Source organism: Aegilops tauschii, chromosome 5, assembly GCF_002575655.3.
Source record: "Aegilops tauschii subsp. strangulata cultivar AL8/78 chromosome 5, Aet v6.0, whole genome shotgun sequence".
NCBI lineage: Eukaryota > Viridiplantae > Streptophyta > Magnoliopsida > Poales > Poaceae > Aegilops > Aegilops tauschii.
Genome location: NC_053039.3, coordinates 9,580,421 through 9,652,509, shown reverse-complemented (window position 1 = coordinate 9,652,509; position 72,089 = coordinate 9,580,421). Strand labels below are relative to the sequence as shown.

Here is a 72,089-nt window from a genome sequence, read left to right as displayed (position 1 = left end):
TGCTGAACGATGACTGAAGATGGATGACCCAAGCGTTGGTGCCACTTTCTGAAGATGGTTTGGTGACACTCCAAGCTTGCTTATTTGACCGTGACGAAGATGATGATGATGTGATTGGATAGAGACCTCCCTCGCATCTCCCTCTAAGGATGACTCTCCTCGTTGCCAAGTCCTTAATCACAAAAGAATAAGGATATAATATGATGAGAACATTATTGTCAAGTGTAAAGCGATGAACGGAGACACGATTTTTTGATGCATGAGGGATATGTAAGACGTTGTTTAGATGAAATTTTTTCTCAGGGGTTTTAACAATTGACTTACCAATGTGAGTAATATCCATACCAACTCTACTTGCCGTGTGCACTTGGTCACCTCCATGATATTTCTCCCGCATCGTCAACTTGTCAAGTTCTCCCGCATACCAGTTAGTGTCGATGCCATACGAGTTGGTGACAAGGTTGGCCTTTTTATTTTCTTGATATCTTCCTCGTACTGATGCCAGCAGTCCCTGGCGCCTCCGGCATTGTACTTGTAACAGATCTGGCACTCGGGGTAATCACCCTCATGCTGTTGCTGGTGCCGCTGCGGTGGTGGCTGATGTTGGCGCTGCTGATAGCCGCTGTTCCCACCGGTGCGAATAGGAGAAGGAGGAGCACGGTCGGAGTGACCACGCCTCTTCGCCCACGGCCTCCTCTACCCCCAGACTAGCCGCGCCCCTGTACATGGCGTTGGCTGACGAACGAAAACCTGCTGGTCCGTCGCCTAGCATCTCCATCCTCTGATCAAAGGCGGAAATCTGCGAGAAAAGATCATCAACAGTAATGGAGTTCTTGATGGCGCCAACTGCTGCAACGATGGGATCGTAATCCCGATCGAGTCCGGCGAGAATGTAGTCCACCATCTCTCCATCTGCCACCGGACGACCCGCTTCTACAATTTGGTCTCCGAGGCTCTTCATCCTGGCGATGAAGGCATTGCTGGACATGTTGCCCTTCTTGGTGTTGGAGATGGAAATCCTCAGGTTTGTTATTCGCGATTGCGACTGCGCAGCAAATAACATGGTAAGGGCGGTCCATAGATCAAGGGTATTATCCTTACAGTTGACTTGCACGAGGATCTCTGGGGTGAGCGAGTTCAGCAGATAGCTTAGGACCTGCTGATCCTTGGCGATCCATGGACCATACAGTGGATTCGGCTCTATGGCCGTGGTCTTGTCCAGTTTGGCGATCTACACTGTTTTCGGCGGCGCGGCATCACTGCCGTCGAGAAGACCGGTCACCTGCGCGCCTCGCAGTGCCGACAAAACTTGCGCCTTCCATAGGAGGTAATTCCCCCTCGCGAGCTTCTCTGTTGGTGGAGCGCCGAGGTTGAGGCTGACGGTGCTGGAGCTCATGGTTATGGCGATGGAAGGGTGCTAGGGTTTTGGTTTTGTGTTTGCTAGATGATAGGGAAGAGGCTAGCTTTGTATACCATGTAAGATTTGTGGTATAAGCATTCCTACTCTCCTTTGAGAGAGCCGCGTGCGTTTATTTATTGAGGGCAAAACAGGCCTTGCTGTGGCGTACAAGGGATACGAGAGAATCCCGTTCTGGTTCGGTTCAAGAGATAGAGATAGCTACGAGAGGGAGAGATAGAGGTAGTTTAAGATTACATGTGAAAAGAACTCAAACTCTAACAGTATGTAGAGCGGACCGGATAGACCCCAGATACATCAGCAGGCCACCTAAATTGGTCTGGTAATCGCACATCCCATTCCACCCGCGACAAGGCAAGTCTAAGGTGCATTAGCTGCATCAGCGCCATGAAAGGGGTGGGGGCACTGATGTCACGTTCCCATCTGTTGTCCGCCAGCGCCTGCTCAACTGTGCGACTGTTAGAATAAATCCGAGGCATACCGTTGATCATCCGAGGACCAAGCAATCACACGAGCACGACACCGATATTTGTTAACGAGGTTCAATGATATGGCTACATCTCCGGGGCCTGACTACGGGTGCTCCTCCATGTGACACCGTCACAATGCCGCACACTGGCCACCCGGGCGCTGGCACATGCTGCCGCTCTGTTGGGGACCGTAGTAATTTCAAAACAATTCCTACGCACACGCAAGATCATGGCGAAGCATAGCAATGAGAGGGGAGAGTGTTGTCCATGTACCCTCATAGACCGAAAGCAGAAGCGTTATGAAAACACGGTTGATGTAGTCGTACGTCTTCACGATCGACCGATCCTAGTACCGAACGTACGGCACCTCCGCAATCTGCACACGTTCAGCTCGGGGACGTCCCACGAACTCACAATCCAGTAGAGCTTCGAGGGAGAGCTTCGTTAGCACGACGGCGTGATGACGGTGATAATGAAGCTACTGGCGCAGGGCTTTGCCTAAGCACTATGACGATATGACCGAGGTGGATTATGGTGGAGTTGGGCACTGCACACGGCTAAGAGATCAATGATCAACTTGTGTCTATGGGGTGCCCCCTGGCCACGTATATAACGGATGGAGGGAGGAGGAGGCCGGCCCTCATAGGGCGCGCCCAAAGTGTGGAGTCCTACTAGGACTCCCTAGTCCTAGTAGGATTCCACCTCCCACATGGAATAGGAAAAAGGGAAGGAAGAAGGAGAAGAAAGAAGGGGATGGCCCCATTCCCTAGTACAATTCGGACCAGTCCATGGGGAAGGGGCGCGGCCACCCTTGAGGCCTTTCTCCCCTTTCCCGTATGGCCCATTAAGGCCCAATACGAATTCCCGTTACTCTCCGGTACCCCGAAAAATACCGGAATCACTTGGAACCTTTCCGATGTCCGAATATAGCCTTCCAATATATTGATCTTTACGCCTCGACCATTTCGAGACTCCTCGTCATGTCCCCGATCTCATCCGGGACTCCGAACAAACTTCGGTCATCAAATCACGTAACTCATAATACAAATCGTCACAGAACGTTAAGCGTGCGGACCCTACAGGTTCGAGAACTATGTAGACATGACCGAGACTCATCTCCGGTCAATAACCAATAGCGGAACCTGGATGCTCATATTGGTTCCTACATATTCTATGAAGATCTTTGTCGGTCAAACCGCACAACAACATACGTTGTTCCCTTTGTCATCGGTATGTTACTTGCCCGAGATTCGATCGTCGGTATCTCAATACCTAGTTCAATCTCGTTACTGGCAAGTCTCTTTACTCGTTCCGTAATGCATCATCCCGCAACTAACTCATTAGTCACATTGCTTGCAAGGCTTATAGTGATGTGCATTATTGAGAGGGCCCAGAGATACCTCTCCGATACACGGAGTGACAAATCCTAATCTCGATCTATGCCAACTCAACAAACACCATCGGAGACACCTGTAGAGCATCTTTATAATCACCCAGTTACGTTGTGACGTTTGATAGCACACAAAGTGTTCCTCCGATATTCGGGAGTTGCATAATCTTATAGTCATAGGAACATGTATAAGTCATGAAGAAAGCAATAGCAACATACTAAACGATCAAGTGCTAAGCTAACGGAATGGGTAAAGTCAATCACATCATTCTCTAATGATGTGATCCCGTTAATCAAATGACAATTCATGTCTATGGCTAGGAAACTTAACCATCTTTGATTCAACGAGCTAGTCAAGTAGAGGCATACTAGTGACACTCTATTTGTCTATGTATTCACACATGTACTAAGTTTCCGGTTAATACAATTCTGGCATGAATAATAAACATTTATCATGAAATAAGTAAATAAATAATAACTTTATTATTGCCTCTAGGGCATATTTCCTTCAGTCTCGCACTTGCACTAGAGTCAATAATCTAGTTCACATCGCCATGTGATTTAACACTAATAGTTCATATCACCATGTGATTAACACCCATAGTTCACATCGCCAAGTGACAAACACTCAAAGGATCTTAGTTCACATCGCCAGGTTATTAACACCCAAAGAGTACTAAGGTGTGATCATGTTTTGCTTGTGAGAGAAGTTTAGTCAACGGGTCTGCCATATTCAGATCCGTGTGTATTTTGCAAATTTCTATGTCAACAATGCTCTGCACGGAGCTACTCTAGCTAATTTCTCCCACTTTCAATATGTATCCAGATTGAGACTTAGAGTCATCTGGATCAGTGTCAAAACTTGCATCGACGTAACCCTTTACAACGAACCTTTTGTCACCTCCATAATCGAGAAACATGTCCTTATTCCACTAAGGATAATTTTGACCGCTGTCTAGTGATCTACTCCTAGATCACTATTGTACTCCCTTACCAAACTCAGTGTAGGGTATACAATAGATCTGGTACACAGCATGGCATACTTTATAGAACCTATGGCTGAGGCATAGGGAATGACTTTCATTCTCTTTCTATCTTCTGCCGTGGTCGGGCTTTGAGTCGTACTCAATTTCACACCTTGCAATACATGCAAGAACTCCTTCTTTGACTGTTCCATTTTGAACTACTTCAAAAATTTCTCAAGGTATGTACTCATTGAAAAAACTTATTAAGCGTCTCGATCTATCTCTATAAATCTTGATGCTCAATATGTAAGCAGCTTCATCGAGGTCTTTGTTTGAAAAACTTCTTTCAAACACTCCTTTATGCTTTCCAAAAAATTCTACATCATTTCCGATCAACAATATGTCACTCACATATACTTATCAGAAAGGCTGTAGTGCTCCCATTCACTTTCTTGTAAATACAGGCTTCACTGTAAGTCTGTATAAAACTATATGCTTTGATCAACTCATCAAGGCGTATATTCCAACTCCGAGATTCTTGCACCAGTCCATCGATGGATCGCTGGAGTTTGCACATTTTGTTTGCACCTTTAGGATTGACAAAACCTTCTTGTTGTATCATATACAACTCTTTTTTTAAGAAATCCATTAAGGAATGCAGTTTTGACATCCATTTGCTAGATTTCATAAAATGTGGCAATTGCTAACATGATTCGGACAGACTTAAGCATCGCTACGAGTGAGAAAATCTCATCGTGGTCAACACCTTGAACTTGTCGAAAACCTTTTTGTGACAATTCGAGCTTTGTAGATAGTAACACTACTATCAGCGTCCGTCTTCCTCTTGAAGATCCATTTATTCTTAATGGCTTGCCGATCATCGGGCAAGTCAACCAAAGTCCATACTTTGTTCTCATACATGGATCCCATCTCGGATTTCACGGCCTCAAGCCATTTCGCGGAATCTGGGCTCATCATCGCTTCCTCATAGTTCGTAGGTTCGTCATGGTCAAGTAACATGACATCCAAAACAGGATTACCGTACCACTCTGGTGCGGATCTTACTCTGGCTGACCTACGAGGTTCGGTAGTAACTTGATCTGAAGTTACATGATCATCATCATTAGCTTCCTCACTAATTGGTGTAGGAGTCACAGGAACAGATTTCTGTGATGAACTACTTTCCAATAAGGGAGCAGGTACATTTACCTCATCAAGTTCTACTTTCCTCCCACTCACTTCTTTCGAGAGAAACTCCTTCTCTAGAAAGGATCCATTCTTAGCAATGAATATCTTGCCTTCGGATCTGTGATAGAAGGTGTACCCAACAGTTTCCTTTGGGTATCCTATGAAGACGCATTTCTCTGATTTGGGTTCGAGCTTATCAGGTTGAAATTTTTTCACATAAGCATCGCAACCCCAAATTTTAAGAAAAGACAACTTAGGTTTCTTGCCAAACCATAGTTCATACGGTGTCATCTCAACGGATTTAGATGGTGCCCTATTTAACGTGAATGTAGTTGTCTCTAATGCATAATGATACGTCTCCAACGTATCTATAATTTTTGATTATTCCATGCTATTATATTATCCTTCTAGGATGTTTTATGTGCATTTATATGCTTTTTTATATGATTTCTGGGACTAACCTATTAACCTAGAGCCCAGTGCCAGTTTCTGTTTTTTCCTTGTTTTTGAGTTCTGCAGAAAAGGAAAACCAAACGGAGTCCAATTGACCTAAATTTGACGGAGATTATTTTTGGACCAGAAGAAGCCCACGGAGCATCGGAGATGGACCAGAGGAGTCCCGAGGCACCCACGAGGGTGGGGGGCGTGCCCTACCCCCTGGGCGCGCCCCCTACCTCGTGGTTGCCTCGGACACCCCCCTGACTTGTTCCCGACGCCAAAACCTCTTATATACGGAAACCCCCAGATCATAACCTAGATCGGGAGTTCCGCCGCCGCAAGCCTCTGTAGCCACCAAAAACCAATCTAGACCTGTTCTGGCACCCTGCCGGAGGGGGGATCCCTCTCCGGTGGCCATCTTCATCATCCCGACGCTCTCCATGACGAGGAGGGAGTAGTTCACCCTCGGGGTTGAGGGTATGTACCAGTAGCTATGAGTTTGATCTCTCTCTCTCTCGTGTTCTTGAAGTGGCACGATCTTGATGTATCACGAGCTTTGCTATTATAGTTGGATCTTATGATGTTTCTCCCCCTCTACTCTCTTGTAATGGATTGAGTTTTCCCTTTGAAGTGATCTTATCGGATTGAGTCTTTAAGGATTTGAGAACACTTTATGTATGTCTTGCATGTGCTTATCTGTGGTGACAATGGGATATTCACGTGATCCACTTGATGTATGTTTTGGTGATCAACTTGCGAGTTCCGTAACATTGTGAACTTATGCATAGGGGTTGGCACACGTTTTCGTCTTGACTCTCCGGTAGAAACTTTGGGGCACTCTTTGAAGTTCTTTGTGTTGGTTGAATAGATGAATCTGAGATGGTGTGATGCATATCATATAATCATACCCACGGATACTTGAGGTGACATTGGAGTATCTAGGTGACATTAGGGTTTTAGTTGATTTGTATCTTAAGGTGTTATTCTAGTACGAACTCTATGATAGATCAAACGGAAAGAATAGCTTTGGGTTATTTTACTACGGACTCTTGAATAGATCGATCAGAAAGGATAACTTTGAGGTGCTTTCGTACCCTACAATAATCTCTTTGTTTTTCTCCGCTATTAGTGACTTTGGAGTGACGCTTTGTTGCATGTTGAGGGATAGTTATATGATCCAATTATGTTATTATTGTTGAGAGAACTTGCACTAGTGAAAGTATGAACCCTAGGCCTTGTTTCCTAGCATTGCAATATCGTTTGTGCTCACTTTTATCATTAGTTACCTTGCTGTTTTTATATTTTCAGATTACAAAAACCTATATCTACCATCCATCTTGCACTTGTATCACCATCTCTTCGCCGAACTAGTGCACCTATACAATTTACCATTGTATTGGGTGTGTTCGGGACACAAGAGACTCTTTGTTATTTGGTTGCAGGGTTGTTGAAAAGAGACCATCTTCAACCCACGCCTCCCACGGATTGATAAACCTTAGGTCACCCACTTGAGGGAAATTTGCTATTGTCCTACAAACCTCTGCACTTGGAAGCCCAATAACGTCTACAAGAAGAAGGTTGCGTAGTAGACATCACATAACCCCAAAAATGATAGTTGTAAATCGGTAAGAGACATCATAGATTGCACTATATCCAATAAAGTACGGTTATGACGTTCGGACACACCATTACGCTGTGGTGTTCCGGGTGGCATGAGTTTGTGAAACTATTCCACATTGTTTTAATTGAAGGCCAAACTCGTAACTCAAATATTCGTCTCCGCGATCAAATCGCAGAAAGCTTTATTTTCTTGTTATGATGATTCTCCACTTCACTCTGAAATTCTTTGAACTTTTCAAATGTTTCAGACTTGTGTTTTATCAAGTAGATATACCCATACCTGCTCAAATCATCTGTGTAGGTTAGAAAATAACGATACCCGCCGCGAGCCTCAACACTTATCGGACCGCATACATCAGTATGTATTATTTCCAACAATTCAGTTGCTCGCTCCATTGTTCCAGAGAATGGAGTCTTAGTCATCTTGCCCATGAGGCATGGTTCGCAAGCATCAAATGATTCATAATCAAGTGATTCCAAAAGCCCATCAGCATGGAGTTTCTTCATGCGCTTTACACCAATATGACCTAAACGGCAGTGCCACAAATAAGTTGCACTATCATTATTAACTTTGTATCTTTTAGCTTCAATATCATGAATATGTGTATCACCACGATCGAGATCCAACAAACTATTTTCATTGGGTGTATGAACATCGAAGGTTTTATTCATGTAAACAGAACAACAATTATTCTTTGACTTTAAATGAATAACCGTATTGCAATAAACATGATCAAATCATATTTATGCTCAACACAAACACCAAATAACATTTATTTAGGTTCAACACTAATCCCGAAAGTATAGGGATGGAACCACTTCCAACACACATCATCACTTCACCCTTAATTAGTCTCTGTTCATTCTGCAATTCCCGTTTCGAGTTACTAATCTTAGCAACTGAACTAGTATCAAATACCGAGGGGTTGCTATAAACACTAGTAAAGTACACATCAATATCATGTATATCAAATATACCTTTGTTCACTTTGCCATCCTTCTTATCCGCCAAGTACTTGGGGCAGTTCTGCTTCCAGTGACCAGTCCCTTTGTAGTAGAAGCACTTAGTCTCAGGTTTATGTCTAGACTTGGGCTTCTTCTCTTGAGCAGCAACTTGCTTGCCGTTCTTCTTGAAGTTCCCCTTCTTCCCCTTGCCCTTTTCTTGAAACTACTGGTCTTGTCAACCATCAACACTTGATGCTTTTCTTGATTTCTACCTTCGTCGATTTCAGCATCATGAAGAGCTTGGGAATCGTTTCTATTATCCCTTGCATATTATAGTTCATCAGGAAGTTCTAGTAACTTGGTGATAGTGACTAGAGAACTCTGTCAATCACTATCTTATCTGGAAGATTAACTCCCACTTGATTCAAGTGATTGTAGTACTCAGACATTCCGAGCACATGCTCACTAGCTGAGCTATTCTCCTCCATCTTGTAGGCGAAGTACTTGTCAAAGGTCTCATACCTTTCGAGATGGGCATGAGTCTGAAATACTAATTTCAACTCTTGGAACATCTAATATGCTCCGTGGCGTTCAAAACGTCTTTGAAGCCCCGATTCTAAGCCGTAAAGCATGGTGCACTAAACTATCAAGTAGTCATCATATCGAGCTTGCCAAATGATACGTCTCCAACGTATATATAATTTATGAAGTATTCAAGCTATTATATTATCCATTTTGGATGTTTAATGGGATTTACTATGCACTTTTATATTATTTTTGGGACTAACCTATTAACCCAGAGCCCAGTGCCAGTTCCTGTTTTTCCCTTGTTTAAGTGTTTCGAAGAAAAGGAATATCAAACGGAGTCCAAACGGAATGAAACCTCCGGGAGAAGTTATTTTTGGAAAGAAAGCAATCCAGGAGACTTGGAGTGCACATCAGGGGATCAACGAGGAAGGCACGAGGCAGGGGGGCGCGCCCTCCACCCTCGTGTGCCCCTCGTGGCTCCCCTGGCGTATTTCTTCCTCCTATATATACCAATATACCCTAAAACCATCGCGGAACAGAATAGATCGGGAGTTCCGCCGCCGCAAGCCTCTGTAGCCACCAAAAACCAATCGGGACCCTGTTCCGGCACCCTGCCGGAGGGGGGATCCCTCACCGGTGGCCATCTTCATCATCCCGGCGCTCTCCATGACGAGGAGGGAGTAGTTCACCCTCGGGGCTGAGGGTATGTACCAGTAGCTATGTGTTTGATATCTCTCTCTCTCGTGTTCTTGAGGTGGTACGATCTTGATGTATCGCGAGCTTTGCTATTATAGTTGGATCTTATGATGTTTGTCCCCCTCTACTCTCTTGTAATGGATTGATTTTTCCCTTTGAGGTTATCTTATCGGATTGAGTCTTTAATGATTTGAGAACACTTGATGTATGTCTTGGGTGGGATAACCATGGTGACAATGGGTTATTCTATTGATTCACTAGATGTATGTTTTGGTGATCAACTTGCGGGTTCCGCCCATGAACCTATGCATAGGGGTTGGCACACGTTTTCGTCTTGACTCTCCGGTAGAAACTTTGGGGCACTCTTTGAGGTTCTATGTGTTGGTTGAATAGATGAATCTGAGATTGTGTGATGCATATCGTATAATCATACCCATGGATACTTGAGGTGACATTGGAGTATCTAGGTGACATTAGGGTTTTGGTTGACGTGTGTCTTAAGGTGTTATTTTACTACGAACTCTAGGGCTGTTTGTGACACTTATAGGAATAGCCCAATGGATTGATCGGAAAGAATAACTTTGAGGTGGTTTCGTACCCTACAATAATCTCTTCGTTTGTTCTCTGCTATTAGTGACTTTGGAGTGGCTCTTTGTTTCATGTTGAGGGATAGTTATATGATCCAATTATGTTATTATTGTTGAGAGAACTTGCACTGGTGAAAGTATGAATCCTAGGCCTTGTTTCCTAGCATTGCAATACCGTTTACGCTCACTCTTATCATTAGTTACCTTGCTGTTTTTATATTTTGAGATTACAAAAACCTATATCTACCATCCATATTGCACTTGTATCACCATCTCTTCGCCGAACTAGTGCACCTATACAATTTACCATTGTATTGGGTGTGTTGGGGACACAAGAGACTCTTTGTTATTTGGTTGCATGGTTGCTTGAGAGAGACCATCTTCATCCTACACCTCCCACGGATTGATAAACCTTAGGTCATCCACTTGAGGGAAATTTGCTACTGTCCTACAAACCTCTGCACTTGGAGGCCCAACAACGTCTACAAGGAGAAGGTTGCGTAGTAGACATCACCAAACGTTCATAACGTCTGTATCTGCTCTTACAATTGGTCTGTCACCTAGCGGTGCATCAAGGACATAATTCTTCTGTGCAACAATGAGGATAATCCTCAGATCACGGATCCAATCCGCATCATTGCTACTAACATCTTTCAACTTAGTTTTCTCTAGGAACATATCAAAAATAAAACAGGGGAGCTAAACGCGAGCTATTGATCTACAACATAGATATGCAAATACTATCAGGACTAAGTTCATGATAAATTAAAGTTCAATTAATCATATTACTTAAGAAATATCACTTAGATAGACATCCCTCTAGTCATCTAAATGATCACGTGATCCAAATCAACTAAACCATGTCCGATCATCACGTGAGATGGAGTATTTTTCAATGGTGAACATCACTATGTTGATCATATCTACTATATGATTCACGCTCGACCTTTCGGTCTCCAGTGTTCCGAGGCCATATCTGCATGTGCTAGAATCTTCAAGTTTAACCCGGGTATTCTGCGTGTGCAAAACTGGCTTTAACCCGTTGTATGTGAACATAGAGCTTATCACACCCGATCATCACGTGGTGTCTCAGCACGAAGAACTGTCGCAACGATGCATACTCAGGGAGAACACTTATACCTTGAAATTTTAGTAAGGGATCATCTCATAATGCTACCATCGTACTAAGCAAAATAAGATGCATAAAGGATAAACATCACATGCAATCAATATAAGTGATATGATATGGCCATCATCATCTTGTGCCTTTGATCTCCATCTCCAAAGCACCGTCATGATCACCATCGTCACCGGCTTGACACCTTGATCTCCATCGAAGCATCGTTGTCGTCTCGCCAACTATTGCTTCTACGACTATCGCTACCTCTTAGTGATAAAGTAAAACAATTACATGGCGATTGTATTTCATACAATAAAGCGACAACCATATGGCTCCTGCCAGTTGCTGATAACTCTGTTCCAAAACATGATCATCTCATACAATAAAATTTAGCATCATGTCTTGACCATATCACATCACAACATGCCCTGCAAAAACAAGTTAGACGTCCTCTACTTTGTTGTTGCAAGTTTTACGTGGCTGCTACAGGCTGAGCAAGAACCGTTCTTACCTACGCATCAAAACCACAACGATTTTTCGTCAAGTATGTGTTGTTTAGCCTTCAACAAGGACCAGGCGTAGCCACACTTGATTCAACTAAAGTTGGAGGAACTGACACCCGCCAGCCACATGTGTGCGAAGCATGTCGGTAGAACCAGTCTCGCGTAAGCGTACGCGCAATGTCGGTCCGGGCCGCTTCATCCAACAATACCGCCGAATCAAAGTATGACATGCTGGTGAGCAGTATGACTATTATCGCCCACAACTCACTTGTGTTCTACTCGTGCCTATAACATCTACGCATAAACCTGGCTCGGATGCCACTGTTGGGGAACGTAGTAATTTCAAAAAAATCTACACACACGCAAGATCATGGTGATGCATAGAGGGGAGAGTGTTGTCCACGTACCCTCATAGACCAAAAGCGGAAGCGTTATGACAACGCGGTTGATGTAGTCGTACGTCTTCACAATCGACCGATCCTAGTACCGAACGTACGACACCTCCGCGATCTGCACACGTTCAACTCAGTGACGTCCCACGAACTCACGATCCAGTAGAGCTTCGAGGGAGAGCTTCATCAACACGACGGCGTGATGATGGTGATAATGAAGCTACCGGCGCAGGGCTTTGCCTAAGCACTACGACGATATGACCGAGGTGGATTATGGTGGAGGGGGGCACCGCACACGGCTAAGAGATCAATGATCAACTTGTGTCTATGGGGTGCCCCCTGGCCACGTATATAAAGGATGGAGGGAGGAGGAGACTGGCCCTCATAGGGCACGCCCAAAGTGTGGAGTCCTACTAGGACTCCTTAGTCCTAGTAGGATTCCACCTCCCACATGGAATAGGAAAAAGGGAAGGGAGAAGGAGCAGGAAAGAAGGGGGCGGCCCCCTTCCCTAGTCCAATTCGGACCAGTCCATGGGGAAGGGGCACGGCCACCCTTGAGGCCTTTCTCTCCTTTCCCGTATGGCCCATTAAGGCCCAATACGAATTCCCGTAACTCTCCGGTACTCCAAAAAATATCCAAATCACTAGGAACCTTTCCGATGTCCGAATATAGCCTTCCAATATATCGATCTTTACATTTCAACCATTTCGAGACTCCTCGGCATGTCCCCGATCTCATTCGGGACTCCGAACAAACTTCAGTCATCAAATCACATAACTCATAATACAAATCGTCACAGAACGTTAAGCGTGCGGACCCTACGTGTTCGAGAACTATGTAGACATGACCGAGACTCATCTCCGGTCAATAACCAATAGCGGAACCTGGATGCTCATATTGGTTCCTACATATTCTACGAAGATCTTTATCGGTCAAACCACATAACAACATATTTTGTTCCCTTTGTCATCGGTATGTTACTTGCCCGAGATTCGATCGTCGGTATCTCAATACCTAGTTCAATCTCGTTACCGGCAAGTCTCTTTACTCGTTCTGTAATGCATCATCCTGCAACTAACTCATTAGTCACATTGCTTGCAAGGCTTATAGTGATGTGCATTACCGAGAGGGCCCAGAGATACCTCTCCGATACACAGAGTGACAAATCCTAATCTCGATCTATGCCAACTCAACAAACACCATCGGAGACCTGTAGAGCATCTTTATAATCACCCAGTTATGTTGTGATGTTTGATAGCACACAAAGTATTCCTCCGGTATTCGGGAGTTGCATAATCTCATAGTCATAGGAACATGTATAAGTCATGAAGAAAGCAATAGCAACATACTAAACGATCAAGTGCTAAGCTAACGGAATGGGTCAAGTCAATCACATCATTCTCTAATGATGTGATCCCGTTAATCAAATGGCAACTCATGTCTATGGCTAGGAAACTTAACCATCTTTGATTCAACGAGCTAGTCAAGTAGAGGCATACTAGTGACACTCTGTTTGTCTATGTATTCACACATGTACTAAGTTTCCGGTTAATACAATTCTAGCATGAATAATAAACATTTATCATGAAATAAGGAAATAAATAATAACTTTATTATTGCCTCTAGGGCATATTTCCTTCACGCTCCCCCTTGCGCGCCTGTGCTATTATGTTGGCATAGGTTACATCGTGTGTCTACCCTCGCTATATTTGAGAGGCCTAAGATATAAGTGTCCTACTTGGACACGACTCCATATCGTATCTAAACACAATACTACTCAGAGTCCAACTGTAACCTAACTTGTACACAATATTCGACACAACTCCAACAGCGACTATTGATTATGCGGGTGTTTACCAGAGCAAGGATAGCTGGTGATATATCCCCCACAGCCGATCCATTGATCCACCGGTCCTTCCAGAAACGGACTTTGCTGCCGATGCCCACCATGATCGCCACCAGACTGTTGAAGACTGCCCTTGCCTTGTTGTCAACTAAGAACGGAATTCCTTGCCATGGTCGATCCAGGTCTGTACGTCTCATCCATTCCCACCACACTCTGAGCGCCAAAGCTTGTAACCTAAGATTTTTGATACCCAAACCTCCATAGCAATTGGGACGGTAGATTGTGTTCCACGCCACTAGGCACTGTCCTCCGTTCGCCTTCTCCTTCCCACCCTGATACGTCTCCAACGTATCTATAATTTTTGATTGTTCCATGCTAATATATATTCTGTTTTGGATGTTTAATGGGCTTTATTCTACACTTATATATTAATTTTGGGACTAACCTATTAACCGGAGGCCCAGCCCAAATTGCTGTTTTTTTGCCTATTTCAGTGTTTCGAAGGAAAAGGATATCAAACGGAGTCCAAACATAATGAAACCTTCGAGAACGTGATTTTCGGAACAAACGTGATCCAGAGGACTTGGAGTGGATGTCAAGAAAAGAACGAGGAGGCCACGAGGCAGGGAGACGCGCCTGCCCCCTGGGTGCGCCCCCACCCTCGTGGGCCCCTGTAGCTCTCCTGACCGACCTCTTTCGCCTATATATACTCATATACCCTGGAAACATCAGAGACGGAGCCAAAAACTATAAATTGTCTAGGTCTTCCTATTTTGGTCGATTTTTCTGAGTTCCAGGAGTTTGCGTTAGGTACAGATTACTACAGACTGTTCTGTTTTTGACAGATACTGTTTTTTGTGTGTTGTTTGCTTATTTTGATGAATCTATGGCTAGTAAAAGAGTTTATAAACCATAGAGAAGTTGGAATACAGTAGGTTTAACACCAATATAAATAAAGAATGAGTTCATTACAGTACCTTGAAGTGGTGTTTTGTTTTCTTCCGCTAACGGAGCTCATGAGATTTTCTATTGAGTTTTGTGTTGTGAAGTTTTCAAGTTTTGGGTACAGATTTGATGGATTATGGAACAAGGATTGGCAAGAGCCTAATATTGGGGATGCCCAAGGCACCCCAAGGTAAAAATCAAGGACAACCAAAAGCCTAAGCTTGGGGATACCCCGGAAGGCATCCCCTCTTTCGTCTTCGTCTATCGGTAACTTTACTTGGGGCTATATTTTTATTCACCACATGATATGTGTTTTTCATGGAGCATCTTGTATGATTTGAGTCTTTTCTTTTTAGTTTACACAATCATCCTTTCTGTACACACCTTTTGAGAGAAACACACATGATTCGGAATTTGTTAGAATACTCTATGTGCTTCACTTATATCTTTTGAGCTATATAGTTTTTGCTCTAGTGCTTCACTTATATCTTTTTGAGCACGGTGGTGGTTCTATTTTATAGAAATTATTGATCTCTCATGCTTCACTTATATTATTTTGAGAGTCCTACAAAACAGCATGGTAATTTTCTTAAATTGTGAAATTAGTCCTAATATGATAGACATCCAATATTAGTAAAAACTTTCTTATAAGTGCGTTGAATACTAAGAAAAGTTTGATGCTTGATAATTGTTTTGAGATATGAAGATGGTGATATTAGAGTCATGCTAGTTGAGTGGTTATGAATTTGAGAAATACTTGTGTTAAAGTTTGCGATTCCCGTAGCATGCACGTATGGTGAACCGTTATGTGATGAAGTCGGAGCATGATTTATTTATTGATTGTCTTCCTTATGAGTGGCGGTCGGGGACGAGCGATGGTCTTTTCCTACCAATCTATCCCCCTGGAGCATGCGCGTAATACTTTGCTTTGATAACTTGTAGATTTTTGCAACAAGTATATGAGTTCTTTATGACTAATGTTGAGTCCATGGATTATACGCACTCTCATCCTTCCACCATTGCTAGCCCCTCTAATACCGCGCACTTATCGCCGGTATCATACACCCACCATATACCTTCCTCAAAACAGCCACCATACCTACCTATCATGGCATTTCCATAGCCATTCCGAGATATATTTCCATGCAACTTACCACCGTTCCGTTTATTATGACACGCTCCATCATTGTCATATTGCTTGACATCGTATTTGTGGCAAAGCCACCGTTCATTATATTTATACATGTCATTCTTGATTCATTGCATATCCCGGTACACCGCCGGAGGCATTCACATAGAGTCATATTTTGTTCTAAGTATCGAGTTGTAATTCTTGAGTTGTAAGTAAATAAAAGTGTGATGATCATCATTATTAGAGCATTGCCCCATGTGAGGAAAGGATGATGGAGACTATGATTCCCCCATAAGTCGGGATGAGACTCCGGACTAAATTTAAAAAAGGAGGCCATAAAAAAAAGAGAAGGCCCAACAAAAAAATGAGAGAAAAAGAAAGAAGGGACAATGTTACTATCCTTTTACCACACTTGTGCTTTAAAGTAGCACCATGATCTTCATGATAGAGAGTCTCCTACGTTATCACTTTCATATACTACTGGGAATTTTTCATTATATAACTTGGATTGCATATTCCAATGACGGGCTTCCTCAAATTGCCCTAGGTCTTCGTGAGCAAGCGAGTTGGATGCACACCCACTTAGTTTCATTTGTTGAGCTTTCATACACTTATAGCTCTAGTGCATCCGTTGCATGGCAATCCATACTCACTCACATTGATATCTATTAATGGGCATCTCCATAGCCCGTTGATACACCTAGTTGATATGAGACTATCTTCTCCTTTTTGTCTTCTCCACAACCACCATTCTATTCCACCTATAGTGCTATATCCATGGCTCACGCTCATGTATTGCGCGAAGATTGAAAAAGTTTGAGAACACCAAAAGTATGAAACAATTGTTTGGCTTGTCATCGGGGTTGTGCATGATTTAAATATTTTGTGTGGTGAAGATAGAGCATAGCTAGACTATATGATTTTGTAGGGATAACTTTCTTTGGCCATGTTATTTTGAGAAGACATGATTGCTTTGTTAGTATGCTTGAAGTATTATTATTTTTATGTCAATATTAAACTTTTATCTTGAATCTTTCGGATCTGAATATTCATGCCACAAATAAGAAAACTACATTGAAAATTATGCCAAGTAGCTTTCCACATCAAAAATTCTGTTTTTATCATTTACCTACTCGAGGACGAGCAGGAATTAAGCTTGGGGATGCTTGATACGTCTCCAACGTATCTATAATTTTTTATTGTTCCATGCTAATATATATTCTGTTTTGGATGTTTAATGGGCTTTATTATAGACTTTTATATTATTTTTCGGACTAACCTATTAACCGGAGGCCTAGCCCAAATTGTTGTTCTCTTGCCTATTTCAGTGTTTCGAAGGAAAAGGATATCAAACGGAGTCCTAACGGAATGAAACCTTCGGGAACGTGATTTTCGGAACAAACATGATCCAGCGGACTTGGAGTGGACGTCAATAAACGAACGAGGAGGCCACGAGGCAGGGAGGCGCGCCTGCCCCCCTGGGCGCGCCCCCACCCTCGTGGGCCCCTCATAGCTCTCCTGACCGACCTCTTTCGCCTATATTTACTCATATACCCTGGAAACATCAGAGACGGAGCCAAAACCCTATTTCTACCGCCGCAACCTTCTGTACCCGTGAGATCCCATCTTGGGGCCTTTTCCGGCGCTCCGCCGGATGGGGCATTGATCACGGAGGGCTTCTACATCAACACCATAGCCTCTCCGATGATGTGTGAGTAGTTTACCTCAGACCTTCGGGTCCATAGTTATTAGCTAGATGGCTTCTCTCTCTTTGGATCTCAATACAAAGTTCTCCTCGATTCTCTTGGAGATCTATTTGATGTAATCTTCTTATGCAGTGTGTTTGTCGAGATCCGATGAATTGTGGGTTTATATCAAGATTATCTATGAACAATATTCGATTCTCCTCTGAATTGTTTTATGTATGATTGGTTATCTTTGCAAGTCTCTTTGAATTATCAGTTTGGTTTGGCCTACTAGATTGATCTTTCTTGCAATGGGAGAAGTGCTTAGCTTTGGGTTCAATCTTGCGGTGCTCGATCCCAGTGACAGTAGGGGAAACGACACGTATTGTATTATTGCCATCGGGGATAAAAAGATGGGGTTTATATCATATTGCATGAGTTTATCCCTCTACATCATGTCATCTTGCTTAAAGCGTTACTCCGTTCTTATGAACTTAATACTCTAGATGCATGCTGGATAGCGGTCGATGTGTGGAGTAATAGTAGTAGATGCAGGCAGGAGTCGGTCTACTTGTCACGGACGTGATGCCTATATACATGATCATACCTAGATATTCTCATAACTATGCTCAATTCTATCAATTGCTCGACAGTAATTCGTTTACCCACCGTAATACTTATGCTATCTTGAGAGAAGCCACTAGTGAAACCTATGGCCCCCGGGTCTATTTTCCATCATATTAATCTTCTGTTATTTCTATTACCGTTTACCTTGCAATCTTTACTTTTACTCTTTATCATAAAAATACCAAAAATATTATCTTATCATCTCTATCAGATCTCACTCTCGTAAGTGACCATGAAGGGATTGACAACCCCTTTATCGCGTTGGTTGCGAGGTTCTTATTTGTTTGTGTAGGTGCGTGGGACTTGAGCGTGGTCTCCTACTGGATTGATACCTTGGTTCTCAAACTGAGGGAAATACTTACGCTACTTTACTGCATCACCCTTTTCTCTTCAAGGGAAAACCAACACAGTGCTCAAGAGGTAGCACACCCCAGAAGAACGATCACATCCAACCATTGATCTCCTCAAACACCCAAGCCGGCGCATCAAGAATCATAAGCTGATGTATGGGTCTGGCAGAGACCACAGATTTGATGAGCACAAGCCGTCCGGGCCTATGGATGAGGCATTTCTGCCAAGCCAGGATGAACTTTTTCACTTGGTCAAAAAGGGGCTGCCACTCGGTTTTAGTCAACTGATTGATAGATAGAGGAATGCCCAAGTATTTGCACGAGAATTTGAACGAGAACAACCGGTAAAAGCGGCTCACACCGCCTTGTTAGGCCCCACAACACAGAGAGAACACTCGCACCTTCACCCGACGACGACCGAACCTACACATCGCACATGGACCAAACAACCCACACCCAAGGGGATGGCAGCGGGCATCAGACAAGCCGACCCCCGAAGCATGGCCACCCCATGCACCAGTTAGGAGGTTGTTGGAAAGGCTGGCTTTCGGTTTGTTCAGGTTCGAGTCCTATTACGCGGTTCATCTAGTAGCTCATGCAACGATATTGGACCATGCACTCTTGTAGCCCGTGCAGTCGAGACAGTAGCAAGAAAAGGCAAGTAGCAATGGGAGTGCTAGTGTGGCATGCCTTATCACACCGGCTGGGTAAGAACGAAGAGAACATGATTCCAAGCCGCCATCAGGCGGATAGGCGGGAAGGAAGCAACCCCACATCGACAAACTATATGAAGGCCATGAAAAAAAGTTCAGAACCAAGGAGAGATGGTTGGAGAAAGCCACTTGAGGGTTTTGTGAAGTTAAATGTAGATGCAACTTTCAGCGCACATTCTCTCCAGGGTGCTGTAGGTGCTGTTCTACGTGACCATAAGGGTGGCTTCATCGCGGCGTCAAATGAAAAGCTGGAGCATGTTGCGGATGCAGGGACGGCGGAAGCGTATGCACTACATCATGGGCTGCTATTGGCGCAACAGCTGGGTATAAGCAAGCTGGTGGTCGAGTCGGACTGCCTGGAGGTGATCAATACTATGAAGAATGGAGGCTTTACGGCTTCAGGCGCATCAGCGATCTATTTGGATTGTTTGGTCCTTATTATAGGCTATACTTCGGTTTCTTTTGTTCACTGCCCCAGAGAGGCAAACTCTGTTCCTCAGGAATTAGCTAGGCTAGCGAGGTCGGCCCCTTCTGAAAGAAATATGCCCTAGAGGCAATAATAAAGTTATTATTTTATTTCCTTATATCATGATAAATGTTTCTTATTCATGCTAGAATTGTATGAACCGGAAACTTGATACATGTGAGAATCCATAGACAAAACAAAGTGTCCCTAGTATGCCTCTACTAGACTAGCTCGTTAATCAAAGATGGTTAAGTTTCCTAACCATAGACATGTGTTGTCATTTGATGAACGGGGTCACATCATTAGGAGAATGATGTGATGGACAAGACCCATCTGTTAGCTTAGCATAAATGATCGTTTAGTTTTATTACTATTGCTTTCTTCATGACTTATACATATTCCTCTGACTATCAGATTATGCACCTCCCGAATACCGAAGGAACACCTTGTGTGCTATCAAACGTCACAACGTAACTGTGTGATTATAAAGATGCTCTATAGGTGTCTCCGAAGGTGTTTGTTGGGTTGGCATAGATCAAGATTAGGATTTGTCACTCCTGTATCGGAAAGGTATCTTTGGGCCCTCTCGGTAATGCACATCACTATAAGCCTTGCAAGCAATATGACTAATGAGTAAGTTACGGGATGATGCATTACGAAACAAGTAAAGAGACTTGCCGGTAACGAGATTGGACTAGGTATGAGGATACCAACGATCGAATCTCGGGCAAGAAACATACCGATGACAAAGGGAACAACGTATGTTGTTATGCGGTTTGACCGATAAAGATCTTCGTAGAATATGTAGCAGCCAATATGAGCATCCAGGTTCTGCTATTGGTTATTGACCAGAGATGTGTCTCGGTCATGTCTCCATAGTTCTCGAACCCGTAGGGTCCGCACGCTTAACGTTCGATGACGATTTGTATTATGAGTTATGTGATTTGATGACCGAAGTTTGTTCGGAGTCCTAGATGAGATCACGGACATGACGAGGTGTCTCGAAATGGTCGAGAGATAAAGATTCATATATTGGAAGGCTATATTCGGACATCGGAAAGGTTTCGAGTGATTCGGGTATTTTTCGGTGTACCGGGAGTTACGGGAATTCACCGGGAGAAGTAATGGGCCTTATTGGGCTTTAGTGGAGAGAGGGGAGAAGGGCCAAGAGGTGGCGCGCGCCTCCCGCCTGCCCAAACCGAATTGAACAAGGGGTGGGGGCGTGGCGCCCCTTCCGTCTCCCTCTCCCTCTCTTTCCTTCTCTCCTACTCCGAATAGGAAAGGGAATCCTACTAGGACTTGGGAGTCCTAGTAGGACTTCCTATGCTTGGCGCGCCGCCTCCTCCCTCCCTGCTTTATATACGGTGGAGGGGAGCACGCCAAAGGGACTCAAGATTTGTCTTAGCCGTGTGCGGTGCCCCCCTCCACAGTTACACACCTCGGTCATATCGTCGTAGTGCTTAGGCGAAGCCCTGCGCCGGTAACTTCATCATCACTGTCACCACGCCGTCGTGCTGACGGAACTCTCCCTCGGCCTCAACTGGATCAAGAGCTCGAGGGACGTCACCGAGCTGAACGTGTGCTGAACGCGGAGGTGCCGTACGTTCGGTACTTGGATCGGTTGGATCCTGAAGACGTTTGACTACATCAACCGCGTTACTAAACGCTTCCGCTTTCGCTCTACGAGGGTACGTGGACACACTCTCTCCGCTTGTTGCTATGCTTCTCCTAGATTGATCTTGCGTGATAGTTGGATTTTTTTTTGAAATACTACGTTCCCCAACAGTGGTATCCGAGCCAGATCTATGCGTAGATGTTATATATATGCACGAGTAGAACACAAAGAGTTGTGGACAATAATAGTCATACTGCTTACCAGCATGTCATACTTTTATTCGGCGGTATTGTTGGATGAAGCAGCCCAGACCGATATTACATGACCGCGTTCATGAGACTGGTTCTACCGCCGTGCTTTGCACACAGGTGGCTAGTGGGTGTCTATTTCTCCAACTTTAGTTGAATCGAGTTTGGCTACGCCCGGTCCTTGTTGAAGGTTAAAACATCACACTTGACGAAAAATCATTGTGGTTTTGCTGCGTAGGTAAGAACGGTTCTTGCTAGAAGCCCGTAGCAGCCACGTAAAACTTGCAACAACAAAGTAGAGGACGTCTAACTTGTTTTTGCAGGGCTTGCTGTGATGTGATATGGTCAAGATGAAGGGGAAAGCGACAGAAAACAAAAATTTTCCGACCTACGCACCAGCCCAGGACCACTATGGAGACTGCATACATGGTTTGATCTTTTTCGTTACCGACTCGTAGCGCAGCGGGAAGTAGAGTCGATGACGATCGGCGGTGCAGATCCCCGCAGCTAGGATTTACAACCTCCCAACCGCGAGGATGTATACCCTCATCTGCTCCTCAGACAGCCCTCCGGGAGGCGGTCGAACAGCCCCCCGGACGGTGTCGCGGACAGCCCTTCGGGAGGACCTTCGAAACTCGAACGGTCACTCGGACAGCCCTTCGGGAGGACCTTCGAAACTCGGACGGTCACACGGACAGCCCTTCGGGAGGCACTCACGAACTAAGACCGAAACTACGATCTCTCTACAGAGTTGCACACATACGGTGTCATCTATCCGGCAGGGCTTCGCCGTCCAGAACTAGTTCCTGCCGGAACCCAGACAGCCTTACGGCTCTACGAAACTCTTTTCGTGGGAGGGAGAGAAGAAGCCAGATAATGCATGGCATGTGTATGAGAGCAAGGGATGAGTGTGGAGGGCTGCCCCTCCACCTCTATTTATAGGAAATCCCAAGGGGGTAGGGTAGTTTCACAAAAAACCCAAAATGCACATGAATGAAGTCCTTCCACAAGGACCTAGGAGTGAAACCAAGGAACAAGAGGGTCCCCAAGGGGGGATACCCCATGTGGCCGGCCACACCCCCATGAGGGGCCCAAAAAATGGCTCCTATCCATCCATGTCATCCCCAAGATCTTTTGGTGCAAAGCCCCAAAAGGTGGCTTTCCATAAAGTAACCATAAAGCTGATTTTCACTATTCACGACGACATTTTTCAGCGTCTGATCGAACTGAAAATATTTATGTGGGCTAAGAACATTTCCAGTACCCACTAACATGATTTTCAACGCGTTCCGAAACAATTCCGGTTTTAGTGATTTTCATCTGCGAAACGCATCTGAAGTGGCTCCGGCAGCTCCGGAACATTTCCGGTTTTTATCTCAGAAAATTCCAAAAAGCTTCCAGAATGATTCTGGCATCCTCCAAGAATTATCAGGCATGTGCCGAAACCAATTTGACTTAATGGTGTATCCCGAAACAACTTTTCGGTATCATCGAAACTTATCCGATGACCTCTCTCTGCGGTACGATTCCGCTGTCCGAAACTTTTTCGGTGATTTTCTCTCAGACTCCCTGTCTAGTATTCAGAAGATAGATGACCCTTAAGCGTGTGACCCTATAGGTTCGGTGAAGTATAGACATGACCCGGAACCCCTTCCGATCAATGATCAACATCGGAGCCGTGGACACCCATATTGACCCCTATACCCACACGAATAAATATTCGAGTGAACCTCCAGTTGCCGTGTGCTATTCCTGTTGCTTCGCGATATGATACAAATACCCGAGGTGAGACATGTTGGCATTCCCGTGGATCAACAACTTGTCCACTATGCTAGTTACCTCGTTACCGGTATTGTTCTCTTTTCTCGTTATCGTGTTCCGGCATCCCCGTGATCAAATCACAAAGTGTCTGGCCAGACGATGATGGATACTGTAACACCGAGAGGGCCCAGAGATATCTCTCCATCGTCGGAGGAGCAAATCCCAATCTTGAGCTATCAAGTTACTTGACACACTTTTCCATGAACCCGTAAGCCGCCGTAATAGCCACCCATTTACGGATGACGTTTAACAAACCCCAAAGTTCATGAAGCAAGCATGAAGAAACTCGATACTCTCATGGTCTAAGGAATCATGCAAACGTTAACCATCTCTGTGTTATGTACCAATAAACTTGTGACGAATGAATCTCATAGCATAACATCAATCCGGGTCGATTCAACACAAATGTTCTCTTAACATTGTGCCCTCAAAGTTGCTGGCATAGACATGCCCATGACCAGGAAAACAGAATCATCATGCAACACTTGAGCTAGTCTTAGAGGCCAGACTAGGAATACTTCTTACCGTTTATTATTCCACACGTGCATTTGAGTCTTCCTCCGAGCCTCGTGGATATTGTAGACTCGAGAATCATTGCAGTTATAGCATGGAACATAAACATAATTATGAACTCGGAGATAAATAATATCATTTATTTTTGCCTCTAGGGCATATCTCCTACACAAGACGTGATGATATATAAATTGTTGTATGAGATGATCATGTTTTGTAACAGTTATCGGCAACTAGCAGGAGCCATATGGTTGTCGCTTTATTGTATGAAATGCAATCGCCATGTAATTGCTTTACTTTATCACTAAGCGGTAGCGATAGTCATAGAAGCAATAGTTGGTGAGACGACAACGATGCTTCGATGGAGATCAAGGTGTCAAGCCGGTGACGATGATCATGACGGTGCTTTGGAGATGGAGATCAAAGGCACAAGATGATGATGGCCATATCATATCACTTATTTGATTGCATGTGATGTTTATTTTTTTATGCATCTTATTTTGCTTAGTACGATGGTAGCATATTATAAGATGATCTCTCACTAAATTTCAAGGTACAAGTGTTCTCCCTGAGTATGCGCTGTTGCTATAGTTCGTCGTGCCGAGACACCACGTGATGATCGGGTGTGATAAGCTCTAAGTTCACATACAACGGGTGCAAGCCAGTTTTGCACACGCAGAATACTCGGGTTAAACTTGACAAGCCTAGCATATGCAGATATGGCCTCGGAACACTGAGACCGAAAGGTCGAACGTGAATCATATAGTAGATATAATCAACATAGTGATGTTCACCATTGAAAACTACTCCATCTCACGTGATGATCAGACATGGTTTAGTTGATATGAATCACGTGATCATTTGGATGACTAGAGGGATGTCTATCTAAGTTGGAGTTCTTAAGTAATATGATTAATTGAACTTTAATTTATCATGAACTTAGTCTTGATAGTTTTTGCATATCTATGTTGTAGATCAATAGCTCGCGTATAGCTCCCCTGTTTTATTCCTGATATGTTCCTAGAGAAAACGAAGTTGAAAGATGATAGTAGCAATGATGCGGACTGGGTCCGTGATCTGAGGATTTTCCTCATTGCTGCACAGAAGAATTATGTCCTTAATGCACCGCTAGGTGACGGACCTATTGCAGGAGCAGATGTAGACGTTATAAACGTTTGACAAAGCTCGGTATGATGACTACTTGATAGTTTAGTGCACCATGCTTTACGGCTTAGAACCGGGACTTCAAAAACGTTTTGAACGCCACGGAGCATATGAGATGTTCCAAGAGCTGAAATTGGTATTTCAGACTCATGCCCGAGTCGAGAGGTATGAGACCTCTGACAAGTACTTTGCCTACAAGAAGGAGGAGAATAACTCAACCAGTGAGCATCTGCTCAGAATGTCTGAGTACTACAATCGCTTGTCAAGTGGGAGTTAATCTTCCAGATAAGATAGTGATTGACAAAGTTCTCTAGTCACTGTCACCAAGTTACTGGAACTTCCTGATGAACTATAATATGCAAGGGATGACGAAAGTGATTCCCAAGCTCTTCGCGATGCTGAAATCGGCGAAGGTAGAAATCAAGAAAGAGCATCAAGTGTTGATGGTTAAACAAAACCACTAGTTTCAAGAAAAGGGCAAAGGAAAAGAAGGGAAACTTCAAGAAGAACGGCAAGCAAGTTGCTGCTCAAGTGAAGAAGCCCAAGTCTGGACCTAAGCCTGAGACTGAGTGCTTCTACTGCAAAGGGATTGGTCACTGGAAGCACCCCAAGTATTTGGCGGATAAGAAGGATGGCAAAGTGAACAAAGGTATATGTGATATTCATGTAATTGATGTGTACTTTACTAGTGTTTATAGCAACCCCTCGATATTTGATACTAGTTCAGTTGCTAAGAGTAGTAACTCGAAACGGGAGTTGCAAAATAAACAGAGACTAGTTGAGGGCGAGGTGATGATGTGAGTTGGAAGTGATTCCAAGGTTGATAAGTCACCATCGCACACTCCCTTTACCTTCGGGATTAATGTTGAACCTAAAATAAATGTTATTTGGTGTTTGCATTGAGGATGAATATGATTGGATCATGTTTATTGCAATACAATTATTCATTTAAGTAAAAGAATATTTTTGTTCTATTTACATGAATAAAACCTTCTATGGTCATACACTCAATAGAAATGGTTTATTGAATCTCGATCGTAGTGATACACATATTGAAGCCAAAAGATGCAAAGTTAATAATGATAGTGCAACTTATATGTGCCACTGTCGGTTAGGTCATATTGGTGTAAAGCGCATGAAGAAACTCCATGCTGATGGACTTTTGGAATCACTTGATTATGAATCACCTGATACTTGCGAACCATGCCTTATGTGCAAGATGACTAAAACTCCGTTCTCCGGAACAATGGAGCGAGCAACTGACTTATTGGAAATAATACATACTGATGTATGAGGTCCGATGAGTGTTAGGGCTCGCGGTGGGTATCGTTATTTTCTAACCTTCACAGATGATTTGAGAAGATATGGGTATATCTACGTAATGAAACATAAGTCTGAAACATTTGAAAAAGTTCAAAGAATTTCAGAGTGAAGTGCAAAATCATCGTAACAAGAAAATAAAATTTCTACGATCTGATCGTGGAGATGAATATTTGAGTTATGAGTTTGGTCTTCATTTGAAACAATGTGGAATAGTTTCACAACTCACGCCACCTGGAACACCACAGCGTAATGGTGTGTCCGAACGTCGTAACCGTACTTTATTGGATATGTTACGATCTATGATGTCTCTTACCGATTTACCATTATCGTTTGGGGTTATGCATTAGAGACAACGGCATTCACATTAAATAGGGCATCATCTAAATCCGTTAAGATGACACCATATGAATTGTGGTTTAGCAAGAAACCTAAGCTGTCGTTTCTTAAAGTTTGGGGCTGCGATGCTTATGTGAAAAAGCTTCAACCTGATAAGCTCGAACCCAAATCGGAGAAATGCATCTTCATAGGATACCCAAAGGAAACTGCTGGGTACACCTTCTATCACAGATCCGAAGACAATATATTCGTTGCTAAGAATGGATCCTTTCTAGAGAAGGAGTTTCTCTCAAAATAAGTGAGTGGGGGGAATGTAAAACTTGATGAGGTAATTGTACCTTCTCCAAAATTGGAAAGTAGTTCATCACTGAAATCAGTTCCAGTGATACCTACACCAATTAGTGAGGAAGTTAATGATGATGATCATGGAACTTTAGATCAAGTTACTACTGAACCTCGTAGGTCAAACAGAATATGTTCCGCACCAGAGTGGTATGGTAATCCTATTCTGGGAATCATGTTACTAGACCATGACGAACCTACGAACTATGAGGAAGCGATGATGAGCCCAGATTCCGCCAAATGGTTTGAGGCCATGAAATCTGAGATGGGATCCATGTATGAGAACAAAGTATGGACTTTGATTGACTTGCCCGATGATCGGTGAGCCATTGAGAATAAATTGATCTTCAAGAGGAAGATGAACGCTGATAGTAGTGTTACTATCTACAAAGCTCGAATTATCGCAAAAGGTTTTCAACAAATTCAAGGTGTTGATTACGATGAGATTTTCTCACTCGTATCGATGCTTAGAGTCTGTCCGAATCATGTTAGCCATTGCCGCATTTTATGAAATTTGGCAAATGGATGTCAAAACTGCATTCCTTAATGGATATCTCAAAGAAGAGTTGTATATGATGCAACCAGAAGGTTTTGTCGATCCTAAAGGTGCTAACAAAGTGTGCAAGCTCCAGCGATCCATTTATGGACTGGTGCAAACCTCCCCGAGTTGGAATATACGCTTTGATAGTGTGATCAAAGCATATGGTTTTATACAGACTTGTGGTGAAGGCTGTATTTACAAGAAAGTGAGTGGGAGCACTACAGCCTTTCTGATAAGTATATCTGAATGACATATTGTTGATCGGAAATGATGTAGAATTTTCTGGAAAGCATAAAGGAGTGTTTGAAAGGAGTTTTTCAAAGAAAGACCTCGGTGAAGCTGCTTACATATTGAGCATCAAGATCTATAGAGATAGATCAAGACGCCTGATAAAAATTTCAATGAATACATACCTTGACAAGATTTTGAAGTAATTCAAAATGGAACAGTCAAAGAAGGAGTTCTTGCCTGTGTTGCAAGGTGTGAAGTTGAGTAAGACTCAAAACCCGACCATGGCAGAAAATAGAAAGAGAATGAAAGTCATTCCCTATGCCTCAGTCATAGGTTCTATAAAGTATGCTATGCTGTGTACCAGACCTATTGTGTACCTCGCCATAAGTTTGGCAAGAGGGTATAATAGTCATCTAGGAGTGGATCACTGGACAGCGGTCAAAATTATCCTTAGTGGAATAAGGATATGTTTCTCGGTTATGGAGGTGATAAAGAGTTCATCGTAAAGAGCTACGTCGATGCAAGCTTTGACACCGATCTGGATGACTCTGAGTCTCGATCTAGATACATATTGAAAGTGGGAGCAATTAGTTAGAGTAGCTTCGTGCAGAGCATTGTAAACATAGAAATTTGCAAAATGCATACGGCTCCGAATGTGGCAGATTCGTTTACTAAATTTATCTCACAAGCAAAACATGATCACACCTTAGTGCTCTTGAGTGTTAATCACATAACAATGTGAACTAGATTATTGACTCTAGTAAACCCTTTGAGTGTTGGTCACATGGCGATGAAAACTATGGGTGTTAATCACATGGTGATGTGAACTATTGGTGTTAAATCACATGGCAATGTGAACTAGATTATTGACTCTAGTGCAAGTGGGAGACTGAAGGAAATATGCCCTAGAGGCAATAATAAAGTTATTATTTTATTTCCTTATATCATGATAAATGTTTATTATTCATGCTAGAATTTTATTAACCGAAAACTTGATACATGTGTGAATACATAGACAAAACAAAGTGTCCCTAGTATGCCTCTACTAGACTAGCTCGTTAATCAAAGATGGTTAAGTTTCCTAACCATAGACATGTGTTGTCATTTGATGAACGGGGTCACATCATTAGGAGAATGATGTGATGGACAAGACCCATCCGTTAGCTTAGGAGAAATGATCGTTTAGTTTTATTGCTATTGCTTTCTTCATGACTTACACATGTTCCTCTGACTATGAGATTATGTAACTCCCAAATACCGGAGGAACACCTTGTGTGCTATCAAACGTAACAACGTAACTGGATTATTATAACGATGCTCTACAGGTGTCTCCGAAGGTGTTTGTTGGGTTGGCATAGATAAATGTTAGGATTTGTCACTCCGTGTATCGGGGAGGTATCTCTGGGCCCTCTCGGTAATGCACATCACTATAAGCCTTGCAAGCAATGTGACTAATGAGTTAGTTATGGGACGATGCATTCTGGAACGACTAAAGAGACTTGCCGTAACGAGATTGAACTAGGTATGAGGATACCGACGATCGAATCCCGGGCAAGTAACATACCGATGACAAAGGGAACAACATATGTTGTTATGCGGTTTGACCGATAAAGATCTTCGTAGAATATGTAGGAGCCAATATGAGCATCCAGGTTCCGCTATTGGTTATTGACCAGAGATGTGTCTCGGTCATGTCTACATAGTTCTCGAACCCGTAGGGTCCGCACGCTTAACGTTCGATGACAATTTGTATTATGAGTTATGTGATTTGATGACCGAAGTTTGTTCGGAGTCCCGGATGAGATCACGGACATGACGAGGACTCTCGAAATGGTCGAGAGGTAAAGATTCATATATTGGAAGGCTATATTCGGATATCGAAAAGGTTCTGAGTGATTCGGGTATTTTTCGGAGTACCGGGAGTTACGGGAATTCACCTGGAGAAGTAATGGGCCTTATTGGGTTTTAGTGGAGAGAGGGGAGAAAGGCCAAGAGGTGGCGCGCGCCTCCCCCCTTCCCAAACCGAATTGGACAAGGGGTGGGGGCGCGGCCCCCCTTCCGTCTCCCTCTCCCTCTCTTTCCTTCTCTCCTACTCTGAATAGGAAAGGGAATCATACTAGGACTTGGGAGTCCTAGTAGGACTCCCTATGCTTGGTGCGCCCCCTAGACCGGCGGCTCCTCCCTCCCTCCTTTATATAGGGGGAGGGGAGCACCCCAAAGGGCCTCAAGATTCGTCTTAGCCGTGTGCGGTGCCCCTCTCCACAGTTACACACCTCGGTCATATCGTCGTAGTGCTTAGGCGAAGCCCTGCGCCGGTAACTTCATCATCACCGTCACCACGCCGTCGTGCTGACGGAACTCTCCCTCGGCCTCAACTAGATCAAGAGCTCGAGGGACGTCACTGAGCTGAACGTGGAGGTGCCACTTGGATCGGTTGGATAGCGAAGATGTTCGACTACATCAACCGCGTTACTAAACGCTTCCGCTTTCGGTCTACGAGGGTACGTGGACACACTCTCCCCGCTCGTTGCTATGTTTCTCCTAGATAAATCTTGCGTAATTGTATGAATTTTTTTAAAATACTACGTTCCCAACACCTTCGCTGTGGGTCGAAGAACCGCCGGCTTTCATTGTAAAAGGTTTGGTGGACGATGTAACAGTTCTTTGATCCAATAAAGCGACCGAAGTTTTAAGAAAGACTGCTAGCCGGTGCATTCGAGCCAAGCCCACCCAGTGTCATACACGGCGCCACCTTGTCAAGACACTATACGTACAAATTCTAACAGATGCCTACTATGGTACACACCAACCCCCCACCGTCATCGGAAAACTCGTCGGCACAGTTCCCCAGGAGAGCATGACATGACGAACGCAACATCCTCCCGTACCTTTCCCCAACAAGACCGGAGCCACCCTTCGTCCTCCCCTACTTTGAGCGCGTGATGGCCACAACGCTCACACGGATCGTAGAAAATGCATGCCTACCCCGAAAGTGCTAATCTGGTCCCGAGCACAGATGGACCCTATATCCACATCGCCCATTCACATCAAGATTCGAACTGCGTGTTGTACAGACCGTTGTATATCGATCGATAGCAACCCGTATTTCTAGTAACTGTGACGGGCACCGTTAAAGCTCCGCCCGCACAGATGTCTGACGGCATGACCTGCATGCGCCTCATCGTTCTCTGATGCCGGCGACATCCTACCTCTGATTCACTCCCCGATTGTGGTCGCAGGGTTATTACACATGCCACCACCTTCTAAAAGTGTTTTTCATTAAATCATTCTTCTGTTCTTCCTAGTCCACTATCTCTGTCTATCCACCTATCCTATGGCAATGGTGTATCCAGCTTGCAATCAATCCTTTCCTTCCACCCAACCCTCACACACTCTTTGAATTTCAAACAAGTAATTGTGCACTCTATTTCATTTCAGAAATGTTCCTGTCAACATCACGAACTGCTTGCCAAACATCAACACTACAATATACAAGGTGAATGTCAGTCTAAAAGCATAGAAATCTTGACTAATTCCTGAGAGGCTACAACAGGGTGAATATCTGCACCCACAAACTGCCGTATTTCTGTAGTTAACTCTCCAAACAAGGATGCTCTGTTCACACCAATGCCACGAGCACCAATATAGCAACCATCTTCAGCCTAGGCACTTCCCCAACAAATCTTTCCGCAGCTTTGTACAATGGAACCAACAGGTGAGCATCGTAGGCTGAGTACTTCAGTTTTTAGTTTTAGTGAAATCATACTGAAACAACTGAATATGATATTCATCAGCAAACAAAGATAAAACACAATAAGTATTAAATATCATCTGCGATCACAGGAACAATATTTGCAACTGACAATGGATTAATGACTTAGGTAATGCCATGCTTACATGCATATCATCAATTTGCATTGCAACTTTTTATCTTTTTTTTTAGAACGAAGGCTCGAGAGAGAGCCCGGCTTTGAATTAACAAAGCCATCAACCGGCCAGGAGTTACATCGGACAGCACCTAACAAGAGGAAAAAGAAAAAGACGGCAGATACATGGTGCTACTAGACAACTTACAAACCTCAACAACACCAAGCACTACAACATAATGGACAACAAAGCTTCGCTTGATGTCGATGAAGTCCCCAGCCGCAGAATGAGCACCATAGGTGGAGCGGAAGCACTAACAAGATGAGACCCATCATAGGCAGGGAGCTTTGTTCTTTGAACGAAGGCTCGATGAAGTCCCCGCCCCCAGCTGAGACGAGCTCGCCTTGGAAGATCCTCGCCCATACGCATAGAGCCACACACGAAGGGATGATCTAGCTACGTCGGTAGAAGAGGCAGTGCAGAGGAGAATGTGTTCTTTGCTTTTTTGTTGAACCAAGCAATTCAAACCCCTCGAGGACAGCGCCATGATCAGAAGAACCAAGGCTAGACCAAAACTGATGTGATGAGGTTGTTTGCATATCCAACATACGCAAGTTGCAGAGCGAGTATGCAAGATTTTGTACAATTGGCTTGTTTGTTGCAGTATAACAGGCCCATCCCCAACAGTTTCAAGAATGTTGCAGCTATTAAACACCCGGTTAAAGTATGAAGTTCTCTTTTATCTGCACTATTATATATCTACAATATTAAGTAAACAATTCTTAAACCGAAAGATGTGAAGTAAAAAAGGAAAGCTGGACTGAAATTGCATCTTCAGTTTAAATCGGGGTGATCCCCCTAGAAACTACTGTCCATTATCATCACTTGCTTCCTCCAGAGCATCTGGAAAGGGCGCGACAGGAAGGTGTTTGATGACCGGCAGCGTCTGATGTTGGTCTTTGTGCTTATCATGCAAAGGATGCTCAAACGCTGGACTTCAACAACAGAATATAAAATTGTATTATGCCATCTAATTTAGGCGTTTCTCCCTTTACCCCAAATATTAAACTTCACTGAACCTTTCAAATTCCTTAACTGAATGTTCCTCTAAAAAAGTTGAATGGGCGTGACTGTAGGCACAGTAGTATGACCAGAACTATGGACGGTGAAACTACAGGTTGCTGGCGATGAGACCAGTACTTGCCATATAAATAATCTTACAGACTGTAAAAAAATTACATAGTGATACATATAGACAGTACCTCTTTAGTCTACGACAGAGCCTGCGCAACTTCATATTAGTACTTGCTAAGACGTAGTATGTATCGTTCCAGTGCTCTTTGCCAAATGATATGTTATTGGGCTCTGCCGCGTCATGTGCATACAAAGGTGCCTGAAACCCCAAACTGATTAGCTCCCAAATAATTACTAACCAAACAGGAACATGATGAAGGATTCCAATAGCTTAATTAATGTACAAGTAAGCATTAATAGCAACATTTCAGCATGAGAAATTGAGGATTAAAGAGGAATCACAATATGTGGTATCACTTACCTTAGACTGAAGGCAAATCAATGACTGAACTTGGTTAAGAAGAATGGAGCCACCGATTATTCCAAATCCTTTCTCCTAGGAGTACATGTTGCAGAAATCGTACGCCTCTCCGAGCGAGTCAAAACTGATACCCGGTTTCAGGACAATGGCATTGCCCGAGGGGTTCTCAGCAAAAGCCCTCGCTGCTTTCTTGAAAGCACTCACGCAAGACGGGCAAGGGGCCCTGCTGGGTGCCACCAGCTCTATCATGAGGCTGAAAATGTAACTCCTCCAAAAAGAGTTCAGACAATTGTTCTGTAAACCAAAAATCACCAGAAGTATGACTCATACCACGCAACATTATTTTCACAGCTGGGAGGTAACACACTATCATCCACGTTATTATCATAATTCTTAACTACTTCCCCATTCGATCAGATTTTCCTAAAATGTTGCAAAAGCAGTAAGAACTGTACTAAAATGATTCATAACATGCAGAATTATTTCACAGACGGCAGGTAAGTGCACACTATCATACATGTTATTGTCAAACTTCTGAATGCTTGCACATCGGTCACGCTTTACTACCATGGCGCAAAAACTAGTAAGAACATTACTATTTTTGAATTTCTACCAACCAATAGCCCATACATATCTCAGCAGCACCTTTGCCATGCCAAATGGATTGACTGCACAATTTGTCATACTGGTACTTGCATCCGTATGATAAACATTGTTTACTAAGTATCCCAAAATTAATAAATAAACAAGCAACACGAGCAAGACCGCACACACAACGCGAGATTTGTTCCCTGCAAAATCAGAACGAACCTCTTAGACCATCCTGGCGCTTGAGGGTTCATTTCCCCTGTCAAGATTTCTGATTGTCTCTATGCTCTGCAATGTACCACCCGTTGTCCTCTACTCGGAAAAGTTTAATCAGAGCAGGGCACTCGCACCGACAAGACCTTGTGTTCTCGACCCCAGCTTTACCCTGCAGAAATGTTCACACTTTAATCAATACCAACACTGGAAGTACACCCGAACATAACTGAATTACCGATCACAAAGCAGCAACAGCAAAATTAATAACAAACCGAGCATGCACAAACTATCTCCTGCATGCACTCTGTCCTTTCGGCATTTAGCCATCTCTTGCCATACCGGATGCCAAAAACCTTCTCCCACAAATACAAGTTGTAGAAGTCATACGCCTCGGCCAGAGTCGAAAGTAGTGCCAAGAACCGGTGTGATCGCATTTTCAGATGGGTTCTTCGCGAAACACCTGACTGCCTTCTCAAACGCACTCACACGAAGTGGGCACGGTGTTCTGCTGGGGGCGGCAGCACCAATCCCTAGCCTGCAAACACAGGCAACACAAACCATGAAATTTCTAACTGCATAAAGCAATCAACAGGCAAAACAGAGGCACATATAGCATGATTTTTTTCTAATCGCAGGGAGCAATCAGCCTACCAACACAGGCACATATACTATGAATTTTCAAAATGCAGACACCAAACAGACTGCAAACACCAGTACATAATTTAGTAATTTCCGTAATGCAGAGAGCAACCAGCCTGAAAAGACAGGCTCTCATATAGTATGAATTGTCTAAATTCAGGGAGCAAACAGTCTGCAACCACCAGTAAATAAATCAGAATTTTTTTCACTACAGAGAGTAATCAGTCTGCATTTGTACTTTCAGAGACTATAGACGCCTGAATTTTGTGAATGCATAGAAAAAATCAGCGTGCAAACACAGGCAGACACAGTAGGAAATTTATTAATGCTGACAGCAATCAGCACTTGCTCCAACTGCATGATTTATTCAGTCATTTCTACTTTGATTTCCTAATAAGTCACAGAATATCTGGTGTAAGGCAAGGTTACTACTTCACCAACCTTTTGTTCCACACCGGTGCTTGGGGATTCATCTTCCCCGCGGACAGCTTCGACGTTGGCGGCGAGCTCTCCCTTCTGTTCGCGGCCGCCTCCTTCGCCAAGAAGATTTGTGCTTCGCCGCTGTCCACCGTCTACTGCTGCGCCACCTCCCGCTCCGCCTTCGGTGCCACTTCCAGATCTGCCACGGCAGATACATTGACAGCCATAGGAGCCGGCACCAAGCTATCCCCTACCTCCTCAAGCAGACTGGATCTGAATCTTGCAACAAATCCATCCTCTGGATCAGCTAACGGGAGGGCTAAAAAATGGAGGCAGCATCGCCGGAAAAATCTAAGATCCACGTACCTGCTGATTGGCTGATCCATGGCGGCTCGCCGGCGGCGCTAGTTGCCTCTGTCCCGGAGTCTCCAGCTTCCAAACGACCGACGCCGTAGCGGAAAGCGAATTTCCTGGTCCACGGATCAGACGGGAACGCGGATTCTGATCCACGTCTCACCACGCAAGACACCGACGGCCGTCCACTATGCCCGGCAGTGAAGACCCACCACCACCACCCAACGGTGCCGCGTAAGTATTTTGCTACAGTACTCGATTTTCTGACCGACCGCCTGCGCGCGTATAGAACTATGGCACAGATCCTTGAGCGCTAGCCGACGACCTAGATAACGAGCTCATCTGAGCTCGCGCTCAATTACTCCACGTTCTGCCTACTCCGCATTCAAGACGCATCACCCTTCGTCCTCACCTACTTTGAGCGCGGGATGGCCGCTACAAGCATCCGAAAACGTGCTCGCCGTCCAGGACCAGCAACAGAAAACGCGCTCGCACTAACACGAGTATAATTGGAGCGTATATATAGCTACATCAAGTTCACACATGCATAGATAATTTCACACACGTTTTGCGGCAACCACCCAAAAGCTTTTGCTTTCCTTACAAACAAGGCCAATTTTTTTACAAGTCGCATCAACTTTGGCTAGAAATTTTAGCAGCATAACACGTCAGATTTGAGAATCAGTTATGTATGGTATAATAATTGAGATATCACATACATATATGTGTGAGCAAAAATACAACTTGTGTGCTTCGCCTCCTCCTAGCATCAATACCAGGATTTTTGATCTCTAAGAGCTAGCTACTTGCTACTCCAAAGCAACATGTTCCACAGCACACTGAGCAGGCTATCATTTGTTTGTTATTCCTCACAACTCCGAAAAGAGCCAACTAATCAACCAATGGGTTCATCTGTCACCCGTCTTCGCGACCACGTCGTCCGTCCTTCTTCGGTCAGACCAAAAGCTAAAACAAAATTGAGGTGGGCATTCAGCTAGTACTCCCTCCATTTTTATTTAGTCCACGTATTAGCTTTGGTCAAAGTCAAACTTTGTAAACTTTGACAAAGTTTATTAACAAATATATGAACATATACAATAACAAATCAATATCATTAGATTTATTATTGAATGTACTTTCACATCATATAGATTTATTATGGTAAATATTTATGTTGTTTTCTATAAACTTGGTCAAACTTTACGAAGTTTGACTTCAGTCAACTCTAATAGGCAGAGTAAATAAAAAACGGAGTGAGTATCTAACAAAATGGAGGTGGAGTTACAGTTTGTAACATCGAAGGACTTTTTTTTGGCGAATAACATCGAAGGACTTTGTTATTGCTTTATGTTTTATCACATCACTTTGTTGTTGCATTGTTGCTCGATCTAACGTATTCTGTTTATAGGTTTTAAATGAAGCTAGATCGTTCTAACAAAACCCACCGAAGGAAAGGCGACCCTACCTGGTTAACCGATAAGAACAAGCGGGTAATATCCCGTCAAATAAAAAAGAACAAGCGGGTGATATATTTCAACGGACGTCGTCACTGAATGTCCACACTGGCGCCTTAGTCAAATCCACATGAATGGGATGAGCCAGATAGTACGCCAAATGTATCACTAGTACAACATCTGTGATACCAATGAGCAGCCTCCAGTTCATGCATGCAACCCACCGCTCAAGTTAATATACAGACGGGCAATTTACATTACACGTAAGTACCGACAGCTATGGCTAGCTCCATAGTCCACTTTGATCCATTATCATTATATGTAAATATAATCTAACCAGTGCTGCCCTTTCAATGATCTCACTCTGACAAAAATAGGCAGGTCGTGCCTCACCAGTCAGCTAGGCACATGACTAGTCTACAACGACTGACCTACTCCCTCCGTCCAAAAATACTTGTCATTAAAATGGATAAAATAATATTTAAAACTAAAATACGTCTAGATACATCCCCTTTATTTATTTTGATGACAAGTATTTCCGGATGGAGAGAGTACATGCGTACAATGGATGTCATCAGAATGATTAATGTATGTGTTTCCCTTAACGCGGCATTACAAAGCGCGGTAGGCCGGTTTCCCTGCCGTCTAACAGGCCGAAATTCGCAGGGCCATGTATGTGGGGTCAAGCCCCCCGACCGCTCGATTTGTTTTGTGATTTGTAAAGTTGTTAAATCCACACGAGTGCATAATAAAAAAACAAATCCATCAGAAAGTTTTTAAGTTTCAACGATGAAACTTACAGTTTTTGCATTATCAAGTTTTAAATAATTTCAGAGATATTCAGCAATTTTTCCTGTTGGCCACGGACACAAAATAATTGATTTTTATAGGTCGCTCATACTAAATTTTCAACACTGAAACTTAACATTTTTCTAAAAATTCAAAATATATTCAAAATAGATCAGCGCTGGTCGCGAGAAACACGAATATGAAACATAATTTAATTTCTAATTTTGGTTAAAAGATATAGAACTTGAAAATTGGAAGCCAAAATAAAAAGCCGGCACCAGGGACCCGAGTGTCCCCGCACTTGCGTGCCGCAAATCCTAGTCTGTGTACCATAGCGTGTTTATCTACTTGTATGAAAATTATAAGGCCAACTCCACCGCACCACCGCACATGGACATCTATTCTGTCCGGATTTTGCCCTTTTGCATTGGCAAAACGGGCATGAGCATCGTCTGCCCGTCGGTGCTCCCAACCGGCCACCGCATCTAAAAAATTTGTCCATGTGTGGACTTAACACTGCTACAAGAATGTCTAACTATGGCGGGCGCAAAAAAGGCCAGCATTGACGGGTCAGAGTCTCAGGGGCGCCCGTCACTGACCTCCTGCTGCTGCTAACATGGCATCAGTGGCTGGCACGCGCCCGCCACTAGTGACTCTGTAGTGGTGGGCATCCAGTTATGCCCGCCACTGTTGATAGTTATAGCTGTGGCGGGGCCCACCATTGAAAGTTTAGGTACGTTTTTTGGAAAAGGAGGAATACCTCCGGCCTCTGCATCAGTCGATGCATGCAGCCATATTATTAGAAGTCGCAACAGAGTCTTAACATCCAAGGAAGCTCAAAATCCGAGCAAAAAAGGAGAAAATAAATATGTAAAGTGCCACAACTGGCAATAAGCGCCACATCCGGCGATAGAAAACAGGCTACGATGCCTACACACCTAGCTTATTATTAACTCGCTATCCAAATCGGCTGAAGATAGCCCGTGCTACCGTCTCCCAGCGGTTGCACCCAATAACCATAGGCTTCATGTAGTCCGCATCAGTTAGTAAGGACCGCATACGGATCCAGGCTGTAGCTCTGTAGATAACCTGTAAAAAAATGGTGAATATTGTACCATTAAAAAGCATATCATCTCTAGTGTTCCATATATATAGCCCACAATAAAGCACATATCCCTATCCAAATATGTTTAGATATGTGTATGTCTACTGTATTAAGCCACGTCCCAAATAATGTGTTTATGCTCATTGGAGGTTGGATGTTAAAAGCTATATGAATAGATCACCATAATAATTTTGCAAGTGGACACTCGAGAAAGAGGTGTTTAATCGTTTCGTTTTGATCATAAAAACAACACGTGGGGTTACCAACCCAATTCCTTTTCATCAGATTATCTTTGGTCAAGATGACTCTTTTGTGAACGAACCACATAAAGATCTTGATGCGGAGTGGAACTTTAATCTTCCAGATATGCAAAGACCTCGACAATAGCCCGGAGTCAATTAAGTCCAAATACATGGATTTCATATAGAATAATCCATTTGTGGTTAACTTCCAACTAATTTTATCTGCCTGATTTGAAAGTTGAACATCGATCAACCTACGGACCAGGTGTAACCGAGCATTCCAACGTTCCCCTACAAGAGATCTTCTAAATTGGATGTTAAGTGGTACCGAATTTAATACTGTAGCGACATAATCCTCCTTACGTTGCACAATATTATATAAGGAAGGGTATTGTAAAGTCAGAGGCGTCTGCCCTAGCCATGTGTCCTCCCAGAATCTAGTAGAGGTGCCACTACCAATTAGGAACTTCACCTGCTGGAAGAAAGTTATTTTTGTCTTCATTAACCCTTTCCAAAACGATGAGTCCGTTGGCCTTGCGTTCACCTGAGCCAAAGTCTTAGTATGTAGGTATTTATTCCTTAAGATTTGTATCCACATGCCTTCGCCTCGAAAGTTTAGGTACGTAAATTTAAAAATGTGCAGCCACCGCAACATTCGTGTAGCCATGGCTGCGTTTTGCATAAAACCCATGTAGAAAATTGCAATACGCTGCGATCTGGGATATTAGAAGGAAAATTAGTGTTTTCCTTGTGAATACTGCCGGGCCTGACACTAAAAGGCTGATAATTAGGCCGACGTTACGTGCGTTAGTTATAGAGATCGATGGATTGAGATCTGGTCATACAGGAGCAAGAGCGGGCTGAGCGGCACATCGGTGTACATCACGCACGATGACTATCGCCTACAGTCTGTTCGCCTCCTTTATCGCCTTGATCGCCTCGAAACCTCGTCGCCCGCAGACAGCGGCCGACGCAGGACAACCAGGCCTCACCGTCGCACCTCCCATGCCGAAGCTTCAGCCTACGCCCCATCACCGGTCTCTACGCCGCCGATTTCAGAGAAGCTAGGTGCCTTATTTCCGCCGATTTTACCCTAACTTATGACCTTGCTTTTGTTACTGGACAGGCCGAAGGCCTTGGTTGTTTGATCGTGGCCTTTGACTCCCGGAGCAAGACGTGGAAGCCCGTAGATGACTCGAAGGCTCTGTACGGGGATGATTGCTACATCTGCAGGACTGCCACATCAAGGTATGTAGATATCATCTAATTTTTTTTAGCCTTTCTGCCTCTTGGCTGAGTAGAAAGATAGCTAGTGTTTGCATGCACTTGCAATGTGAAATTACATTAACTTTTTCTCGGAAAGACATCAACGAAATGTCAAAACACAGCCAAATATGTAACTATCCAAATCCAACGAGACGCGGCCCTCGCGTCGCCCCCCGGCGACTCGGGGGCGATCCGATCTTTCGCTGCCTGCCTCCCCTCATCCCCCTTCCGTCCCTCGCCGCCGCCGGAGACGGCCGCCGACAAAGCCCGCGCGGACGCCGGGGAAGGTGGCGGCGGGGATCTCGGCGCCCGGGTCGATCCCGTCGGCCTGCGGGCCGGAGTATCGCATCGGTGGCCTGCGGATCCTTGGGCGGCGGCCCTATCGGCGAGGCGGCGTCGTCCGTCGGCTGGAGACGTCTGCCGGCGACGCTAGCCAGCGTACTCGGCCGCGCGGGTGGCGGGTCGCTGGTGGAGTCCGGCCATGGCGCAGTTCTCGTTGCGTCAGATCTGGAGGTTCCCCTTTCTCCTGCAGCCTCTGTCGTCGTCCCGGTGGTTTGCGGTTGCAGGCTCCGGTGGTGGTGAGCCCTGGTGGTGTACTTTGGGTCCGGGGGAAACCTTGGCCAGTCTAGCCGGCCCGGCGGCGGCGACGCCCATGGGCGCCGCTTTCCTTCATGAAGGCGCAGCTGAGGGCCCAATCTACCTACCCCGATCCCCGGCCGGGTGAAAACCTTCAATCCTTTTCGGATCTGGCGGCAGCGGCGCTTTTTGCGTCGTGACCTTCCTGGAGGTGTCGTCAGGGGCACTGGGGCTCGGTTGGGAGTGCAGAGGATCTACAGGTGGAGGGGATAGGACCAGTGGTAGCAGGTGGTGTTCGCGAAGGAGGAGCGGCGTTGCATCTGACACGTCGACAATGGCGGGTCTTAGCGGCATGGAGCAGCGGGGTCTCGCTGCTGGGCGTGTGTTGTTGGACGAGCGCAGGATGATGGCGTTGTCTGGCATCGTGGTGGCGTCGACGGCAGCTAGACCGGGCAAGGTAGATGTAGCAGTACATCTCTGAAGATGGATTGGTGGCAGGTGGCTGCGGCGGCCTCATACCCGGCAGTCGTCCTGGTTGAGGAGTACGCCGGACCGGTGGGTGACCCATACCCGGCAGGCGTCCTGGATGGGAACTTAGGTCTTAGGTGTTAGGTTTGGCTGCGATGTCTGTTTGGTATTAGGCCCGGACTATCAGCATCCCTTCATCAAATGGATAGGATTAGCGACATATGTTGCCTAGACGGTGGCTTCAGACTTACTGCTGTATTTCTTTGTAAGGTCTTTTGAGAATAATTAATAAAATGGTTGTATGCATCGTCCAGATGCAGAGGCCGGGGGTCTTCCTCCTTTTCAAAAAAAAATATGTAACTATATCTCAGGGCAGAGTAAATGATTTTTTTGTTGGATTAATAAGGACATGAATGGAGTACCTGCAATAAAATAAGAATGAACATGACAATGGTAATATACTGCAAACGAATGCACATTGAGTTATGGATCAGTATTTTTTTGGGGGGGAAGGAGTTATATATGGATCAGTCACAGCGTAATTATCAAACAATTATCATGTCTATGGAAATTGATAGTCATTCTCATTCCTAATGTGTATTTTGTTCGTATTATGTTGTCCAAACAAAAACTTAGAAGTAGCACAAAAAACTGAAAGTAGCTTTCAAAAATTGAAATTGTTGAAGAACTATTTCATGTATACAATAGGGCCCCTGATCTTAGTTTCGCCTCGGACCCCTAAAATCTCATGACGGGCCCTGTATCCTTCCGGTTGTATAATTAGTGAATGATAGCGGCAGTCGTTGGCCACATGCATCTTGGACTTGGGCCAGTGAGCAGGTTAGTCACGCATGCTTTTTCCTGGTAAAAAGGACGTCCCTGATGAATGTCCACACTGGCAGCCAAGTTAAATCCACAAGTATACTATCGATTAGCAAGATAGTGAGCCCGGGCTCGAAAACGACCCTCTCCCCAAATGCATAAGTAATGGAACCGGAGGCTCTTCCCTCATTCTGAAAAAATGGGCAGATCATTGGCATTCTTGCTGCCAGCTTTGCTTCTTGCTGCCACCGTTGAGAGCCTCCTCACCGTGAGGCCAGACTGCCAGGAGAGCTGCGGTGGAGTCGACATCCCCTACCCGTTCGGCATCGGCGCCGGCTGCTTTCGCCCGGGCTTCGAGATCACCTGCCTCAACAACACCATGCCGGTTCTGCCGGCCTCCACAGGGGTGGTACGGGTGCTGACCCTGCTGGTGATGCCGCGCCCGGAGGCCCGGGTGATGCTACCGGTGTCGTGGACGTGCTACAACTCCGCTGGCAACACCACGGCCGTGTCCCTGGACGGCAGAGTAAACTTCAACAAGGACAACGTGTACCGCATCTCCAACACCCACAACCAGCTCTTCGTCCTCGGCTGCAACACCTTCGTCTACACCATGAGCTGGTGCACAGCCCACTGCAACGATCCCCTGAGCGCCATGTACACCCTGTACAGCGGGTGCACCACCTACTGCAACGACTCCCGGAGCGCGCAGGACGGCGCGTGCGCCGGCGTCGGCTGCTGCCACGTCGACATCCCGCCGGGAATCGGCGACAACCTGATGAAATTCGACACCTGGTCGCGCGTCGGCAAGGAGTTCAGCCCCTGCGACTACGCCTTCATCGTGGAGAAGGGCAGCTACACCTTCCGGGCAGCCGACCTTCACATGGAGAAGCACACCAGATTGCCGCTGCGGCTCGACTGGGCCATCCGGGACAGCAACGTCAACTCCACCGCCTCCCTGTCCTGCGCCCAGCTGTCTCAGGGGAACAGCACCAGCTGTGTCAGCGACCACAGCGAGTGCGTCGACTCCACCAATGGCCCCGGATACGTCTGCAACTGCACAAAGGGCTACGAGGGAAACCCATACCTTCCCCATGGATGCACAAGTAAGCTACCGCTTCATCTATGAGAGCAGTTTTTCTAAACGCCTATTCAGTTACACCTCCCTATCAGCTGGGCTGTTCATACGTGCATCAAGATCTGTGCCAGCGTTTATTTCGCTCTCAAAAAACATCTCTTTTTTGTATCTCCAAAACCATAAAACTTACGATTTGAAACTTTGTAGTTCACTGAATCGTTTGAAAACAGAATGTAGAAAAAATCACTTCGGGACTTCTTTACCATTATATAATTAATGAATTCATTTTGAATTTTAAATATTTGAAAACTTTAAATTGCACAAAAAATTCCAAACTATTTTGCAGCAAAACCATACAACTTATAGCAGATGCCCCAGATTGCTGGCAGCATTTCGCACGTGTGTTTGCAGCAAAACATACAAGAGTTGGAAGCATCCGAAAAGCACCCATGCAACAATGAATATTCTCGAAGAACTAGGGGCTGTTTGGTTTGTGCCCCAACTTGCCCTGCCAAAATTTTGGCATACCCAAAGCAAGGGCATGACCAAAATTTTGGTATGGTAGTGTTGCTTGGATTGTTGCCATAGCACCTACCAATTATTTGGCAAAATGGTTGGGTCTTATTTTGGTTTGTAGCCAATTAACATGTCACATATCAGTATCTGAGGTCTTTTTTCTTTTTTTATGTGAATGAGCATCTGAGGTCCTAACCTGAAAATTTTATACAAGGAGCCAATAAACCATGATGATCAAACGTTCAGAAAAAAAACAGTAAAAAATGGTTCACCGAAGCAGCATGCACACGCTTTTGGTAAGTGAAACACAGGTACTAGTTGGCTGGATCGATACGATCCTTGGAGGCGTAAGTAGGCCAGCTAGCTAATTATTTTTCCGGCTCACGCAACACCCGGCATAATACGACGGGATGCTAGCAGGTTGGCAACCAATATTTTGGCGGACGAATTCTTCACCCTTGGCTCGCCCGCGTATTGGCGAGAAATTGCATAGGCAAACGGCGGCTGTGTTGGGCAAGCCAAATATTTGATGTCCAACCAAACAGCAGCCAAAACTTATGGGCACGCCAATATTTTGGCAAGGCCAACTTTGGTTCAAAATCAAACACACCCTTAACCTTGTGCTGGAGGGCTCACTAGCCACGAATCCAACTCATCGGAGCTCCACCAAAGTCAGATTGAGTGACCCTGAACCTGTTCCCCCTCAGAATCCCATCTTCCAAAGCTCAACACCGACATCAATCTCGATTGTTGAGCCATGAGGTCACCCATGGCTGTGGCTAACCAGCTTGGTGGGGGAGAGGGAGGACCGGGGATGAGAACGGTGCAAGAGGACCCGAGGTGGAGGAACATACTCCCTCTGTTCCTAAATATAAGTCTTTTTTAGAGATTTTAATATAGACTACATATGGATGTATATAGACATATTTTAGAGTGTTGGTTCACTTATTTGCTTCATGTGTAGTCCATATTGGAATATCTAAACAAACTTATATTTGGACCGAGGGGGTATATCACTGGGGGAGGGGGCAGGAGGAGGAGGAACGACAGGAGATGAGGGTAGTGGAGCAGGAGGAACAACGAGGTGGCGAAGATAGACGAGAGAGTGCGCAAGCCGCTAGGCGAGTGAGCGAAACGACCAACCGCTCGGCCAGATTGCTCGCCAAGTGGGGACCATTTTCCATCCTCGAATGATACCGACAAGATTCTATAACATAGACTTGTCACAAAGTAGACGGGGTTGTACTCGAAACAGGCTTTCGCCCCGCTTTATATATAAAGCAACAACCACACAGAGTCAGGGGAGTAGCCAGACCTAGGACTGCCCAGGCCGTGGCCCTGGGCGTGGAGATGAAATCCTTTGCGGCACTGTGTAGCTACAGTACATACTGTGCCAAGGAGGCTGGCCCGGGGCGTGGAGATTTCCTGCCTACGCCACTGCACAGAGTACACAGCTGAATGATACAAGGAGATGGGGTGACCCTCGAACAATTCTGATCCCACGATAACCAGATCACGTAGCACGCGACTACGCTGCCGACATAGAGTACAGGATGAAGGCAGCTTGTACTCCCTCCGGCCCATAGTATAAGAGCATTTTGCAAGCTATCATGCATGGGCAGAAGATATGAAAAAAAAAATGTAACACAGTGGAGAGAGACGGCTGCTTAAAAAATGATATGAAGAAGAATTCTAGCTCTGCGTACGTAATCCGTATAAAATTTTCCTAACCAAGTCATTTGTGATCTAGCTGTTGGATTTACGTGCTGATTGGTGCTGCGAGGCCATGTCTTCCTCATCTTTGACAGTGAACTTTATGGAGGCAGTGCCATGAGGACATGTTCGGTTAATCCCTCACCCAATTCCTGTTGGAATTAATCAGTAACATGCACTTAATCCCTCCCTTTAATACTTCATTATTCCTGTACTAGTCACAGAACTGTCTCACGTTGTTCCTGTACTGTTCACGGAACTAAAGTCTGAAAAATAAAAGCACAATCAGGACAATCAGGGCATTTAACCATAACAGTTAGTTTCCAGCCCAATCAAGACATAAAAATCACTGAATCCCTAAACCAAAAGCCGGCGCTCACCTCGCAATAAAATTCCGAATGCAAGAACTCGTGACTAGAGGTGGAAGCTGGTGGATAATCCGAATTATCCGGCATTCGTATTCGAGAAATTTAAAATGGATGTTGTAATATCCGAATCCGAACAAAAATGAAAATAGATATGGTAAATATCCATATTCGTTTATGATATTGAATTTTAAAACAAATTTGGATATGAAAATGGATATATCCGTATTCGAATATAATTGTGTTAGCCAATTTTGTTAATCTAGCCCCATATGCCAATTATCCAACCAAAAAAAAAGAACAAAGCGGTCCAATTTATTTTTCTGTGAACTACGTGCTGGCACTCAATCAAGTAGTAGCGCTGGCATGTCACTCGGCTCCTCGGCTCACTTCGGTGGCAATTTCTCCTTAGGCGCGTGTCTCAGCAACACAAAACGAGGGAACTTGAAACTATTGTGTATTATATCACTATATTTACCTTCGTACCGTTCGGTAGTTGAATCATTATAAGACACAAGTCTATTATTTCCTTATATTCGTTTCCGGCTACACGGCTGCCGTCAGTGGGGAGGAACGTCGGAGATGCAAGTCCGCTGCCACCGCCAAGCTCACCTCCGGGTCGCGCGACGTCCCGCGCGCTGCGTCGTTGGGATTCTTTTCACGGTGTATAGTGGGCAGGATTAGGAGGGAATGGGTCGGGAATCATACCAAAATGACGAAAACTGAATAAAAAAGTGAATGGGCCGAGGTGATACTCGTGGAACGGGCCATGACCCGCTGGAATGAGTGTAACCGAATGTAGCCCAAGGGGGGGCGGCTGGAGGCATACAAGAGAACATAGGGATTATGATTGGAGAATTGCATCGACAAACCTACTACTGATTGTGTAGTAACCGGATGATGAATTTTGACTGTCATGAAGGTAATCCACATTTTCTTGGAATATGATTTATGCTTGAAAACTACCGAGGACAAATGATTTGCTGTTCTTTAACTTAATTGTACTTTTTGTGTGGAATATGAGCTCTAATGACTATAATTGGTCTATTCATGATGCAGATATCGATGAATGTGCACGTCCACGAGAGGAGTTCCCTTGCAAGGGTGAATGCCGCGACACCGCGGGTTCATACAGTTGCACATGCCATCCAGGTTATCGGAGTAATGGAGATCCAAGAGAAAACCCATGCAATCCAAACTTCACACTTGCAGCAAAGCTTGCCATCGGTATATGCATATTAATTTCACATTTAGTCTTTAAAATTCTCGTCAATCTACAACCATTCGCACTACTACATAACTACTTATCACATACGGGTCCAAAACCCATCAATTACACAATATATATGGGTTATTACAAATGGCTGCATGTGCCGAGCCGTTTTTGATATGTTTTCATGTACAGTCCACAATCAGATTCATGTACCATAGCTTCGTCGGAGCTAAACATGCCTCACCAGCGCAGCCAGGTAGTGCTTCACTATAATGCCCGTGGGCTTTTTATATAGTGTTCGCTTGGATTCTAGGAGTACCCAAATGACCATATCGATGAGGAGAACCCATAAACGACATATATATTTAGATCTTCTCTTAGCCCCCCCCCCCCCCAAATGCGGCATCGAACATAGACTTCCGGGCGGAGGGTGGCCAAGCGCTCCATCGCCTCTTCTGACCATCTGTTTACCATCTTCTCGGGCTCCAAAATCTGAAATATGTGTGGATTCAAAATCGTTAGGGAGGAGAGGTACTGAAAAAAATTGAGATTTAAAAAAGAGGCACAAATCTCACTAGGGGGTGACATTTCATACCTGGAATCTGAACGGAACTTCCATGCAGAATCCTTCATATTTCTAGAGGGAGTGTGATGGAAAAATAAAGGTTGACCACATTCCATTTGGATGGGAAGGAGATGATGAGAAAAGGGTGTTGACGGGAAGAGATGAGGGTGGAAGGGAGAATAAGGAGAAAAACTGGATCTGGATCTGGGAGTAGACACGCATTGTGTGGTGGAGGAATATATATCTTGCCCAACATTGAAATTTCTATTTCTGATGATGGGCGAGACCTGAAATTTCTGGTCTTCAACTATCAAGATTTTTTTAGAACTGTCTATGAAGACCCGCAAAGCCATCTCGGTGCCCATGTCTGACCTCTCATCCCCTCATGTCCTTGCATCTTGCTCCAAAACCTTAAGACCCACAAAGATATTTAGTTGTTTTCATGTCTAGTTGTCCCTTACTTACATTTCTGGAATGTTTGTGTTGTGAGTGATGCTGACAAATGCACCTATATTATAAATGATATCTTCTCTAAAATTTTCAATATTATTTGCCTACAAGAGTCTAAGCTAAATCCTCTTATGTATGGAAATCTTGCTCCTTCCTTCCCCTCTTGGTATACCTTAGATATTCTTGAGTCCCTATGGCCTTCTTGAGGGGGCATCTTTACCGATTGGAACCCTTCAGTTTCCCATACTAATTCTTTAGCTTGTCCCGACTCCCTATCCACCTCATTTTCCTCGATCACTACTGACCTTACCTCATGAAACTAACACATATGGCCCTCATGCCCTAATGAGAAGTGTACCTTCCTATAGGAGATACTTTCGAATTGGTAGTTCTTCAATGATACCTCCATTCTTGTTGGATACTACAGCCTCATCTGCTCCACCTATGATAAAAACATCAACCACTTCAACTCGTCCTCAGTCTCTTTCTTCAACAACGTCATTAGTACATATTTCCTCCATGAAGTTTTTCTTCTTGACAACATGTGCACATGGTCAAGTAAGCGCAAAATTCCAACTCCGTCCTAAAAGACATCCTCTTCCATGGCACCTCTTTTACCTCCCTCACCCACACCATCTCCCATCATCATCCTGGCTCCACAACCTCTTGTGAAATCACCACTTTCGTCTTCAAGAACATCTGGCTTCTTTACCATTCCTGCCTCAACATTGTCCATGGTGCCTTAGACATGCCCATTCCTGACGTTGGCGCCACTAGCACACTTGTCCACTATCTCAAGCAATGCCTAGTAACCTCAAATTCCTTAACACGCCACAAAAACAATCCGAATGTGTTCATCCATGATGGAAAATTCATCATTAATCTGCTCGACATTTATGAATAGGAGCGTGCCCTCTCTTCTAATGAGAAGCTCATATGATTGACCTTTCTCCATAGGCTTGTTGTAGCTATCAAACATGAGAAGAAATTTTGGCAGGAGCACCACAAAGTTTGCATCATCATCCATGTGTTAATATATATCTAGTGATTAGCTTGACGAACCACCAAAGCATCCTAGAGCCTGATGGTTTTGCTCAATGTTTCTGCAAGGCTTTCAAGGTACTTGTCTACCCTGCCATCATCATCTTCATTGATTCCTTCCACCACGGTGAGGGTCAGCTCGATCACATGAACCGGTCCTTCCTTATCCTTCTTCCAAATAAGGAGTGAGCGCTAGATTACAAACTTTTGGACCATCTTGCTGCAAAATAGTTGCATGAAGATGACGACAAATTCCCTCACTTCCCTCCCACAACTGCAAATTTGTATGGTCATTGGCCTTGACCAAACAAGCTTCATCCAAGAGTGCAGGATCTCCAAAAATGTTGTATACGTCTCTAGGACCATTCTCCAAAAACATGGCACCCCCACTCAGGTACCTAGATAAACTTTGCAAAAACTTTCGATTTGGTTTCCTGGGACAACCTCATTGTCACTCATCACATCAATAGATTCTAGGAAACAAAATTCTCCTAGAGTCACACCTTCATTATCTCTTCTTACATCACAATATTGATAAACGACGCAACCAAAAAATGGTTCATCTGGTAAAGGTGCTTTTCCCAGGAAACACCCAGTCACCCTACCTATTCATTTTGGTGTCCAATGTCCTACGCATGCAGCTCCACCCATAATCTTCACTCGGCCTCACCCTCTTAACACTTGTCACTGTCCACACCAAGAAATTCTCCATTATGCCAATGACACCCTCCTTATCCATAACCACATCAATGATGCTATCAACATGTGGCGTTGCATCAGTGCAATTGCGTTGGTGACTAGCTTCATCTTAAAATATTGAAAAACATTGTGATCCTAACGAATATCGAATTAACGAGCTTATGGCCATCGTTGAGGCTCTAAGCTGCAATGAAGACCAATTCAACTAGGTTTACCTAGGGATCCTACTCTAATAAGAAACTTGTGAAGCTTGACCTTTCCTCACTTTGTCACAAAAGGTGTACAAGTACCTCACAAAGTAGAAGGCCCACTTGCTTTTGCTGACTGGGACCGCATCCTAGTGAATGGGGTGCTTTCCAATTTCCCAACCTTAGAAATGTGAGTTCCTGAGCTCATGGCTAGAGTGGTCGAGGCCATCAAGGCCGCCACATGTTTCCATATTTCACGGATGACCATTGCTCTGGTGTCCATGTTTGGTTTCTTGAAGCTTTGTTTCTCGCCGCGTGGATGATTGCTGGAAAAACATATGCAACTTGAAGCTCCATAACAAGAGCCACCTTCTCAAGCTGCTTCACTGGCTCCACCAACCACACCAATCAGGTTTCGTCCTTTGGTTATGGTCGGAGTTTGACTCGTTCTCTGCCGCAAGCGCCTTGTCGTCCCCGATGTGGCTCTCTGTGTCATCATTCCTTCTAGATTGCAAGGACATATCAACTACCATCATTGTCGTGGAAACACACCCTCCTTTTGGCATGACACTTGCTCCGATGTCTTCCCATTGACCGCTCAGTTATTGCCTCTTTTCTCACACTCCATCACGGACGACACCTCTATCCACTAGCTGATCTATGCGAAAATCTTCTCTACTCTCGTGCCATGGCTATCCTGTCATGTCAAGCTTGTTAATTTTACCGACCTCTTATTGTGGTCTGCCTGCAACACGACATCAACGATCGGTGCTCAATATTCCTCTGCTCAACAAAGGCAAGACTCTGTCCTCCAACTGCTATACGATCTTTGCTTGGCTTGTGTGCAATCGACACATTCAGTATAAGTCAAACTTGGTGAAGAAGAACATCTTCGATGATGCCACCTATGAGCTCTGCCATGTCTCCTACTACTCCAAACACATAATGTTCTGCTGCCAAAACATTACAATAATTTAGGGTGCTATCGGGCTTGATGATCATATCCTCTCGTCCTACTCAATCCAGATGAGCGAGCCTCTGCCCAGTGACTTGGGAGGCATGGAACACATTCCATGTCCTCCTGCTCCGGAACATTTGACTCCACCACAACAATGAGCGGCTTCGCCATCACCACAATGTCTACTCGAAAAATGTATTACCTCCGTTCCGATGAATAAGGCGTATATAAATTTTGTCAAAACTCAAAAACTTACTATGTTTAACCTTATCTGATCCTTGAATTGTATATTCTGTTAAGCAACTTATAATAAGGCAATAAAAGGCTATATGCATCACTTCGATGAAGAGGCCGGAGTTATCCCCTTTTCAAAAATAATCTATTAATATTGAGTTGGTATCATAAGTGTTGATATTTTTGTCTATAACAATGGTCAAACATAGAGAAAGTTGATTTTGACCAAATTTATATGACTTATTCATTGGAACAAAGGGAGTTCATGGATATTTCATCTTAAGCGTCAAGATAAAGCAAGCAGGATCGTGACTAATGTTGTATTAAATCTATGTTTGCTTTGGCCAAAGATCAAGCAGAGACGAACGCGAGAACTTGCATGCAAAAATTCGCCAGAAACTCACGCGCACAACTTGTGGCAATTTTCTATATATTTCACTTTGGCAAGGCACTGCTCCTTGCAGCGTCTACCTCTTTAGTATAAGAGAAGCGTCTTTACCTCTTTACTTATTGAGGCTGTAAAATTATTAATTTAAATATAAAGATGTAGATGAAGATGAAGTTACTTTATATAAAATAATTAGGTACCCTTCCAAGAATCATATGATATTGCCAAAAAGCAAAAATGAAACATACTATACAATTATGTTGATATTTGTTTGTTATATATAAGCAGCAGTACTGCAGCATCTACATAAACACAGCGACTTGCATGCATGGGATGATGTAGGTTAAAAAAGACGTAGCTTAATTAGTTCGTCTCCTTAATTTTAGCAAAATAAGTTAAGAATAATTAATAACAAGTCTAACTAGTATCTAATTGCATGACCTATTGCAGGCATCAGTCTGAGTGTGTCCTTGATAGTTGTTGCTCTACTTTTGGTACTCATAATGCTCCAAAAGAGAAAACTGGATAAAGTATTTGAAAAGAACGGAGGCAGGATACTTCAAAATGTGAAAGGCCTGACGATTTTCTCAAAGGAAGGATTAAAGAAAAACACAAAAAATAATTCAGAGTTTCTTGGGAATGGAAGCTTTGGTAAAGTCTACAAAGGAACTCTTCCTGACAATACCATGGTGGCAGTTAAGGCCTCTATCAAGGTAAATGAAGCTACAAAACAGGAGTTCGCTGAAGAAGTGGAGATCCATTCACATATGATCCACAAGAACATTCTCAAGCTCATTGGTTGCTGCCTCGAGGTGGATGTTCCAATGTTAGTGTACGAGTTTGCTGCTAATGGGAGCCTCGGACACACTCTCCATGGCAACAAAAAACAAAACCTTCCCTTGGACTTACGTTTGGAGATAGCAATTGGGTCTGCAGAAGGGTTAAGGTACATGCACTTGTACACAACTCAAGCCATACGACATGGTGATATCAAACCAGATAACATACTTCTTGATGACAACTTAACACCAAAAATCTCAGATTTTGGGTTGTCAATGCTTCTTAAAGAGGAATATTTTGCCAAGAAGGTGGTTGGGTGCATGGGTTACATTGACCCGGTGTTCATGAAAACTGGGCTCTTAACACAGAAGAGTGACGTCTATAGCTTCGGAGCTGTTCTCTTGGAACTCATTACCGGGAAGGAAAATGTATATGATAAGAACCATAGCCTCATCATCGAGTTTTGCAAAGTTTTTGAGAAAGAAAAGACTGGGAGGGCAATGTTCGACAAGGAGATTGTTGCGACCGGAGAAGATATCTTTATCCTAGAAGAAATTGGTAAGTTGGCTATCGAATGTCTAAAAGAAGACATAGAAGATCGACCAGATATGACGGAGGTAGCAGAACGACTTGTGATGCTTAGGAGAGAAAGGAAGCTTCATAAAACTCCCAATAGAACTCCTAGCCGCTTTGAGGAAATAAATATGGAATATTCGCCAAACAATATTGACAGAAGTGGAACTAGCAGTGCCACATGTTCGGTGCCATCCACTCCAACAAGCAAAGATTTCAATGCTAGTCCATAGGTCAGAGCTGATGTAGTGTGCTGGCGTTAGAAGATGTGTTTTATGGTATGTAAAGCTTTCTCGACAATATATTGATCGACCTCTTGTAAGTTGCAGATATATATGACATAATTGTAGCATATGTGTGGATACATACTTTGTGTGTAAGCGACCAATATATATCATGCCAGTGTCAGCATGATACAGTGTGCGGAGAAGGTATTTGGCTATTAATATAAATAATAGCACTATTTGGTTGGAAATCATATTAGTCTACTATCTGATGTATTTGTTACAGTGTGCCTAGAAAGTATTAAGACTTACACAACACTAGTATAGTAGTAGAGGCGATATATATAGTGACAATATCTAATGTATTACTATTCTTTCAACAAAGTGTAGCACAAATTAGGAGTTGCACAGCACTAAGATCTATTTGGTTTCCCTAAAAAAGGCTCTATTTGGTTGGTTTGTAGCCATCTTAACGGAAAAGCTGAAGCCCAACCAAACGGCACTGTTTACATATTTACATGATAGGTTGTTTCTCACAGGTTGAAATTGTAAAGATTGGAGGAAGCGTTGAACCCTTTGATCTCGGGCCGCTGTATATATTGAGAATCTGTCGTGGGTTACAAGTTTGGGAGATCGCTAGGACTCTCCAGAATTACACGAGAGAGAGAGAGAGAGAGACAGAAGATAACACGAGAGGGAGAAGAGATAGAAGTTTGAATACAACATATATCTCTACCTATCTATCTAACATCCTCCCTCAATCTAAACCTATGAAACTCTGTCAAGATTTAGATTGTATATGAACTCATTCATCCTCCTCGTGGATAGTGGCTTAGTAAACCCATCAACAAGTTGATCTCCTGTTGGAATAAACCTGATATCAAGTAGCTTCCGAGCCACTCGTTCTCTGACAAAATGGAAATCAACTTCTATATGTTTTGTTCGTGCATGGAAAACAGGATTTGTTGAAAGGTAGGTTGTACCAATATTGTCACACCATAGCCTTGCAGCCTGTGGAACTTTTATCCCAAGTTCACATAACAAAGTATGAATCCACATGACTTCAGCAGTTGCATTTGCCAGTGCTTTATACTCTGCTTCAGTACTGGATCTAGAGACAGTAGCCTGTTTTCTTGCACTCCACGATATAAGATTTGATCCCAAGAATGCAGCAAGTCCACCTGTGGACCTTCTATCATCAACACATCCTGCCCAATCTGCATCAGAATATGCACTCACTAGCATAGATGGTGACTTAGTAATTTTAACTCCAAGCCCCATTGTATACTTGAGATACCTCACAATCCTCTTAACAGTTGTCCAATGAACTGTACTAGGAGCATGCAAATACTGACATGCCTTGTTCATAGAATATGAAATATCTGGACGAGTTAAAGTCAAATACTGAAGTGCGCCAACAATGCTTCTATAATTTGTTGCATCCTCTGGACCAAGTACCTCTCCTCCCTCAACTGAGAGTTTTTCTGAAGTTGAGAGTGGTGTACTTACAGGCTTACAATATTCCAGTCCAATCCTTTTTATAATATCAGTAGTATATTTTTCTTGTGTCAAAAGTATTCCATCTTTCACCTGTTTTACTTCAATACCAAGAAAATAGTGAAGATTGCCCAAATCCTTCAATGCAAACTCCATATTAAGATCATGAAGAAGACTTGTAGTAGCATCTGGATTGGAACTAGCAACAATAATGTCATCAACATAAACAAGAACAAATATTGTTATACTACCTTTGTTATAGAAGAATAGTGAGGTATCTGCCTTTGATGGAGTAAACCCAAGTCGTTGTAGCTGAGTACTTAATCTTGAGTACCAGGCTCTAGGTGCCTGCTTTAATCCATACAAGGCTTTATCTAGCTTGCAAACATGATGTGGTGTGTTTTTGTTTTCATACCTTGGTGGTTGCCGCATGAACACGTCTTCCTCAAGAACACCATGAAGAAACGCGTTCTATACATCTAGCTGTCATAAACTCCAACCTCTAGAAATAGCAATAGACAGTACAAGTCTGATGGTAGCTGATTTAATAACAAGACTGAATGTATCTTCATAATCAATCCCAAATCTCTGCTTAAAACCCTTTGCAACTAGTCTATCCTTATATTTGTCTATGCTTCCATCTGCCTTTCTTTTGATCTTGTAAACCCATTTGCAATCAATCACATATTTACCTTTCCCTGGTGGAACTAAGTGCCAAGTTTTACTTTTCATGAGTGCTAGATATTCTCCGTTCATAGCTTCTTTCCACTCTTTATGTGCTAATGAATCACTAAGACTTTCTTGTTCACCAACACTAGTAAGAAAAGCATATTTGCATTTGCCATACCTTATGGTGCCATCTTTGTATTCCTTTGGCTTCAATGTCCCATATTGAGACCTGGTGGTTCGCTGAGACACCTGAGGTACAACAATTGTAGCAGTAGAATTATTATTTTCGGAACCACATGCCTCTGATGTAGCAGATCCTGAGACAGCAGGGTGAGCCACAGAAGATCCAAGCACATTACACGGAGGGGATCGACCGCCCTGGCGCTCCAGATCCGAGAAATCCAAATCGGCAGAGGGAATCAGCATCGAATCGGGCGTCATCCTCGTACCGGGCGACCCAACAGGAGAACTCCCCGTGGCATCCGCTGTGACCGCCCGCTCGGGTGTGCGGCAGGCCGCCTCGTGCGCGGGCCCTGCCTCGGTCGGCTTGTCTCCTGTGGGCCTGGCCAGCCCACGCATGGCGGCTGGGGACTCGCGGAGACCGCCCGCATCCAGCCCGCGCCTGGGCTAGCGGGGCCACCTGCTGTTGGCGCTGACGCTGCTGCAGGATCCTCCTCGGATCGCGCGTTCTGGAAGCTGCTGCGCTGCGCCAAATCGTCATAGGATCCAGCGCCGTTTTTGTCCTGTTCTGCACACATAAAATCATGCCTAGAAACTGCATTGCTGTCATTAGATGCATTGTTTTCATCTGAATCTTTTCTGGTTGGATTAATCTCATGATCAGTTTCAATTAATTCACAACCATGATCAGGAGAAGTCAAAGGATCAGAAAGAAGGGAGATTTCTTGACGAAGGAGAGCACCTGCATTTGGATGAAGTTGAGCAAACGGAAAAAGAGTTTCATCAAAAACAACATCATGAGAGATATAGACTCGTCCTGTGGCAACTTCAAGACACTTGTAGCCTTTGTGAAGATTGCTATAGCCAATGGAAACACACTGAGTTGACCGAAAATCAAGTTTGTGACGATTGTATGGTCGAAGATTGGGGTAACTGTTGGAAATATGCCCTAGAGGCAATAATAAATAGGTTATTATTATATTTCCTTGTTCATGATAATCGTTTATTATCCATGCTAGAATTGTATTGATAGGAAACTCAGATACATGTGTGGATACATAGACAACACCATGTCCCTAGTAAGCCTCTAGGAGACTAGCTCGTTGATCAATAGATGGTTACGGTTTCCTGACCATGGACATTGGATGTCGTTGATAACGGGATCACATCATTAGGAGAATGATGTGATGGACGAGACCCAATCCTAAGCCTAGCACAAGATCGTGTAGTTCGTTTGCTCAGAGCTTTTCTAATGTCAAGTATCATTTCCTTAGACCATGAGATTGTGCAACTCCCGGATACCGTAGGAATGCTTTGGGTGTACCAAACGTCACAACGTAACTGGGTGGCTATAAAGGTGCACTACAGGTATCTCCGAAAGTGTCTGTTGGGTTGGCACGAATCGAGACTGGGATTTGTCACTCCGTGTAAACGGAGAGGTATCTCTGGGCCCACTCGGTAGGACATCATCATAATGTGCACAATGTGACCAAGGAGTTGATCACGGGATGATGTGAGTTACGGAACGAGTAAAGAGACTTGCCGGTAACGAGATTGAACAAGGTATCGGGATACCGACGATCGAATCTCGGGCAAGTAACATACCGATAGACAAAGGGAATTGCATACGGGATTGATTGAATCCCCGACATCGTGGTTCATCCGATGAGATCATCGTGGAACATGTGGGAGCCAACATGGGTATCCAGATCCCGCTGTTGGTTATTGACTGGAGAACGTCTCGGTCATGTCTGCATGGTTCCCGAGCCCGTAGGGTCTACACGCTTAAGGTTCGATGACGCTAGGGTTATAGGGAAAGTATGTACGTGGTTACTGAATGTTGTTCGGAGTCCCGGATGAGATCCCGGACGTCACGAGGAGTTCCGGAATGGTCCGGAGGTAAAGATTTATATATGGGAAGTCCTGTTTTGGTCACCGGAAAAGTTTCGGGTGAAATCGGTAATGTACCGGGACCACCGGGAGGGTCCCGGGGGTCCACCAAGTGGGGCCACCAGCCCCAGAAGGCTGCGTGGGCCAAGTGTGGGAGGGGACCAGCCCCAGGTGGGCTGGTGCGCCCCCCCACCAAGGCCCAAGGCGCATGGGAGAGTGGGAGGGGGCAAACCCTAGGTCCAGATGGGCCTTAGGGCCCATCTAGTGGGGCGCCCCCCCTCTCCTCCCCTTGGCCACCCCCCTTGATGGGATCTAGGGCTGGCCGCCTCCTCTTGGGGGTGGAAACCCTAAGGGGGGCGCAGCCCCCTCCCCCCTCTATATAGTTGAGGTTTGGGCTGCCCAAGATACAGGAGAACGTCTCTCTTTCGGTGCAGCCCTACCCCTCTTCTTCCTCCTCCTCTCCCGCGGTGCTTGGCGAAGCCCTGCGGGATTGCCACGCTCCTCCATCACCACCACGCCGTCGTGCTGCTGCTGGATGGAGTCTTCCCCAGCCTCTCCCTCTCACCTTGCTGGATCAAGGCGTGGGAGACGTCACCGGGCTGCACGTGTGTTGAACGCGGAGGCGCCGTGGTTCGGCGCTTAGATCGGAATCAACCGCGATCTGAATCGCTACGAGTACGACTCCCTCATCCGCGTTCTTGCAACGCTTCCGCATCGCGATCTACAAGGGTATGTAGATGCACTCCCCTTCCCCTCGTTGCTAGATTACTCCATAGATTGATCTTGGTGATGCGTAGAAAATTTTGAATTTCCGCTACGTCCCCCAACAGTAACAAGCACACCCAAATATTTTGAGGGAGTTGTAATCAGGTTTTTGATGATACAGGCGCTCTAAAGGAGTTGAATTTCCAATGACTCTACTAGGAAGCCTATTTATGAGATATGTGGCAGCAATAAAAGCCTCATCCCAATATTTGAGAGGCATAGAAGCATGAGCAAGTAGTGACAACCCTACTTCGACAATGTGACGGTGTTTGCGCTCGGCAGAACCGTTCTGTTGATGAGCATGAGGACAAGAGACATGATGTTCAATGCCTATACTTCGAAAGAAGGAGTTGAGTTTTTCATACTCCCCGCCCCAATCATTGTTGTTGTTGTTGTTGAAGGAGCATGCACCATTATTGCTGTTGCTGTTTGAGCGTCCATGTCCATAGTTGTTGTTGCCGCCTCGGCCACGCCCTTGCTGGCCTTGGTGACCACGGCCCCGACCACCATAGCCACGGCCACGGGTTAAGGCGTTCACCGAAGATTGGCGCAGATTCCCTTGCTGGAGCAGATTGATGCAGGCTTCAAAGCTAAGAAGCTGGTTGTAGAGCTCGGTGACGGTGACTGGCTCGACGCGGGCAGAGAGGGCCGAGACAACCGAGTTATACTCCATGTCCAGGCCCTTCAAGACGAAGGAGACGATCTCGCCATCGCCGAGCGGAGATCCGGTGCAGGCGATCTCATCCGTCAGGGCCTTGATCTTGGCGAGGTACTCTAGCATCCCCATGTTTCCCTTCTGGAGATTTGCAAGGGCGATGCGAGTATTGACGAACTGCGACTGGGTTTGCACAGCGAAGAAGGCGTGGATGGCGCTCCACACCTCAGCCGGCGTCTGGAGAGTTACGACCTGCGCAAGAACCTCATGTGATAGAGATCCCATAAGGTAACCTTGTACCTGCTGCTGCTGGGCGTACCAGATCGTCCTGGCATAGTTGAAGACCTGCTCTTCCTTCCCATCCTTCGTGATGGTGATGGTGGCAGGGGGCGCCATGTTTGTGGCGTCCAGGAAGTGCTCCATCTGTGCCCCCTTGATCTGGGGTAGCACGATGGCCTTCCAGAGAAGAAAGTTCGTCCTCGTCAGCTTCTCTGACGGAGGCGATCCGAGGGAGCTAGCGCCGTTGCTGGAGGTGGAAGAAGAAGCGTAGGAGGAACCGGCGAACTGGGTAGTCAGGGCGCTCATGGTGGATGCATCTGTTCCTGCCATGGCTGTGATCTACGGCGGCTAGGCTGTTTTCCTCTCGGGGCTGAAGGCTTTCTCGTAGGTTTGGTAGATGCGATGAGGATAGGCTCTGATGACCATGTAAAGATTGGAGGAAGCGTTGAACCCTTTGATCTCGGGCCGCTGTATATATTGAGAATCTGTCGTGGGTTACAAGTTTGGGAGATCGCTAGGACTCTCCAGAATTACACGAGAGAGAGAGAGAGAGAGAGAAGATAACACGAGAGGGAGAAGAGATAGAAGTTTGAATACAACATATATCTCTACCTATCTATCTAACAGAAATTGCCACCTCTGACGGTTCTAGCAACCATTAGACCACACGCGGCAGTGAAACCTAGGTTCATTAGGGACGAGTATCAAAACCTCTTGGAGATAGGCCACATCTAAGGCGGTTGGCCATTGGTGAACCGTCAGTGGCAGGCGGTTTTTCTGAAGGAGCCCGTCACATGTGGACTTATCACAGGTGGTCCCAATTTTTAATCCACCTGTTATATGTAACTTGCTATATTATGGAAGCGCACGTCATTGCGTCTTGTGCTTCAGATCGTAAGGACGGCGAAGACGAGAAAGACCAACTGAGGAGCAGGGACAAAATAGTGGAACTTAGCTCTTCAAATCGTGTAATTAAATAAATCTGTAGACATATGGGATGTGTGAACATCCGTCAAACTCATTTATAGGGTCGCACTCTGTTCCAATCGAGGAAACTGTTTGAAATGAAATGGAAACTTCTATTCAATGGAAGTTGCAGGTTCAATTTGTATTGTCTGAACAGACGCGACACTAGAGAGAGTTGCGAGAGAGAGAGAGAGAGAAGGATGTCTCATTTGCGGAGGCAATAGCACGACCGTTCCGGCAAGGGGAGATTCTCTCTAATTACACGCTTAATTAATCACAACAGCGACCGCCTCAAAAAAAAGTGGGGTGAGGGGGATGTCCTCCTTCCCTCCTATCTATATCTATATCTATACCTAATAACAAAGGGGCTATTGCTTCTGGCGGTACGTCACCGAAATTGCGTCTAAAGTTGTAAAATTCTACCCACCGATGTCATAAGTTATAAAAAAACGTTTCACAGAGGGGAATTCCTGCATGGGCCGGCCCATGCAGTACGAACCTTCTATACTGCGCTCTATGCGCTGGGAGAAGACACAATGCGCGTGTTTGGACCGGCCCATGTCTCGCCGGCCTTTTTTTAATTTCGTTTTTTATTTTATTTCTATTTTAATTTTCTGTTTTCACTTTTTTCTACTTTAAATAATTTGGGGCATCAAATAAGTTTCGAAAAATGAAAAATGAGAATTTTGAAATAAAATCTTTAATAAATCATAAAATGTTTGTGGATTCAAAAAATGTCCGTAAATTTATAAAAAAAATTGCTTATTCAAAAAATTTGAAATTTTGAAAAAAAAATTGCTTTAGAAGTCAAAATGCTTGCTGATTCAAAAAATGATTATGAATTTCAAAAAATGTTTGTAAATTTCAGAAATTGCTATGCTAATTTTCAAAACAATGTTCTTCCATTGTAGAAATGTTCGTGATTCAATAAAATTGTTAAAAAAAGTTGACATTTTAAAAAAATTGTTTGCAAATAGTATAAAATGTTCAAGAATTCAACATATATTCTTGATTTTAGAAAATGTTCAAAAATTTGTAAATGTGTTCATCAACTTGAAAAATGTTCACGATTTCAAATATGTTCATGAGTTAAAAAATGTTTAAAATTTCATGAAATTGAGAGTGATAGTGTATCTCGGTGATGCAGCAAAATGTGATCAGCCATTGGAGATTATGATTTTTTTTCTCCCGTTGCAATGAATGGACATGTGTTGCTAGTAAAACTTTAACATTGTATCCAAGCGCCTTGGGTTCTAATTTCGTCCCACACCTTGGACCATCAGTGTGTCCAACTGCAGCGAGTGTCAGCTAGCAATCTTAATGATGTTGTAATCTTTATTACCTCTGTTGTTTTTGTACTACCATGATTAAAGATGAATAGATTGGAAGTTTCTTGGAAAAAAATTATGCCATACAATCTGCACACACGCATGCACGCATATATCAGCGAGAAATACACTAGAATAACAACTAGAATTTGATGGCACAACATGTTCAGCTCTCAGACAGTCCAAAACATGATTATTTTTACACAACATGAATTGGGACCCATAGTTCTTTCTCAGCACAATTACATTCTCTTGTTCACCCATGTTTGCCACTACAGGCATCCCAAGACACGCTCGCCGTCCAGGACTAACGACAGAAAGAGCTCGGATTCGCAAACCCCTTCCGTATTTGAACAAGGCCAGCCGGTGAAAGCGCCGCACAGCGCAAACACTGACACCTTCACCCGACGAGGCGGTGACCAGCAGGACGATTGAGCTTACACGGCGCTTGTGGACCAAACAACCCGCACCCAGGGGGATGGCGGCGGATGGCGGACGAGACGACCCCCGGAACGTGGCCATCCCATGGACCAAGCACGTTCCAAGCTAATTGAGTTCCCTCTCTTGTGCCTTCCAAGACCTCATCCCGACCAGCATGAACAGCATACATCCAAGAGGACGCGACACAAGAGTACAACACGCACCGCCTTTTGGACCAACTAAGGCTCCAAACGCAAGACTCGCACCCCGTGCAGAGCCTGGCAGGCCAAACAACAACGACGGCCTTATCAACGGTCGCGAACAGCGCACCTTTACGAGTCGGCATGGACCAGTTTTTACCGCTCATTTGCCGTCGTAGAGACCAAACATGGTCAGCCGCCGCGAAGGGGCAATATCTGTCATTGAGATAAACCCAGCGTGGGCCATCGTCTATCTTTAGCCAACAAGACCGCTGAACGGCCAAAGTTGACCAACCAGTGATATGTCTCCAACGTATCTATGATTTTTAATTGTTTCATGCTATAATATATTCTGTTTTGGATGTTTAATGGACTTTATTATACATTTTTATATTATTTTTGGGACTAACCTACTAACCCAAGGCCCAGTGCAAATTGGTATTTTTTTTGTCTATTTCAGTGTTCCGCAGAAAAGGAATACCAAACGGAGTCCAAACGGAATGAAACCTTTGGGAGCGTGATTTTTGGAACAAACGTGATCCAGAGGACTTGTAATGGACGTCAAGAAATCAACGAGGAGGCCACGAGGCAGGGAGGCGCGCCTGCCCCCCGTGGGCGCGCCCCCACCCTCGTGGGCCCCTCGTGGCTCCACCAACCTACTTCTTCCTCCTATATATACCCATGTACTCCGAAACCATCGAGGAGCACCACGAAACCCTATTTCCACCGCCACAACTTTCTGTACCCGTGAGATCCCATCTTGGGGCCTTTTCCGGCACTCCGCCGGAGGGGGAATCGATCACGGAGGGCTTCTACATCAACACCATAGCCTCTCCGATGATGTCTGAGTAGTTTCCACATACCTTCGGGTCCATAGTTATTAGCTAGATGGCTTCTTCTCTCTATTTGGATCTCAATACAAAGTTCTCCTCGATCTTCTTGGAGATCTAGTCGATGTAACTCTTTTTGCGGTGTGTTTGTCGAGATCCGATGAATTGTGGGTTTATGATCAAGATTATCTATGAACAATATTTGAATCTTCTCTGAATTCTTTTATGTATGGTTGGTTATCTTTGCAAGTCTCTTCGAATTATCAGTTTGGTTTGGCCTACTAGATTGATCTTTCTTGCAATGGGAGAAGTGCTTAGCTTTGGGTTCAATTTTGCGTTGCTCGATTCCAGTGATAGCAGGGGAAATGACACGTATTGTATTGTTGCCATCGAGGATAAAAAGATGGGGTCTATATCATATTGCTTGAGTTTATCCCTCTACATCATGTCATCTTGCCTAATGCGTTACTCTGTTCTTATGAACTTAATACTCTAGATGCATGCTGGATAGCGATCGATGTGTGGAGTAATAGTAGTAGATGCAGGCAGGAGTCGGTCTACTTGTCGCGGACGTGATGTCTATATACATGATCATGCCTAGATATTCTCATAATTATGCACTTTTCTATCAATTGCTCGACAGTAATTTGTTCACCCACTGTAATACTTATGCTATCTTGAGAGAAGCCACTAGTGAAACCTATGGCCCCCGGGTCTATTTTTCATCATATTAATCTCCCGCCAACGTGCTATTTTTGTCGCCGTTTATTTTGCAATCTTTACTTTTAATCTTTATCATAAAAATACCAACAATATTATCTTATCATCTCTATCAGATCTCACTTTTACAAGTGGTGGTGAAGGGATTGACAACCCCTTTATCGCGTTGGTTGCAAGGTTCTTATTTGTTTGTGTAGGTACGAGGGACTTGCGTGTGGCCTTCTACTGGATTGATACATTGGTTCTCAAAAACTAAGGGAAATACTTATGCTACTTTGCTGCATCACCCTTTCCTCTTCAAGGGAAAACCAACGCATGCTCATGAGGTAGCAGCCAGCTATCCTTAGAGCGATAGTTCGCGGAGCTCCGCACACCGACATTAACGATATGTCAACTCACCATCACACGGCCAAGATGCAAGAAAATGTAACTCGCGAGGGAAGCGCTAGTGTGGCACGCCTTATCACACCCCGACCGAGTAAGAATAAAGCGAGCATGAGTCCATGCGACCGTCAGACTGATATGCGGGAAGGAAGCAAACCCATATTGGCAAACTGCTAGCCGGTGCATTGGAGCCAAGCCCACCTAGAAGCCAAAACCATTAACGACATACACGGCACCACCTCGTTGAGACATTATATGTAACATCCTCCCGGACCTTTCCCAGATGATGAACAGTTCCCGGCACAGTTCCTCGTCTAACAGATGCCTCCGTGATACACACCAACCCCTCACCGCCATGAAAAAACTCACCGGCACAGTTCCCCTAGGAGAGCAGGGCACTACGACCACAACATCCTCCCGGACCTTTCCCAGACGAGATCGGAGGCAGTCGTATCGGCCACCAGTCGTCCTCGCCTAGTTTGAGCGTGTGATGGAAACAGAAGTAGACGAAGGCTACAACAGATGCGAAGCTACTTCCAAACAGAGGAACATCCCATAGCTCACTCACCCAGAATACAATAGCAGTTGGGAAAAGGCGAAAAGAATACTGGAGCGGCGGAAACAAAAAGTGTCTTACCTCGAACAGCAACAGACCTAGGCACTTCTGAAGAGTATACCTAGGCAAACTTGTAAGTGCAAAATAATGGTGCGATTTGCAAGGATCAGAGAATTCAAAAACTCGTATTTTGATGCGGTCAATTAATGAGCTTGATTTTGTCCTGATAGATTATCAGGTTAGTACTACATGAACATATGAATGCCTAGTAAGCGCGAGTCATCAGCTCGCGTTGACTACGTCCCTGCCCTTTGTACACACCTCCTGTCGTTTGGCCGTACGGGGCGTGCCATGGGCCGGAATCCTAGCCATGGCAACGGCCGCGGAGGAGAACAAAGCAAGTTCTCGTGGAAGAGTGGTGATGACAACGACCGCACCAACTCCACCTCGTCCAATGTTGCCTCGGTGTCGGGCGACACCTTGATACGTCTCCAACGTATCTATAATTTATGAAGTATTCATGCTATTATATTATCTGTTTTGAATGTTTATGGGCTTTACTAAACACTTTTATATTATTTTTTGGGACTAACCTATTAACCGGAGGCCCAGCCCAAATTGTTGTTTTCTTGCCTATTTCAGTGTTTCGAAGAAAAGGAATATCAAACAGAGTCCAAACGGAATGAAACCTTTGGGAGAGTTATTTTTGGAACGGAAGCAATCCAGGAGACTTGGAGTAGACGTCAGGGAAGCTTCGAGGAAGCCACGAGGCAGGGAGGCGCGCCCTACCCCCCTGGGCGCGCGGCGCGCCCTACCCCCTTGGGCGCGCCCCTCACCCTCGTGGGCCCCTCGTGGCTCCCCTGATCGACTTCTTTCGCCTATATATGTCCATATACCCTAAAAACATCGAGGAACACAATCGATCGGGAGTTCCGCCGCCGCAAGCCTCTGTAGCCACCAAAAACCAATCGGGACCCTGTTCCTGAAGGGGAACGCGACAGAAAACAAAAATTTTCCGACCTACGCACCAGCCCAGGACCACTATGGAGACTGCATACATGGTTTGATCTTTTTCGTTACCGACTCGTAGCGCAGCGGGAAGTAGAGTCGATGACGATCGGCGGTGCAGATCCCGCAACTAGGATTTACTACCTCCCAACCGCGAGGATGTATACCCTCATCTGCTCCTCAGACAGCCCTCCGGGAGGCGGTCGAACAGCCCCCCGGACGGTGTCGCGGACAGCCCTTCGGGAGGACCTTCGAAACTCGAACGGTCACTCGGACAGCCCTTCGGGAGGACCTTCGAAACTCGGATGGTCACACGGACAGCCCTTCGGGAGGCACTCACGAACTAAGACCGAAACTACGATCTCTCTACAGAGTTGCACACATACGGTGTCATCTATCCGGCAGGGCTTCGCCGTCCAGAACTAGTTCCTGCCGGAACCCAGACAGCCTTACGGCTCTACGAAACTCTTTTCGTGGGAGGGAGAGAAGAAGCCAGATAATGCATGGCATGTGTATGAGAGCAAGGGATGAGTGTGGAGGGCTGCCCCTCCACCTCTATTTATAGGAAATCCCAAGGGGGTAGGGTAGTTTCACAAAAAACCCAAAATGCACATGAATGAAGTCCTTCCACAAGGACCTAGGAGTGAAACCAAGGAACAAGAGGGTCCCCAAGGGGGGATACCCCATGTGGCCGGCCACACCCCCATGAGGGGCCCAAAAAATGGCTCCTATCCATCCATGTCATCCCCAAGATCTTTTGGAGCAAAGCCCCAAAAGGTGGCTTTCCATAAAGTAACCATAAAGCTGATTTTCACTATTCACGACGACATTTTTCAGCGTCTGATCGAACTGAAAATATTTATGTGGGCTAAGAACATTTCCAGTACCCACTAAAATGATTTTCAACGCGTTCCGAAACAATTCCGGTTTTAGTGATTTTCATCTGCGAAACGCATCTGAAGTGGCTCCGGCAGCTCCGGAACATTTCCGGTTTTTATCTCAGAAAATTCCAAAAAGCTTCCAGAATGATTCTGGCATCCTCCAAGAATTATCAGGCATGTGCCGAAACCAATTTGACTTAATGGTGTATCCCGAAACAACTTTTCGGTATCATCGAAACTTATCCGATGACCTCTCTCTGCGGTACGATTCCGCTGTCCGAAGCTTTTCGGTGTCCGAAACTTTTTCGGTGATTTTCTCTCAGACTCCCTGTCTAGTATTCAGCAGATAGATGACCCTTAAGCGTGTGACCCTATAGGTTCGGTGAAGTATAGACATGACCCGGAACCCCTTCCGATCAATGATCAACATCGGAGCCGTGGACACCCATATTGACCCCTATACCCACACGAATAAATATTCGAGTGAACCTCCAGTTGCCGTGTGCTATTCCTATTGCTTCGCGATATGTTACAAATACCCGAGGTGAGACATGTTGGCATTCCCGTGGATCAACAACTTGTCCACTATGCTAGTTACCTCGTTACCGGTATTGTTCTCTTTTCTCGTTATCGTGTTCCGGCATCCCCGTGATCAAATCACAAAGTGTCTGGCCAGACGATGATGGATACCGTAACACCGAGAGGGCCCAGAGATATCTCTCCATCATCGGAGGAGCAAATCCCAATCTTGAGCTATCAAGTTACTTGACACACTTTTCCATGAACCCGTAAGCCGCCGTAATAGCCACCCATTTACGGATGACGTTTAACAAACCCCAAAGTTCATGAAGCAAGCATGAAGAAACTCGATACTCTCATGGTCTAAGGAATCATGCAAACGTTAACCATCTCTGTGTTATGTACCAATAAACTTGTGACGAATGAATCTCATAGCATAACATCAATCCGGGTCGATTCAACACAAATGTTCTCTTAACATTGTGCCCTCAAAGTTGCTGGCATAGACATGCCCATGACCAGGAAAACAGAATCATCATGCAACACTTGAGCTAGTCTTAGAGGCCAGACTAGGAATACTTCTTACCGTTTATTATTCCACACGTGCATTTGAGTCTTCCTCCAAGCCTCGTGGATATTGCAGACTCGAGAATCATTGCAGTTATAGCATGGAACATAAACATAATTATGAACTCGGAGATAAATAATATCATTTATTATTGCCTCTAGGGCATATCTCCTACAGACTCCCACTTGCACTAGAGTCAATAATCTAGCTTATGCTAATGCACTTCACACCTGTGGCACACCGGTGTAAATATGCTTCGCTTGTGGTATAGCCTGATGTCCAACGGATCTGACGACTTCAGTTCCGTGTGTCTCTTTGCATGTCCTCGCGTTTTCACGTTTTCCCAAAATTCATATTTTGTGTGGACTTGGCTTTGTATGTATGTGAATCACAGGTCGAACCTGGATTCCTCAGACTGAGTTATGGAGCAACTACCTGCAGTAGTGTCCCATTGTCAAAAGCCATCTTGGAACTATACTAAGTTCATGAATGAACTATATGATTCAGCATCTTCTTTGTCGCTTCTAAAGCGTCAACATACTTAGCCCTTGTTATAGAATTCGCCACAGTAACTAGTTTGAACAAATTCCAACTAACTGTGCCACCATATTGTGTGTTACACAAAACCCTTAATTTAAATCGAAAATCGCATGGAGAAAAGATGAAGACTCTATCGATGTAACATTTTACAACGAACTCTTCATGATCTCTGCTTGCGAGAAAACCATGTCATCAGTACTTACTCTAGTACTCTGTGACATCTTTCACTGTTGTCCCATGATCAGTAATTTGATCACTTTGGTATCCATACTCGCAACACCTTGGGAGTATCGGACATATCTGGTTGTTTTACATACCATGGAATACATGAGTAATCCAAACACAAAAGTGTGTGGAATCTGCATCATGTATTTACTCATCAGTGTTTTGGGACACCGAGTCTTGCAAAAACTCTTTCCATGTGACTTTGGCAAGAATCACTCCTTGGCGTTTTAAATGCTAAAAGGTTTTAGCATCTTGTCAATATGTATTCATTGCTTAGCCCCATTAGGTAAATCTATCTCCATAGATCATCATGCCTAATATTGAGGCTATTTAGCCTAAGCACTTCACGAAAAACTATTTTCAAATGAAGTCCTAATTTGTGTCAAGAAATTTATTTCCAATTACCAATGTGCCAAGCACATAAGGTTTTTAGAAATATTATTACGCTCCCACTTACTTTCTTGAATTACAAGCATCTTCGTTACCCATTGACGAAGTCAAAACCCCTTTGACCATTTCATCAAAACACAAAGATTCCAACTCCATTTTGCTCTCTTCTGTCCATTGCTGGAACTCTGAAGTTTGCATACCTACTAGCATCCTCTGGATCGACAAATTACTTTGGACTGTATCATATACAAGTCCTAGCTTTCATTTCCATCAGATGGAAATCCTTTTATCATCCATGTTTCATATCTCATGATTGAAATATGTATTAATTTCTAGTTCAACCCGAACCGACTTTAAGCATCGCTACGATGAAAACAACCTCATCGTATTATTTCAACAAGTCGAGCTTTATGGATAAAACATTTTATCCGTATTAGTTTTAAGTTCCATAAATATTCGTTAGACTCTAAGTCTTCCGAAAGGTGTATCAAGGTTTTAATCTTGAATCACTTATATGGAAACTAACTCGGGTTGTATTGGCATTTAGCCAATTCCGGAGTCAGGGCCCATCAACGCTTCCTTGTGTATCGTAGGTATAATGTTGTCTAACAACAATATCTCGTTTGCGCACCTGAGAGGTTTGCACGAGCCTTGCCTACGTGGTTCAGCTGCAAGTTCGACCGAAGTTCATACATTTTATTGTAGAGACTTCTGTATCAGTCGCAGTAGGAAACTCTGGAATTTCTTCCAAGGTCTCTTTCCTTTGATCTGATGAAGATACTGTTTATCTCGTCGAGTTGCACTATTCTCACACTCACCTTTTAGAAAGAACCATTCTCTTTAAAAGCACACCGTTTCGCGGCAAAACTATTTGCCTCGGTATAGTGAGGGAGGAATACCCAACATTTTGGTATAACCTACAAAGTAGCACTTGTCTGATTTGGAATAGGTTTGTAACCTTTTACACAAGCCCCATATTCCAAATGTTAAGAAAAGATATAACATGGTTGGGCGTACCATACCATGGCTTCATTTCAACAGACCCGATGTAGCTCTTTTCAGTGTAAAAGCCGCAGTCTCTAAAGCATCACTTTAAAAGGGATAATGGCAAATTTATTTATGTCATCTTTGACCTTACCATGTCATAAATGGTTTGATTACATCTCCACGGACTTTCCACTTGCAGTGGTGTTCCGGGAGGTGCAAGTTTATGAAACCCCTTTCACAACTCATCAGACATTCGCTAAACATGTAACTCAAATATTCCTTTGTGCAATCAAATTGCAGAAACATAATTTTCTTGTTACAATAACTTCTACTTCATTTTTGAGAACCTTTCGAATGATTTCAAAAGATCCAGACTTACGTCTCATCAAGTAAATATCCATATATCTACTTGAGTCATTTCTGAAGATAAATAAATCCACCACTAACAACACTTATCGGACTACACACATCAAATGTATGATCACTAATAAGTTTGTTGTTCGTTCCTTATGGCCTGTGAACGGTATTTTAGTCACTTCACTTCTCGGAGGAAAGTTGCAAGTGTCAGATGATTCAAAATCAAAAAGACTTCAAAATCCATCATAATGGAATTTTCCATGCGGGTTTCTCCAATGTGACCAAATGTAGTGCCACACTTGTGTGGTATTCTTTTAGTCTTGCGACATTTAGCGTCAGTGTTATGGATGTATCATATTACCCTCAATATTCATAACATACGTCCCATCGATGATGGAAGTATGGCCCTTATGTTATTCATAATACTTAACAACAATTGTTGTTTTTATGAACAACTCTTTTGCAACAAACATTGTGCAATGGGCTAGAGTGTATGAAACTCTAAAATGAATTATGAAAGTAAACCCAGAGGTATTGTATTATTATCAATATTCATAACATACATCTCATTCATAATGAAAGTATGGCCCTTGTGTTATTCATAACATCGAACATAAAAAGTTCTCTTATGAACAACCTTCTTGCAAGATGCCTTATGCAATGGGATAGAGTTTGTAAAACTCTAAATGAATTATGAAAATAAATACAGACAGCAATACACCGATGGAAGGTATAGTAACATTTACTATGTTCCCTGTGTATACCTTAACCTCATTTCTAGCTAGTCTTTCAGGCCATAGTAGTTCTTACATCGAGTTGCAACAGAATGCAATCGAGCGGGCATTTTTGTGATGAACTCACAATACCCAAGAATTAGTGATTAACATGTTTAACCATAATTCGCAAGAACTATATCTTTGACCAGCCTTCTATACATCAAAAAACTTGTATGACATTCATACATGAGCTGGATATTCCAGTCTTCTTTCCTTTTGCCTTTATACTTCTAGCAGTTTAACTTTTAGTATTTCTCCTACTCTCAGAAGAAGCACCCAACTTAAGAGTAGCATTAGCCCCGGACTTCCTAGGCATGTAAGTCAAACTAACACCCTTTGGACACTTCCTTTCTCTTTAAGTTGTTGTTTTATTCACCTTTCATTATATGACAGGCGTTCTTCTGGATCCCTTTCCCAACAGTCAAATGCATAGTAAACACTTTTACTAATACTTGCAAACAAACATTGGTTTGTTTGTATCTGAAAATAATTTTCAGTTCCATGAATATCATATAACTATCCCAACTTTCGAAGTTTGGGTTTCATGGAAGCAAACATATTCCACTTGACCGTAACAGAATTCTAGCTTTTGGATCAAAGGACGAGAGTCACATGATCCATAGCATTAGCGGGAGGATACGGAAAGCATGCGATAGGAAAAAGTCCTTCTCGGCACTTTTGAGGACAATCCTCATATTACGGTACCAATCGTAAAGTTTTAACCAGATATTTAACAGCTATTCAATTTTAACAGGGAAGGTGGAAACGCGAGCCATTATTCTACAACTATTTTGCATATAACACTTAGACAATGTTCATAATTAATTGCACTAAGAATTAAACATGTTAATTCAGCAGTGCGCTCCCACTCAAATCAATATCTCTCAAAATTGATTGTGAGTGATACAAGACCCACATTTCAATTGTTCGCCATTGGTGTAACACCACTGATGACGAAAAATCTCAACCGGTAGGCCAACTTGCCAATCACATCT

The 72,089-nt window shown here is 44.3% G+C and overlaps 1 protein-coding gene and 1 long non-coding RNA gene across 7 annotated transcripts; one reads left to right on the top strand and one right to left on the bottom strand.

Moving 5' to 3' along the window:
* Window positions 1-31,559: 31,559 nt before the first annotated feature.
* Window positions 31,560-36,029, bottom strand: LOC109755214 (uncharacterized). 6 transcript variants are annotated; one of them, XR_005755907.3, is made up of 6 exons: window positions 35,810-36,027; window positions 35,465-35,716; window positions 34,391-34,919; window positions 33,581-33,874; window positions 33,288-33,418; window positions 31,560-31,932 (listed from the first exon to the last, which is right to left on the bottom strand). It is a non-coding gene; the product is annotated as an uncharacterized lncRNA (long non-coding RNA). The 6 variants fall into 6 exon arrangements; XR_005755909.3 differs by lacking the exon at window positions 31,560-31,932 and adding an exon at window positions 32,008-33,020; XR_005755908.3 differs by lacking the exon at window positions 31,560-31,932 and adding an exon at window positions 32,008-33,015.
* Window positions 36,030-42,669: 6,640 nt separating this feature from the next.
* Window positions 42,670-53,737, top strand: LOC109755208 (wall-associated receptor kinase 2-like). Its single transcript, XM_020314107.3, has 3 exons — window positions 42,670-43,625; window positions 47,251-47,418; window positions 52,378-53,737. Exons 1-3 carry the CDS (start codon window positions 42,719-42,721, stop codon window positions 53,511-53,513), a joined length of 2,211 nt encoding a protein of 736 aa, XP_020169696.1. The 5' UTR covers window positions 42,670-42,718; the 3' UTR covers window positions 53,514-53,737.
* Window positions 53,738-72,089: the final 18,352 nt, after the last annotated feature.

Coding starts and splice junctions, on each gene's coding strand:
- LOC109755208 (XM_020314107.3), top strand. CDS start 42,719: ATGGGCAGATCATTGGCATTCTTGCTGCCAGCTTTGCTTCTTGCTGCC. Junction 43,626..47,250: donor CCTTCCCCATGGATGCACAA/GTAAGCTACCGC, acceptor TTCATGATGCAG/ATATCGATGAATGTGCACGT. Junction 47,419..52,377: donor TGCAGCAAAGCTTGCCATCG/GTATATGCATAT, acceptor GACCTATTGCAG/GCATCAGTCTGAGTGTGTCC.